This window comes from Henckelia pumila, chromosome 2, assembly GCF_033568475.1.
Source record: "Henckelia pumila isolate YLH828 chromosome 2, ASM3356847v2, whole genome shotgun sequence".
Classification (NCBI taxonomy): domain Eukaryota; kingdom Viridiplantae; phylum Streptophyta; class Magnoliopsida; order Lamiales; family Gesneriaceae; genus Henckelia; species Henckelia pumila.
In genome coordinates, this window is record NC_133121.1 from 172604318 (window position 1) to 172676406 (window position 72089).

The following is a 72089-nucleotide window of genomic DNA, read 5'->3' on the forward strand; positions in this document are numbered from 1 at the left end:
TAATGTAAACTATTTATGCACGCGAATTTTTGCGTGCGTTAATTACTAATATTTATTAATTATTAAAAAGGTTAAAAATAGAATTTACCATTTTATCATATATTTAATCATTCATACTGAACATATTACTATTTTTAAGCGCCAATTCAAACATAATAATAATCATACAATTTTTATAATTTCTAATGATATCTATCAAAACAAACGTACATAGAATCATCTCAGCTGCATGAGTATTATTGATTCATGATCTTTATCGTTATGGATAAAACCTAAATATATAGAATTAGAAAAAAAATTAAATTTTATTTTTACTTTTTCCCAAATATAACAATTGATAAATTTCCGCCACTTTATGGTTTGAGTTGAAGCGATATATCTATATATATATATATATATATATATATATATATATCTATATATATATATATATATATATATTCATTTCACATGCTATGAAGATATATCAAAGGTTGGATTTGTTGGATTGGCTCGCATTGGCCATTGCTCGTCTATATAGATGGGTTAGGTTGAAAAATTTTCAACCCGTCTAAATGGTAGATTGCCCCATCCTGTTCCGTCAAGTCATGAGTGTGATGAATTGCGGGTCAATCTGCCCCAGCCCGCCAAATATAATTAAAAAATGGTGGGCTGACCTACCCAACACGGTCAAATAAACAGGTTGGACAGCTAATTTCTCAACTCGTCCAAATGGTAGGCCGGATCATCCCATTCACCAACTGGTGGGTTTTAAAGGGTTGGGGTTAGCTCGTCCTGCCGACCTATTTTGACAGCTCTATGATATGAATCTAGTTGATTAATGAAAAGAAAACACGAAAATAAGCCAATTCGTACCCTCAGATCAATTAAACAAAAGACTCAAGAAAGTTTTCGATCTTTTTGAAACAAGTAAAATTACATAGAAAGAACAAAAGATAGATTTTGAATTTCCACCTTTAATCGATAAACGATTAACAACGAAAATTACGAAAAAACTATTGATTTCAAGGAAACCTTCAATAACTTGTATCTGACAATCTTCAATGAAGAACAATTGACAAACGCCACAAAGTTGAAAATTTTGATAAGTTTGATTTGAACAAAGCCAAAGCTTCAATAAAATTCTTGAGAGAATTTTATACTAATAAAAATCAATAATGAATTCTTAATTCTGTACAATAATGAATGTATCTGTTGTATTTATAATATAATTACAAAATAATTAAAGATAACACAAAATAATGCAAAAGATATAAAAAGATATCACTAGAAAGTTTCATAGCAGAATTAAAACACTCAAAATAGGTAAAATGTATCTCAAAAATAAAAGAAATCTCGAAACACACACGAACATGCCGCACTGTGTGTTTTCGGAATGCAGGACGCACTGGAGAGCAAATTTTGTCGCTGGAGCGCCAAACGTTCTGTCCAGAAGGTGTCAAAATTCAACTCTTGTGCTCGAGCGCGAGATTTCCTCGCTGGGGTGCGATAAATGGGAGGTCGCGCTGGAGCGCGACAACTTGCGCTGGGGCGCGAAGCCCTATGTCAAAATTCTTGCTCGATAATTCCTCTGATTTTTCGAGGCTTCCGTGCACTTCAAGGGCATTAAACTCCTTTCGGAAATGAACTTCAAATGTACCATCTTGATTGCCATGCTTTCTAACTTGATTGTCATGGATCCCAAATCCGTCTAATCTCGCTGGAAAATTACGGAGTAATTCTTGTAACAATATGAATCTTCGAGCACCGCTGAGATTCATATCAAACCCCCCTTTTTCAAAAATATTTGTCCTCAAATCTTGCTCGTTACCTACATCAAGCAACAAGAAATTAGCAACACTAAAAACTTTACCAAAACCATACTTACCTTGCAATTTTTCTTGGCAAGCTTTGTGATTCAACAAATCCTCATCAATGTTGATACCTTGCAGACTTATAACAAGATCAAAACCCACAAAATTCTTCATGCCCAAATTAAACACCTTTACGCCTTTGACATGCAAGAATATGATTAAAATTCCATTAAGCATTACAAAAATCAAGTTCCTCCCATTCTTAGATAGTTGACCCAAACACAAAATTCATAGATATATATAACCATTTTTTTTTCTAGGAATAAGAATTAAGTCATTTAAATCATAGAATTGCACTCTTAACACCTTTTGTACACATGCAACATGCTTCTTGCAACTCCACTCAATAAATCTTTTCTTATGTAACCATAGCAAATAATCATCCAACATATTCTTTAATTTGGATTTCTCAAAGTTACACTTCAAACTCAATACACATGTCCTTTCATCAAGCAAATCATGCAATGATGAACATATAAAAAAAAACTTATTTTCTTTAAACAAATACTTGCTCACATAAAATTTATCATGAACACTGCACAAGTATTTTTAAACACATCCTCAAAATCATTAACCCATTCACACAATTTATTAGCATTTTCAAACCAGAAGAACCTTGTAGCCAAAAAAGATAAGAACTCATTCCTTTCTGATAGTGTAGTAACTACCATATTTTCCTTACCTCGTTGGTACTTGATCAACTCTTCACTAACAATTCTAAATCCTTGAGAACTTACTCCAAATTCAACAAGTTCTCTTGCACGAAATACACTCAATTTTAAAATTTCAAACAAGTTTTCATTCCTATGCATCAATAACACCAACAGAAGATATTTGACATGCTCATACAAAAATTCGTTACATACTAGGACATAATCATAGCATACCACCATTAATTTTCCTCTATGCACATACAAAAAAATCTCATCATCCTCATGAAAATATTAGACACATTAGGAAATCCAACAACCATATCTAACCACACTAGCATATAAGACTTTTCACCAACGTAACTTATGCAGCATAAACACACATCAAAGTAACTCCAATCATACACAACAATATACACCAACTTACTTAATCTTGTATCATACCAAGATTCAATCACATTAAGATCAACAAATGATTTTAACACTACCATATGATCCAAATTATTCATTTCCTCAACATACCTAGATCCCAATTGAGACGACCTTATTTATATATATATATATATATATATATATATTACATATATGCCCATACATATATGCATCCATCCTTAAAATAGATTTTCATAAAATTTAATTCATAATAAAAATCGATTGCATGTTTAAAATTCAAAAAAACTCTAACAGATTAAAATTCATTCAAACGACTAGAATCTCAAAAGTATGCACACTAGTGAGAAATAGTAAACATGTGCGAAAAATAGCTCAATACATAAAATATCTCATCATAAACTAAATCAACTGAAACATGAGCTGGCGAAGGTCACGGGTGTGCTAGCTCGCCATGGATGCACAGAGGTCTTCGCCGCCAGTCCAGACCACAACCTCCTGACTAACATCAAACTCACCTGCATACCATTTAGATCTAATGAGCCTAGAGGCTTAGCATGCTCTACCCTTTAATAACAAATACTATATATAAGGACGCATACAAGCACATATCGTATAAAAATATCATGAAGTGTCTTATGCATGCATGATCATAAAATCTTTTGTATAATACTGAGTCTTAAACGTAAACATCATCATAATCTTGATCATATAGATCATACTTAACATAAATACATATCATAATCTTGGCATGGCATAATCAAAAAATCATTTTTCCTGTGGCTCATATCAGTGAAGTGCAACCATATTCGATTGATCAATCTATAACCAACGTACGTGGCGGCGGGGTCCACCGAACCTATGGGGTTTCCCTATGCCTCCTATGCCTCTTCACCAAACCTCTGGGGATCCGAAGGCTCATAAACATAAGTGGATAGGTCATCGGGCCTGGTATCTTGACCTTCAGTCTCGTATTTGTCACAAATCATATCAAATTCCCAAAAATTTTTTTTACATGCCCATAATGTAGTGACCCGTGCCGTGATCACCAACTAATCAGAACTTAAACATGCAATTAATAAATATATTAATATTAATCAGAGTAACTACGGATACTTAAAATAAAATAATATCAGGTAGGCAAAACCTAGTGGTCAACCCTGCTATCCAGCCTTGGTCACCACCTAACCTCCTTGTCTCCGGGAGAACTACCTGCAACTGCCCCATGGAATAAGACATCCAACCAACAGAAAATAACCGGAAGTGAGCCTAACATGTTCAGTACGAGAGTATGAGTATACATGAATGCAAGTATACTGCCTACTAACAAGAGGTCAAGAATCAGATACAAAGACAGACCGGGCCCTGGTATGTAGCATGTTGTGCCGTCGCTTCAGGAGGTGGCTTCCATACCAAAATAACAGTGGATTTCCGGACCCAAATCGATGGAAGTCGTTCCACTAACAGGATAGGGTAAAACCCTACTAATAGACATCTCAAAAGAGATAGCTCAATATGCTCATGTATGCAACATACAGTCGTGACATGCTGTATATAAAGACATATAAAACATGCAATCACATAATCCATGCAAACACATAATACATGCATACTCAATCTGGATATCTCGAATAATACTTCCGTACCTTACTAAAGCAGATCCTATAAGCTTCCCCTCTAGGTCCAAGCCTACCATGCATAACTACAACATAAATAACCCATGCATTACCTTGCATGCCAACATCACCTACTAGGCTCTAAAAGCCTTAATTAAACTATAGTCTACTCCCTATTTACTATAGGGAACCAAAGTCATACCTTCGTCCGTCGTCAGCCCGCTGATGTCGCATGCCCCAGAGCCTGGGCATAGCCTAGCTACGACCTCTAGATGCCTCGCCAGAGCTCCGTCGCCTGGCTGCTACCGCGGAAATACAATTGATAGAAAACAAAAAATATATTCAATGCATAAGCCTCAACCTGTCACCTTCTCGCCTATCCACTATACAACTGTTGTATTTGACTCGTATCTCCTTCATACAGCGTCAAAACCTCGAACGGTTTGAGTTTTTTTCTTCCTTACGCATGTAGCTTCGATTTGAGCCATAAATCGCTATTTTTGATTATTTTTTCTTCCAAGAGCAAGCCCTGTTATTGACCTATTTCTGCACACTGTTTTTGTTGCGCTTCTTCGAGAAGCCCTACTTTGATCTTGGAGTTTCCGAGGGTGAGTGAGTTGTATTCGAGGTTTTAAATCAAGCAAAGCCAGTCCCTGTTTTCTACTCATTCTTGTCCCTTTTCGACGAGTTTTTGGCGATTTCAACTTCTACTCTAGTCCAGCTAGCTATTTTAGCTTCGACGGACTTGATCTTGTTGGGGTCCCTCTGTAACGTCCCAAATTTATCTTAATTGAATTTATTTGAGATAATCGGAGATTATAGAATTCGAGGGCCGATTTGATTTTGATGAGGGACTATTTTGTAATTTTTGGAAATTTCAGGGACTAAAATGCAAATATTGGATTTGTTAGATATCTATAAGCTCCTTGACTCCTTTCTTCATCCCTCCCAACGCCTCCTCCTCCATTGAAGCTGCCCCTTTGAGATTTCAAGTTTTGTGATTTCAGTTTCCGATCTATCCGTCCGTTAGAAAATATTTTTGAAGGCAGATTAGTGATCTCGGCTGCGAGAGCTTTGTTCTATCGTAAGTTTTTCTTTGATCGAACACATTATTTTTTTCGGATGTTGTTAGAATCGATTGAGTTTCGGTTATGTTGTTCTTAACCGAGTTCTTATCGTTTATTCTCAATCGGTTTTGAGATAGAGCGTCATTCGGAATTGTTATGATTTTTGCAGTGATTTTCGAAAATATGGATTTTGAGATTTGATGGGTTTGAGTTCTATTTGTTGATTTGGTATTGATTTGAGTTGATATCGATATTATAATGTTGTCTGTGTTTCCGATTTGATCAGAATATAGCCGTTATGCCGCCGGTTTGAGATTTTTCGGATTTTGGGAGTTTGATTGAGTTTTTGGGAATTTTTTGATTTGGATTGATTTATGTTCTTAATTATCTCCTTTCAGACTTGTTTGAGCATCGTTGGACTCGGAGTTCTTGGATTTCGAATCATCGAAGAGTCGATCGAGCAATCAAGTTGGAGCAGCATTTGAATCGAAAAAGGTATAAGACGACTTAGACATGAATGGAACGAGTAACTCGAATCGTTCCGAAAAAATCACATACTTGCATGTTAATTGATTTACTTGAATTTATTGAACGAGTTATGATTTGCATTGCATTCATATTGAGCCAAATGATTTATTTCATTTTGATTTAGATGTTCTAAGAATTATAGTAGAGGGCATTGGTAGGCAAATTACTACAATGACTGACTTAACTCTCTATAGTTGCTTCAGAGTCTAGAGGATTGAAATATGCACTATCCACCTTGTGGGGAGAGTCGGTGTGATTTATGTGATATTTCGTCCTCGGGATCCCAATAGAGGAAGAGAATAACTGGAGTACCTTTTGATTATCCAGACTTGATAATCCAGGATTTTAAAGACATGCATTTCATTTTAGATTCCTCTTGAATTGTTTCAATGATAATTGAATATCATGAGTTGATGTATTAAATGATATTACATGTTTGTTGCTTATACTGGGAATATTATTCTCACCGGATTATCCGACTGTTGTCTTGTCTTTGTATGTGTGCTTGGCGGCAGGTAGGACAGGACCGAGTCAGAGATCGCACGGCTAGATGGTGGAGTGATAGAAGTGAGGACTCGGTGTTTTATAATTCGATTATGTAATCGAACTTAGATTGTAATCGAACTCGTTTGTATTGTATTGCATTGAATAAGCTAGACTGAAGCATGTTCTATTAGTGTTGAGATTGCATAACCCTAGAACTATCTTGTTTGGACTAGGTATGTTGTTTGGATGAGTTATGCATTGTTGGAATGTTTTGATTTTAAAATTTGAACTAGAACCTTTTTCTGGTTTTTTGTGCAGAAGTGGCCGCTCGATCGGTAGAATTTGACCGATCGAGCTGTGGAGCTACAATCCTGTTTTTGTTTTTTGAAAATGAGTGCCCGCTCGATCGGTTGAATATTACCGATCGAGCGGTGCTGGTTATTTTCCCGGGTAGTGAGTTTGGAATTTCTGCTCGATCGATCGGTTGATTTCTACCGATCGAGCCAGGCTCTTATTTAAAAAAAAATTACTTACTCTTTTAATTCTTCTATGCTTGTATTGTTTTTCCTGAGATTAAATGTTTAGAATCGAGGTCTCATACCCTCAATCACCCCAAATCAAATGTTTCAGGCTTCTTAGCATTCAAACCTCCAATTACAGTGCAAAAATTGATACAAGCACTTTTGATTGTGCTAGAAAATATAGAAGACGTATCTCCCTACATAATGTAAGTTTACTACATTAATGTATAATTATGCACATATGTAATTGTCAATATCTGCTGTCTAAAAAATATTATACAAAAATATTTTCATAGTGAACATAAAACCATTCTGAACTCAAACAAATAGAAAGATGAAAGATGGATACAAGATGCCCATAATAAGAGGTTCATTGGCTGGTTTCGTGCAATGGTTAGGTGGATATAAAAAATTTTATGTAAGTATTTTACAGTGACCAAGCTGTATCTACTATTTTAATAACCATTTTCAAATTGAATACATGTCAGGTGGCGGCTGAAATCGACAGTTGTACAATGAGAGGCGAAAAGGTGACGGGTTGAGGCTTATGCAATGGGTATATATATATTTTTTCTATCAGGTTTATATGTATGTATGTGTAAAAAAAATAATGTAAAAATATATTAGTTAGGAAACAAGGTTTTCATAGGTACTTGGTATTATAGAAATGTCATATTTATCTTAGATTTGTTTTTTGAATTTTTTGGATTGGTATCTTTATAGAACTAAGTCTTGAAAATATTTTATATATGGAAGTGTTCATGTAAGTTATGAATTAATCAAAGATTTCGACTTAAGATGAAAATTAGTTTGATGAGTGACAAATTATTTATAGTTTTGGACAAGAAAATTATATGAAACGCTTGAGATAAATTTATGAAATCGGTTTTTGATAAACTGAATATAGAATGTAGCCTAATAAATATTATGCGATTAATGATTGATTACATTGAAAGGTTGATAAAAGTTTTTACCTCACCACCAAAATTGATATTTTAATTTTATAATTAATATTTTATTATTGGGAATTATCTTGTGTTTTAAGATTTCATGTAGTGTTCTGTTCCACTTTGAGATTTTCAATTAGTGATAGAATTTTGATTTCATTCTAGAAAATTATATTATGAAGAAACAATGATATCTTAGCATAAGAGCAAACTCTACCATATTCAATTGAATGAGCAAGTCTGAATAAATTAGCTTTTGATGCCTACGTACCGTCATTTCGAGATTTTGAATTTCAAACTACGATAGAAGATAATTATAATAGAACGTATTAAGAATGTCATATTTTAGGAGTTGGACTAGGACCCATTGGTTTATTGGAATATAGAATATTTTAAAATAGTGTTGGACCGGGTTTGTAAGACTAAGAAAAAAAAAAGAAATAGAAAACTTAGCATAAAAAAAAAAGAAGCGTTAAAAAAAAGAACGCAAAAACAGAAAATAAAATGAAAAAAAATCAACAACGCCCTTATCATTTCATAAAATTTCATGACTTTCATATAAAATAGCTTTTGTGAACAAATAATAACATATATATGTAATAGATAGCTAAACCGATCCACGTGAGTTGTTACTTCCGTTTTTGATGTCAAATTGAAAATAATTTCATAAAATATTTTAAAAATATCAAAAATACCTTAAAAGATCATAAAAATACCCTTCGAACGTCAAAAAATAATTTTTAAAAAGGAAAAAAAATCTAGGCGCCTAGGAAACAAAGGCCGATATATGAAAATTTTGAGATAAATTTATTAAATCGTTTTTTAATTTACTATTATAGAAACTGAATATAGAATGTAGCCTAATAAATATTATGCGATTAATGATTGATTATGTTGAAAGGTGGATAAAAGTTTTTACCTCACCACTAAATTGATATTTTAATTTTATAAGTAATATTTTATTATTGGGCATTATCTTGTGTTTTAAGATTTCATGTAGTGTTCATTTCCACTTTGAGATTTTCAATTAGTGATATAATTTTGATTTCCTTCTAGAAAATTATATTTCGAGGAAACAATAATATCTTAGCATAAGAATAAACTCTACCATTTTCAATTGAATGAGCAAGTCTGAATAAATTAGGTTTCAATGCCTAAGTACCTGTTGTAGAACGCGGCGTTCAGATCAATTATGATTGATACCCGGTGCAGCGGAAGTTTAAAATTTTTGTATGGAACGATTCCATAATGGGTATCAACCTTACGATTAAATTGTGTGTGTAAAAATTAAATAACAATTATAAAATTTTTACCTTTAATCTCGAATCGAGATTTTGGACACCAACAGATTTCTCTGCTCTTGTTGTATATCCCTGGAACTGATGGACGAACTGTTCTTCAATCAGGTCCACGAATAGATATTTAATCCCTCTGATAGATTGCACTAGAAAATCTATCAGAAGTTTCTACGAAGAGATTAACGAATTTGATCCGTTAAACCAGACTGTAATTCAAAATCACAGGCTGGATTTTTCTCGAGTAGACAGGGAGGGGGGCGGCCACACTTGTTAGAAAAATACTTAGGTTTTCGAAAATTGTGACCTTGTTGTGTGTAATTTCTATACTGCAATAACTTATTTATAATGTAGGCCACTAACAGCTTAGGGCCCATTAGTCATAAGTTCAAGCCCGACAAGCAAAGCCCGCATGTTCAGAAATTAATATGAAATTCATCGTGACTCCGATTGATAAACCGATTTCACCAATGTGCACAGAAACCATTTCTGCACCTTTTAAAGTCAAGATAAATTTTTCTGAATCCGAATTCAGTGATTTCCAAAAATGGCCATCCCTATGTCATTTTAGGAAATCTTACTCCTCTACTCTTAAATAAGAAGTCCAACTTCTTCGTTCATTAAATTTAACTCTTTAAATTTAACTATCTCAACGGGGATTAAAAATCCATTACACTGTGTGACCCTCAATGGTTCAGGGATACAGCTAGCCGTGGGCTCACAACTCCTTGTGACTCGGAACAACAATTTCCGACTTGCCCATCGAATCATGGTATGAGCGCCTAGCAACATCGCCCCATGATTCCCTAGGTATCACTGATAGTGCCTACAAGAACCAGTAGATTTTGGTTAGCGTACAGTACGGTCCCTTCATCCAAATATCCCGATCGAATCAACAACCATTGGTATATCGAGAGTCGCTCGAGATTCGATAATTATGCAATACATCTTGAAGATCAAATAGTGACATCGCATGTGCTACTAAGAAACCATTTCTTAAATCACATCATGTACTCTGGCCAGAGATTCGTCACACTAATATCTCCTCAGATCGCATAGGATATCCACACTCGCAAGTATGTGGTGAATCCTTGACAACAAAGCATCGACTCCTATATGTGTTGTAACTGTACCCAATCCCGACACCTGATGACCCCAATAGAGTCGGTAAACGAGTCAAAGCACAGTACTAGCATATAGAGTCTCAATGATGTCTCAAGTAGTAAGGACTAATGGTGTACAACCAAAACCGCGGACTTTATCCACTCGATAAGTGATAACCACTTGGAAAGTCCGGATAGGGTAGTTCGATCATTCATCATATGAATATCCATTTGCATGCTTCGAACATCTCTATGTTCCTTACCAATGAAACGTGGTACTCTGCATCGCAAATGCTAGTCTCAAACTCGAGCGATCCTTATCCTTATTATCGGACGGCTCAATCGACTAGGAACAGTTTAGAATATACAGTGACTATAAGATGTGTTTCATGATAGACATCTCCATGTTCTACCACATCTTACATACACTATAGCATATTCAAGGTCTTTATCAAAACAACAATAGTATATCACAATATCACAATATGAAGAAAGACAAAGTCATTGCCATTAATAAAAGTGTAAATAATATTAAACAAAAGATTGTTTATACAAAGAGTCATCAAAGCCCTTAGCCACAAGTTGGCTCACCGGGCACCCACTCTTTCAGTACCGTCATTTCCAGATTTTGGATTTCCAACTACGATAGAAGATAATTATAATAGAACGTATTAAGAATGTCATATTTTAGGAGTTGGACTAGGACCCTTTGGGTTATTGGAATATAGAATATTTTAAAATATTATTGGACCGGGCTTGTAAGACTAAAAAAAATATAATAGAAAACTTAGCATAAAAAAGAAGCGTTAAAAAAAAAGAACGCAAAAATAGAAAATGAAATAAAATAAAATCAACAACGCCCTTATCATTTCATAAAATTTCATTACTTTCATAAAAAATAGCGTTTGTGAAGAAATAATAACATATATATGTATTAGATAGCTAAACCGATCCACGTGAGTCGTTACTTCCGTTCTTGATGTCAAAATTTAAAATATTTTCATAAAATATTTTAAAAATATCAAAAATACCTTAAAAGATCATAAAAAATACCCTTTTAACGTCAAAAAATGATTTTTAAAAAGGAAAAAAAAGTCTAGGCAGCTAGGCGCCAAAGGCCAATATATGAAAAACTTGGGATAAATTTATAAAATCGGTTTTTAATTTATTATTATAGAAACTGAATATAAAATGTTGCCTAATAAATATTTTGCGATTAATGATTGATTACGTTGAAAGGTGGATAAAATTTTTTAACTTACCACTAAATTGATATTTTAATTTATAAGTAATATTTTATATTTGGGCATTATCTTGTGTTTTAAGATTTCATGTAGTGTTCAGTTCCACTTTGAGATTTTTAATTAGAGGATAGAATTTTGATTTCTTTCTAGAAAATTATATTATGAGGAAACAATGATATTTTAGCATAAGAGTAAACTCTATCATTTTCAGCTGAATGAGCATGTCTGAATAAATTAGCTTTCGATGCCTAAGTACCGTGGTTTTGAAATATTGGATTTTCAACTACGATAGAAGATCATTATAATAGAATGTATTAAGAATGTCATATTTGAGGAGGTGGACTAGGACCCATTCGGTTAGGGGAAATTGCATATATCACCCTTGTGAAATTTCGTGTTAGCTAATAACCCCCTGTGAAAAATTTTTAAGCTAATAACCCCCTGTGATTCTAGATTTGTAGCATACACACCCTTTTCAGCTAAAAAATGAAGAAAATACCCCTACATAAAATAAATGATAAATTAAATAGTTCATAAAAGTCAAGGGCATTTTCGTCATTTTTTAGTCAGAAGGGGTGTGTATGCTACAAATCTAGAATCACAGGGGGTTATTAGCTTAAAAATTTTTCACAGGAGGTTATTAACTAACACGGGATTTCACAAGGATGATATATGCAATTTACCCATTCGGTTATTTGAATATTGAATATTTTAAAATATTGTTGGATCGGGCTTGTAAGACTAAAAAAAATGAAAAGAAAACTTAGCGTAAAAAAACGTTAAAAATAAGAATGCAAAATCAGAAAATAAAATAAAATAAAATCAACAACGCCCTTATTATTTCATAAAATTTCATGACTTTCATAAAAAAATAGCTTTTGTGAAAAAATAATAACATATATATGTAATAGATAGCTAAACCGATTCACGTGGGTCGTTACTTCCATTCTTGATGTCAAAATTGAAAATATTTTCATAAAATATTTTAAAAATATCAAAAATACCTTAAAAGATAATAAAAATACCCTTCGAACGTCAAAAAATGATTTTTAAAAAGAAAAAAAAAACTAAAGGCGCCTAGGCGCTGGTGAGTCCAGGCGCCTAGGTGCCAGATTATGCGCCTAGGCGCTCAACAGGCTAGGGCCCTAGGCGCTGGTAATAAACGGCGCCTATGCGCAAGAAGATAACAGGCGCCTAGGCTCCATCTTCTTTTTCTTAACAAAACAAAAACCACTTTTTTGAAGTTCAAATTTTACTTTTATGACGTATTAAGGTGTTTTTAATATTTTAATGATATTTTATCAAAATATTTTCAAGTTTGTTGTCAAAAACCATTGTTTTTTTGTCTTTTGACAAGAATTTTCTCTAAAACCGTTGTCGTTTGTTATATTTCAATGGAAAAATACGAAGATTTTTAAAAAATGTTGTCTTTATATGTTTCAAGTACAATGGTTTTCAAACTAAGACATCAGTTTTAATTAAACATTGGCTATTTGCGTGTTTTTGGGGTGTTTAAAACCATTTTCGTATGTGCGTGTATTTTAGTTCTATGACAACGTTTTTTCTAACTGATATTTTTTCACCTTATTTTTTTCCCCACGCATAAATACACTTGATAGAAAACAAAAAATATACTCAATGTCTAACCCCTCAACCTGTCACCTTCTTGCCTATCCACTATACAACTGTTGTATTTGACTCATATCTCCTTCATCCAGCGTCAAAACCTCGAACGGTTTGAGTTGTTTTCTTCCTTACGCCTGTAGCAAGCCCTGTTATTGACTTATTTCTGCACTGTTTTTGTTGCGCTTCTTTGATAAGCCCTACTTTGATCTTGGAGTTTCCGAGGGTGAGTGAGTTGTGGACAAGACCAATATATAAAAATCTTGAGATAAATTTATGAAATCGGTTTTTGATTTAATATTATAGAAACTGAATATAGAATATAACTAATAAATATTATGCGATTAATGATTGATTACGTTGAAAGATGGATAAAAGTTTTTACCTCACCAATAAATTGATATTTTAATTTTATAAGTAATATTTTATTTTTGGGCATTATCTTGTGTTTTAAGTGTAGTACCTAAAATCCAATTTACTAAATTACATGCATTAAATTTAATAAAAATTAGGATTATTATTTTTAAGTTTAATTGATTAAATTATTTATTTGAGTTACGTGTTAATAAAATATTTCATTATTTATTCAAATGATTTTGTTTTACTAACTATTTAATTAATATTTTTAATTGTATAAGTTTAATTGTCAAAATGATTTTTATTGCGCGATTTAATTGTTTTAATATTTTAAAGGTTTAAGCTTTACATATTTAAATGATTTTTTTAAATTGTTTAGTTTATTTTTTTAAAATTATTTTAATTTTTAGTTTAGTTATTTAAATATTTTTGAGTGTCCAAATTATTTATTAAATAGCTTAATTTTAGCGGTTAATTATTTTAAATTATTTTAAATGTCTAGCTTATTTATTTAAATCATTTTTAATTGTCCAAATCATTTTAAAGGTTTTATTTTTTCTTGTGTATTTATTTAAATTGTTTTTAAACGTTTCTTTAGTATGTTTAAATTATTTTAATCGCTCTGCTTGTTATTTAAATATTTTACTCGTCGCCGTAACATCAGAATATTTAAAGTGTTTAAAGTCTTGGATTTTCAAGCTTGTATTTTTATTTAGTGCAATTTAATCTGTAGTCCTAAGTTTCTAAGTTTTAGTAGCACTTTTTAAAAGTTTGTAGCACTTTTCTATCTCCTACACACTCAATTTTAATACATAACCCTAATCCCTAAAATAACACACACACTCACGCCTAATTCACACACACTAAAACTCACGCACACAACACAGCTTCGACTTCCCTGTTCTTCAAGAGACTGAGCTCGGTTCTTCGATTCTTTTCCTGGAGCTTTCAAGTTTCGATTCTTCTCCAGAAAACTGTTCCAGGTCCAGCTAGAAGTGTAGCCCGTGTTCGTTTACCTCGATTTTCCAGATTGTCTTCTCGGCCTAGCTCTCGGCCGCCATTTCGAGATTTCTGGGTTCATCAGTTCTTTCTTGTTCTAACTAGGCAAGATTATGAATTCATTCGTGCACTATATAGATTATATTTGTTGTGTTGATTGACATTTTAGGGTTGCAAAGTAAATTTTCTCCCTCACAAGCGTGCCCTGTTCTTCATTTATTTTGTACGGCTGGACATATATATTTTTGAGATTTTGATTGTTAGTCGATCTATTATTGTTCATATATGAAGATTGAATGATCCTAAAAGCTTTGAAATGCATTGGTAATCATGTTAGCACCATTTCGATTTTTCTGAATTTTGGCTATCATATTTCGAAAGTTTTTGTGTGTTTGTTGATGGTGGATTGGATTGGTGATGTAGGGGCTACCACGGGTGATATGAAGTTCACGTGGTAGCAATAGAATGAGTCGGATTTGTAGTAGGGGACTGTTCGAACTTGGCAGTACTAAGGGCTATTTTGGGGCTGTCCAGGTGTGAGCTTTAGCAAGGGAGATTGGCGTCTGTTAAGGGGATTGCTAGATGAGTTTAGCTGATGGTTCATGGTAGTGAATAAAGGATTTTGTGGTAGTGCTTAGGATGTGTTGCGATTAGCTAACGAAATGGGTGAAGGGGCAGCGAATTTTGTTGGTGAACTCGGTCTAGGGGTGCTGCTAGGGACTGCCATTTTTGAGTTAAGATAGGCTGGAGAGGGGTGCGTTCTTATGGGTTGAGAAGAGTCTAAGTATTGGTCATGATCCTAAGTATATTGGCTTGGACCTTGGGAGGCCTACGACTAAGTTTTGGAAGGTTATATAAGGAGACTTGAGCAGAATATTATCGGTGTGAGATCTGTCCAGAAACTGATCTTTGGAACAGTGCTAAACTCCAATATTGGTTAAGGGCTCGGGTTGGGAAATATCTTAGAATTATAGGAAAGGGCTGGTTCGAGTGAAATCAAATTCGGTTAAGTCTAGATGGAGTTTTAGGCCATTGATTGGAAAGGTGTAGGATATTTGGTGTTAAACAAGGTTGCTGTCCGGAAACAAAATCTTGGTAAAATGATGGTATAGGAATAATACTCGGAGAATGGTTTTCTTACTTAGTCCTAAGTGCAAATCATGGTTTAGATTCCTATCTTTGGTTTTCTCCCTAAATCACCAATTCCAGTCATTCACCATCGAGTCTCTTGCATGTACATTGATTAAACAGATTCCTTATTTGAGTTCATTACTTTCACATGTGCTTGCTAAGTCCTATATCCAATAAAGAAAGAAAATTACTTTTCGAACGAGGTGAACTGATTGTGACTATAGAAATGACGTGTATGTGTGGGGTTGGGAGACGTTCTGACCTACCTTACCAATGGACGTGTATGTGTGGGGTTAAGAGACGTCTTGGCCTTCCTTACCAAATATAGACGTGTAAGCGTGGGGTTGAGAGAAATCTTGGCCTCCCTTACTAATCACAGGGCAAGACGAGTTTAGGAGACATCCTGACTTCCGAAAATGAAGTATAATAACGTCTAATTGTGATATGAGAATTAAACATCCATTCTATCAGAATTAAACATCTAACATCATCGACATAGTTATAAATGAAAATTAAACATCCATTTTACCAAAATAAAATACCACCTTCAGCAACATAGTTATAAATAGAAATTAAACATCAATTCTACCAAAATACAGTATCAACTTCATCAACATAGTTATCCATCCGATCAAAGTATAGTACAGAATACACCAACAAAATTGTTCACTCGATTCTCAATTTCCTTAGTCCTTTCCCATCAAACCATATTTGTCGTTTAGCATGGCTGCAACAACGTGTGCCCTTGTACCGTCTATGTTGCAATCAGTCTGATTAGTCCATGTAAAAGGGTCATCACGAGCATAGCACTCCGCCCATAGGCAAGTAAACACACCACAATCTGAATTAGGCCGTTGGACTCTACACTTTGGGAATCCCACATTGCAATTGGCAAGCTCAAGATCCTTGAAAATCCTCAAGTATCCTAATATAAATTCAACCTGGACACAAATCGAATTATTGTAATAGTAAAACTAATTGCAACACATAATGAGGAAGGTAAAATAATACATTACTTACAAACTGCCTCGCACTTGTCCTGTCATATGGGCTGTCTATTGTGTTCCTCATAACAAATTCTCTTTTTACATTATTCCATGTACACAAGCAAAAACCAGTGAGAATTGGGGATTTATTGCCAATTTTCTCTATTTTTAATTTAAATTGTATGTGTTGCGCACAACAATATCATAATCTGGGATTCTATTTTGCGTGGTTTGTAAACAATTTTTCTAAATAAATCTTCAATGGAGAAATTGAAGTTCATGAATTAGATATATACTTGGTTGTTTTTTTAAAAAATTGATTGCTATAAACATTCATGAATTTGGAAATTCACTCACATCTTAAACGGAACAAGAATAATTTCATAAAACCAAGTAAACAAACTAAAATTTGTTTTCAAATGAATTTTTAAATAAAAAAAGATGAATGTTATGAATAAATAATTTAGATAAAAGAAAAAACTAAACTAAAATCAGAAAGTGAAAACTACATGCATGAACATTAATAAATTTTACTATAACGGAAATGGTACACGATGAATTTCTAGAAAGGTCAATATTTCCTATAGTTATAAGCATTGTCAGATACAAAATGAGCATATCCGGTGGTGATAAATTCATAAAGATAGGTAATTATCAAAGGAATTAACTGTCTTTAATAACCCACTTGGATCTTCGAGTCATTTTGAACGTGTACATCATAACAGAAATTATATCGATAACAAAATCTGAATAAACATCGTTTTAATATCAAATGCACTATTTTGAAACTTATTAAAAATCCACGCCACAAAACCTGAAAAACACACATTTCTCATTCCAAAACATGCACATTATACAAACATAATATCTATGATATTTTAGCGATTTGAAGGTCACCAAATATCTTTATCTTTTTATGAACTAAAATCAAGGTTAACTTGACACTATGCTTAAGAATAAAATCATTTACCTTGAAAATGTAAACATTTTTTTACAAAAATAGTTTCATATACAAATATCATAGAAGTCCAGGCTTACACAAAAAAATTCAAGAGAATCAAGCATACAATTTTGATGCAGATAAAAAGTATTAATCTTGCAAACCACAGTACTTTCAATTTCATTCATCCTCATTTAGAAACTAATTTTTTATTATTATTTTCCTCAAATGAGATTTGACAAACTAAAAAAATAGCGAACAAATAATCAAAATTCAAGAAATTTAATCCGAACAAACAATTGAACAATCAATATCAATTAAGAAACAAAACAAACCCCAATCATCGAGAGAGTTCGTTCGACAATGAAATCAAGAAAAAATTAGGATCAACAAAAACAAAGAGACACAAAACAATATCAAATCAACTATGGCAAACTTAACAAAGCACAGAGGGGAAAAACAGTAGCAAAACAGAAAAAAAAACATGCGAAAATCAATTACAATGCAGCGACAATTGGAACAAAAAATTGCATCCAAAAAATTTAATCAAAACCGAACAAGCCTCTAGATACCTCAAATACCAATATCGTAACCCTAGATACCATTTTCTAGAACAAATTTCAATCCAAAATCCTACTTCACAGATTAATAAGCACACAAACATATAATAACGTAAGAGTTAATAAAGAGCACAAACCGGGTAGAAGAAAAATAGCTCGCGGAAGGCCCCTGCGAGAACAATAATTTCGAACAGAAGAAAAATTTGAAAAAATCGAATGAGAATAGATAATAATACGTGAAGAAGGGTGCGTATGCCTGTATTAATGGCGAGTACTACGGCAGATGCGACCTATGGTGGCATCAGGGGTCGAAGAGAAGCGGAGGGCGGAGGAGTGACAGGGCGAGGCGATTCCGAGTTTGAATCGGAGAAAGGCAATCAAGTAGACTCATGTTCTCTGGTCGTTGGCCAATTCGGCTGGTGGTGATCAAAGTCGGCCGATGGATTAGGGGTAGAGATTTCTGTCGTGATAATCAAAGGGGAGATTCGGGAGAAGCATTAAGAGGGAGGTAAGAGGGAGGAAAGAGAGAGATGATAAATATAAATAGTATAATAATTAATAAATAAAGGAAAAATGAGATTATTGGTGAAAAAATAAAATAAAAAGGAAAATTGAGTCAAAACATGGATCTCTTATTTATATTTTCTGCCTTAGGTACTGAATCCCAACTTTGATTTTGAAAAGAGGATTTTTTTTTTCCTAAAATCCCCTTTTTTTTGATGTGTCGGCCTATTATTAAAAAACCGAAATCTGATTTTATATTTTATTACATTTATGGGCAATAATTTGCTGCGACGAGTTCATGTACAAGCCATTTGTTTGTACGCTAGTGTACCATTGCCCGTTAACTCTCTCTCTGGGGTAGATGTGATCACGGTGCGGTTCGACGGTTTTTCATATGAAATTCAAACCGAATTGTCAATTGCAGTTTGGTTATATTTTATTTTTTTATTGCGGTTTTATATGTAAAATCATTTTCGCGGTTTTCGAAGGTTTTAAGCGGTTGCTGTCGGTTCGCGATTTTTTTAATGATAGGTAAATTAAAAAAATAAAAACTATTCAAATTATTAGAATAATGAATGAAAACTATAATAAACACAATAAAACTAAATAAAATAACAATCAAGCAACAAAATAAAGTTAATCAACTATAATATGCTTAGGCAATGTTGAACATTAATATTTGTATAGAGAAGTAGTAAATAGATATGAAAAGAGAAAGACGGGAAAATTTTTTGAAGAAGTGTTGGGAGAGAAGAGAGTGGAGGCGGCATAAGATCAAATCTATTGTGTATAATGTATATACAATGTGCTATAAATATAACTCTAGCTAAATACCACTATACACGGTGGTGCGGTGCTGGGCGGTTTGGGCCAAAAATTATAACCGAACCATGGCGGCGGGGCGGTTTCCATTTTTTTTTAAAAAAAATCATGGTTATTTCAAAAAAGGAGATACCACCGTGCGGGGATGGTCGCGGTGTTTGAGAAAATATGTGATCACCCCTGCTCTCGGGATAAGAAAGGTAAGCAGCCCACAAACCCAACATTCTCAAAATTTTCGCAGCAATGGCGGTTGCGAGCTTAAGTTTCAATCTGGTGGGGGCGTTCAATGGCCTATCCATTGGTTCAAGCTCTTCCTCTGCTTTTTTGAGAGGAGAATTTGGTTCGATTCAAAGCGTAGGGCGAAATTTCTCTGTTTCTTTTCCGATTAGAGCTCCTTTGACGATTGAGTCCGCACATAAGAAGGGGGCTGGAAGCACAAAGAACGGACGGGACTCTCCCGGCCAGAGGCTTGGAGTCAAAATTTACGGCGACCAAGCGGCTAAGCCAGGTGCCATCATCGTTCGCCAGCGCGGCACCAAGGTTTGAACTTCATTCTCTGTTTCCGGTTTTAGTGTTCATGGAAAATCTTTTATGGAAAGGGCCTAGTTTTGCTTGCTTGAAGCCACAACCAGCTACGTGAATTCTATCTAATGAATGAAGCATGCGATGTCTCATGTTTGAACAACAGATATACTTGTATTCAAATGCATAAATCCATATTTAGATCTCATACTGTGAATGGATTGCGTTTTTTATTTCGTTCAGCAGTAACTGGTGCCAAAAATGGTGGCATTTTGTATGCAAGTTTCCAAATGATGCAAGTTTAACAAAGAAATGGTTTTCTCGGATTGTCCTATGCTGTTCTACATTCATCCTTTTCAAGTGTGTGATATGCCAACGTTTTTTTTTTTTTTTTGGTTTTGGGGGATAAGAAACGAGGATATGCCAACTCTTACACCACTTCCACGAGCAGTTTACCTCAAATTGAGTCTTGGCAATTCTGCAACATATTTGGTTTAGCTGATAACATAACTGTGACGTTTACATTTCCCTGCTAATATTCTAAACTTCATCTGTATTATCTCAATTTAGCTTCCTTTGCTACATCATTTTTCAATGCTTTCTGCAGTATTTTCTGGCATTCTGAAGGGGTTGTAGTTGTTGAGTTCAATTTTCTTGACTTTGGCAGTTTCATCCAGGAAAAAATGTTGGAATTGGCAAGGATCACACTATCTTCTCATTGATTGATGGGCTGGTCAAATTTGAGAAGTTTGGACCTGATAAGAAGAAGGTTCATTCATCTATATCAACTTTTGCATGTGAATATGTTATTTTCTTCTGATTGAATAGATTGTGATGGCCATCTTTTCATGAAATCCACAGATCAGTGTTTATCCACGCATTGTTCAACCTGAAAACCCATTGTGCTACAGAGCAAGGAAGAGGGAGTCCTTTAGGTTGCAACGCGAACGCAGAAAAGCGAGAAAGGAAGGTGTAGTGGTTGAGCCACAGCTGGTGCTTGCTTCTGCTCCGGAATCCCTGGAAGATAGTCCTGCCTGTTAATCTGCTGGCAATTGCCGTTTCTTTGTATTTGACAATTGAGATTATGAGCATAACTTGTAATTATAAATTAATGCTCGGATTCCAACTCCTGCTGATGCTGTTTGATTATTTATTTTACTTTTTTGTCAAGAAATGATTGTTTAACACGTTAGAACAAGTTGATTTTAAAATAATTACAATAAAGAATATATGTGAAGGCTGTTTGCCTATACGGGTCCATATATTTTGATGAGACTACAAAAACTTTGAACTTAGTGATTTTTCAAAGATAGAAGTTTTTAATCATAAAATAAATGTCGTAGGTTCAATCTTTAGCTAAATGTACAGCGTTTTGGGACAAGTAAAAGGCTTGTAAGACGTTTTGAAACATAAATAACCTGAACGTGTGATCCCAGCCTGCACCAAATAGGTTGACTTTTGACTGTCGAGATTGAATAAAACCAAGGATATTCTGATATGGCATTTTATACATTGCACAAAGATCTTTTAACTTTCGTTTGTTGAATTTCATTACAAAACACAGCCGCATCAAGAATTTCACGAACCAAGATAATAATCCTTTCGAAACAAAAAAGTCCTAGTCTTACTTTGTCTGAGCAGGTGAACGGCTAGGTTGTCTTCTCTCTTTTGCAACAGCTCGAGGAACAAAAGCAAAACCTCGAGTGTGGCGGCGGCCAAAATTTATTGATGAAGGAGAATCAGAGGTGCTTAGTCTTGAGACTGCTGAAACGAGAGTGTCCATGCTATCTTCGTCCACTTGCATATTTGCAGCCGAGGAAGCCTCTACTGATCCTTTCTTGTGAACGAATTTCTGCCTGTGTTTCTTTGATGGATTGGCTTTCTTAAACTCAAATGAAGCAGGGAATTGATGCTTGTCTATCAGATGCTGCTGCCGGCTCTTATAGTTCATCAGCTTGGCACCACAGCCTTCAACAAGGCATTCATACTATGCACATAAATTATATAAGGATTTCACAAGAGACATTTTAATTTTATTTTTTAAAAAAAATAAAAAATAGAAGAATCAAAAAGGCGTTTGGGAAGAACTGTATTTAAGTCGAGCAAATTACCATCGCAAATCCACGGGCAACTTTGGCCTGAAAGAAAGAATTGTGAGATTCAGAAACATGTATGCTAAGTAGGCGTGATGTTGGGAACACTTTTGAACAGACTGAACAAGATGCCTGGTGTCGAGCATTATAGTGATCTTCAAATTCCTCCAACGATTTAAGATGTGCACCACAACCAACAATTGGGCAGAACACTTCACTGACTTAAAAAAGTTTCAATGAGGTCCGACGAACTAGATAGACACCTTTGAAAACATTAAAAAAGTGAGCCAAAAACTTTTCTTAAGTCCCATTTTGACTAGACTGGAGATCATATTTTAAAGAAAAGATAAAGAGTATATTATGAATTCACAAAAATTCAAGGTAGTAAACAAATTCATTTACTGCCAGCCATGAACGAGTAGATAAAAAACTTAATGCTGCAAGAATAATGACATTAAGAAACTACTGAGACACTATGCTACAATCCTACATCAACTCGATCACAAAGATTATGCACAATCTTTTTTCCCCCAAATTCAGATATTAGAATAGACAGCAAGCCACTGGTTCTTTGCATCATTAGTTTTACAGTACTTCGCACAGGTATGAAATGATTTGCAAAAAGCAGAAAATGCAATGCATATAATTATATTTTGGATGAGAAAAACATTTATATTTACATCTTGTAGCATAATATACGCTAAGACAAAAACCAAGTTTGTTTTTACCATCTGGTATGTGCTTTAAACAATTCATGTATGCTAAACCAGCTATTGCAACCATACCTGCTCCCCCCGTCTTCCAAATTTCGAATCTGCTGCTTTTCCGCATCTGTCAACTCCAATGCAACCTATAGAAGAAATAATTTCAACTTGATAGACTTTTGCTCACTTTATGAGAAAACAGACAAAAAGAACATTCTCTCCATAAGATGTCTAGAGAAGAAAATTTCAAGAAATTTTTCATGCTTTTAAAATATTTGGTTCACAAATAAATGACAATTTCAAATGATATGTGTAGGGGAAACAGGTGCAGGTAAACAATATCAAACAATTTCAAAGAAGTTCACTACTGTGGTATATGACAGGCATAACCTAGTCCAGCTTAGCAATCTATCCACCAAATTCAGGAAGATCACACTGGGAGGAACCCAAGTAAAAAAAAAATCAACTGATTCTACATGCGGAAACTTCGAGGAGTTTCATACAAATGCAAAAGAAATTTTTATGTGTAAGTTACAACATGGGTAGCACAAAAGAAGGAAAAATAACTTATGACCTTATTAAGCAATATAGCTTAAATTTGAACATTGTAATATGATACAAAGACGATCAAGATGAGGGTACAGTACAAGATGATTGATACTGCCGTTGAAAAAGCATTGCAGACCTCAAATAACATATTTCCCTTATTTACATTTCAGAAGCTCAGAAATATGCTGCTTTCATATATTTTGTTTCAAGATTTGATTTGTACGAAACTAAATCCATCATGCTGAATTTACAGATATACTCTTTGTATTTCCAATTACCAAGAAACGTCAGAAGCAAAAAAAAAAAAAAAAAAAACTCTGCCTCCAACCTCGATACTTTACACAATTAACTAAAGGTAGTCGATCATAAACATCCGCATCACCGATAAATCAACCAGTGAGTTATTACGCTCAGGTACATTTTAACAGCAACAAATTCCATACATCTAACTGAGAAGAAAAATAAGAACCAAAATCACATCCGGCAAAATCAACAATACCTGATTATCAAATCAAATTGTGTATAGAGTGTGTGTACCTGTTTGGCGAGAAGTTCTCTTTCCAAGTTTCCGGCCTCGAAGAGAGGAAAATCGGGCACATAACTTCGTCTCAGTGGATTCCAAAATGGGAATTGGAATCCAGCTCTGCTCCCTTCAACCTCCGTTTCCATTTCCCCTTTCGTCGTGGATTTTGAATTTCACTGGATTCTTCTCGGATCAAATTCTTACTTTTATTTTATTTATGTTTTAAATTGGGCCGGGCAATAACCCACTTTCGATTTCAGTTCAGGTTGATTGGGCTTCCGATACGAGGTCAAGTTTGAGGTCAAGCGCTTAAGCCCCATAATTATCTTATACTTATATATCAATTTTGGGCCTAACTGAGACAAAGCAATGTCACGGTCAACTTTTTCATTTGTTTTTCAAACCAAACAATTTTTTTTTAAGTGGTGAAATTTTAAATTTTCACAAATTTAATTTAATATATATTTTAATGTTAGGAATCAATCCAAATTTTGGTATTCCGAGAATTCACCACGCAAGCAAACAAGAACAATAATCTCAGTTTCACAAATAAAACCAACGCACACAGATCAAACTCAAACACTCACGCAAAAGCAATAAACAACGCAAGTATTTACGTGGTTCGGCAAGAATTTGCCTACGTCCACGGGAGAGCAACACAACCACTTTATTAATCACCAACAGAACAACTCAAGCTCAAGAACATACCTTATTACAGAGATGGACTCAGACAAACTATCAAGCTAGATACAGACACAATTCAAGCTTAAGGCCTTGAATTTTTTCGTCACAATCTATGCTTAGTTTTTTCCTCCGAAATCTCTCCTTCTCTCTCACAATATATTCTGAAGAATTTGATTTTCTGTTATATTCGTTGCGGTCATCTTTCATCTGCTTATATAGAGAATTAAACTGGCTTTCATCTTGGGCTTTAGGTCAACAGTAACTTACGGCCCAATTATAAAGTCAACATGGTTCAATCCGATAAGCTTTCATTCATCAGTCTGATCTGCTCTCGCACTTCGATCTGCATCGATCTGCCTGCAAGCTACCAGCTTTACGAAAACTCCATCTGACTTCTAACCAAGTCACAATACTCGAGCAATCTATCTGCATGAACTCATCTGAAGACTCATCTGACCATCACATCGATCTGATCTCAATATTCGATCTGGCCATGAACTCATCTGATCACCGAGCTCATCTGATCTGTACTATTCGATCCGATCTCTTTTCTATTCTCATTCAATCTGATAGAAGCATACTTCAACAATCTCCACCTTGATTCTTTCAGGTTGAATGTTGATCTCCATCCTATCCGCCTTGGCTAATTTCCAATCACCACATTAACTAAGTTCAAACATTTCTTGAACTTAGCATATGGCAATGACTTCGTCATAGCATCTGCAGGATTTTCTTCTGATGTTATCTTCACAAGGATCACATCTCCTCTTTCAATTACATCTCTGACAAAATGCATCTTCACATCTATGTGTTTCGATCGTTCATGATAGACTTGGTGTTTCGTCAAGTGTATTGCACTTTGGTTGTCACAGTGTACTACAACTTGATCTTGTTTTACACCCAACTCCGCTATCATCACTTTTAACCACAATCCTTCCTTTATGGCTTCAGTAACAGCTATGAACTCTGCCTCAGTGGTAGAAAGGGCAACCACTGACTGTAGATTTGACTTTCAGATGATCGTTGTGCCATAAAAGGTGAACACATAACCAGTCAATGACTTTCTCGTGTCTACGTTCCCAGCAAAATCTGAATCCACATATCCAACTACCGGATCAATTTCATCTTGCTGTTTTTTGAACTTCAACCCCAGCCCCAGCCCAGTTGTGTTTATGAGATATCGGAGAATCCACTTTAGAGCTTCCCAATGATATGTCCCAGGATTAGCCATAAATCTTGACACAACACTGATTGTGTATGTCAGATCAGGCCTACTACACACCATTCCATATATGAGACTCCCCACTCCACTAGCATATGGAATACCAGTCATCTTCCTCTTGTCTTCCTCACTTTCAGGTGACTGATTCGCAGATAGCTTCAAATGTTGTCCCAGAGGGGTCAAAACAGATTTTGCTTGATTCATGTTATACCGCAGAACAACCTTCTTCAAATAGTTCTTCTGACTCAGATGAATCTCCTGTATTTTCTTGTTTCTCACTATGTCCATGCCCAAAATTCTCTTCGCTTCACCCAGATCTTTCATCTCAAACTCTGTGTTGAGCTGTTGTTTCAAGGATGATATCTATGTCCTACTTTTACTTGCGATCAAGATATCATTAACGTAAATCAGTAGGTACAAGATAACCTGCCCATCATCATTTTTTAGATAGACGCATCAGTCATATTGATTTCTCACAAAGCCAATACCAATCATGAACTCATCAAACCTCTTGTTCCACTGCCTCGGACTCTGCTTCAGCCCATACAATGATTTTCTCAGTAAGCAGACTTTGTTCTGGGTTTTCTGATGTATGAAGCCCTTTGGTTGTTCCATATAAATGGTTTCATCCAGGTCACCGTGTAGAAACGCAGTTTTCACATCCATCTGCTCAAGCTCCAAGTTGAGCTGGTTCACCAGTGCTAACATAATCCGGATGGAACAATGTTTGACCACTGGAGAATAGACCTCATTAAAATATATCCCTTCTACTTGACCAAAACCCTTTGCAACCAATCTTGCTTTATACTTGATCTGATCTGTACCAGGAGTCCTTCCTTCCGTTTATAGATCCACTTGCATCTCAATGTCTTTTGATGTTTCGGTCTGTCTACTAACTTCCAGGTTCGATTCTTCTCAAGTGAGTTCATCTCTTCATTCATAGCTTCAATCCACTTGTTTTTCTGTTTACTCGCCATAGCTTCATCATATGTATTCGGCTCTGAATACTCCACCTCCTCAGCTACTGTCAGTGCATACCAAGCCAGATCAGCTTCACCAAACCTCTTAAGAGCTCGGATCTCCCTTCTGGTTCAGTCCCTTGCAAGATTATAGGTACTCAAGTCCTCTTTTGGATCACTCGCTGTCATATCATCATCTTGCATCTCATCTGACCCTTCATCTGGCACAGAAGACTCCACCTCAATCGATATTTTATCATTCACACTGATCTGACTGTCCTTTCCATCTGTATTCATTTTATATCCCAGTTTGGATTCATCAAACTTCACATCCCTGGTGTTGAAGCACTTTGGACCTCTTGAATCCAGGTTCCAAACTTTATAACTCTTCACACCATCCGGATACCCAATGAATATACATCTGACTGTCCTTGCTTCCAACTTGTCCTGTTTCAGATGAGCATATGCAAGACATCCGAATACCCTCAAGTTTGAGTAGTTTGCAGGTGTTCCACTCCACTTTTCCATTGGTGTCTTGAAACCAATCGCACTGGATGGACACCTATTAACCAAATAACACGCAGTAGATAATGTTTCTCCCCAAAAGGACTTAGGAAGAGAAGCATTGATTAACATACATCTGACCCTTTCCAGAAGAGTTCTGTTCATTCTCTCTGCCAGGCCATTTTGTTTTGGCGTTCCTGCCACTGTTCTGTGTCTGGTAATGTCTTTCTCCTTACATAACTTTACAAACTTATCTCATAAGTATTCCAACCCATTATCTGTTCTCAGGTGTTTAACTCTTAGATCACTTGTTCTCAACTGCCAGCAGCCATTCTTTGAACTTGTCATATGCTTCATTCTTAGTCTTTAAGATGAATATCCATACTCTTCTTGAGTAATCATCTATCAAATACATAAATTATCTGTCTCCACCATGATTTCTGTCCGAGAAGGACCCCATAGATCTGAATGAATGTAGGCCAATGGTTGCTCAGTTGTGTGACTTTCTTGACCAAACGATACTCTTTTTGATTTTTCAAGAGCACAACTATCACACAGCTCAAGTGATTCAATCTTATCTCCACCTAACAGACCCTGTTTAGACAGCTCATGTAATCCCTTCTCACGTACATATCCAAGCCTCAGATGCCATAGCTTGGTTCTGTCCTGTTATTCCTGAATACTTGTTGTACTTCCAATAATCGTGTTACCTTGTAGTACATACAGGAGGTTCCTCTTGACAGCCTTCATAAAAACCAAAGATCCTTTTGACACTGAGATACTGTCTGCTCCTGATTTGAATGAATATCCCTGAGCATCAAACGTTCCCAATGATATCAAGTTTCTCTTCAACTCGGGCACATACCTCACCTTGGTGAGTACTCTGTCAATCTCATCATGCATCCTTATTCTGATATTTCTAGAGCCCTTTATTCTGCATGACTGATTATTCCCCAACAGTACCATGCCCTGATCCGATTCCTCCAATTTTTCAAACCAAGATCTTATAGGACACATGTGAAAAGAGCATCCTGAATCCAATATCCATTCGTGGTTCTGATCACCTTTAGAAACCACCAATACTTCTGCTGAGTCATATCCATCGGTAGCTACGGCAAGAGTACCATCTTCATTGGGTTTTTCATGTTTCTTCCCTTTCCTTTCCGGACAATCTCTTCGCAGATGTCCAACCTTCTGACAAGCATAGCACTTCATATTACCCAAGTTTTTGTTCTGGTATCTTCCTTGACTTTTCGATCTGGACTTTGGCCTGTATTTCCCACTGGATGTCCTCTTATCACTTCTGTCTCTCGCCGTAAGACCTTCTCCATGTGATTCAGTATTTGTGTTTGAATTTCTCTGAAGTTCCTTGGATTGAATAGCAGACATAACTTCTTCCAAGGTTATCGTCTGTTCTCTTCCATACAGCAAATCATCTCTGAAATTTTAATGTGCTTTTGGAAGAGCATTCAGAAGTATCAAAGCCCGATCTTCATCCTCAAGCTTTACTTCAATATTCTCCAAGTCATCCAATATCTTGGTGAATTCTTCGATCTGGTCTTCAAGGTTCTTCTCATCCTTATTCACAAAGAAATACAACCTCTATTTCATGTACAGACGGTTAGCCAGGGATTTCTTCATGTATAGATTCTCAAGTTTAAGCCACACAGCCGCTGCAGATTCTTCTCTAGCTACCTCCCGAAGAGGTCTATCTCCCAGACAGAGAATAATTGCACTGTGTGTTTTCTCAAGCAATTCATCCTTGTTCTTTATCTCATCGGACATCTCCTCCTTCTTCTTAAGAGCCTCCACCAATCCTTGTTGTATCAGGATTGCACGCATCTTAATCCTCCAGAGCGTTCTTGCCCGTGAACTTCTCGATATCAAACTTCATTGATTCCACCATTTTTGCTTAGTTTTCCACAGACGACGCCACTTGTTAGGAATCAATCCAAAATTTGGTATTCCGAGAATTCACCACGCAAGCAAACAAGAACAATAATCCCAGTTTCACAGATAAAACCAACGCACACAGATCAAACTCAAACACTCACGCAAAAGCAATAAACAACGCAAGTATTTACGTGGTTCGCCAAGAATTTGCCTACGTTCACGGGAGAGCAACACAACCACTTTATTAATCACCAACAGAACAACCCAAGCTCAAGAACAGAGCTTATTACAGAGATGGACTCAGACAAACTATCAAGCTAGATACACACACAATTCAAGCTTAAAGCCTTGAATTTTCCCGTCACAATCTATGCTTAGTTTTTCCCTCCGAAATCTCTCCTTCTTCTCTCACAATATATTCTGAAGAATTTGATTTTCTATTATCTTCGTTGCGGCCATCTTTCATCTGCTTATATAGAGAATTAAACCGACTTTCATCTTGGGCTTTAGGTCAACAGTAATTTACGGCCCAATTATAAAGTCAACATGGTTCAACCCGATAAGTCTTCATTCGTCAGTCTGATCTCCTCTCGCACTTCAATCTGCATCGATCTGCCTGCAAGCTTCCAGCTTTACTGAAACTCCATCTGACTTCTAACCAAGTCACAATACTCGAGCAATCTATCTGCATGAACTCATCCGAAGACTCATCTGACCATCACATCGATCTGATCCCAATATTCGATCTGGCCATGAACTCATCTGATCACCGAGCTCATCTGATCTGTACTATTCGATCCGATCTCTTTTCTATTCTCATTCAATCTAATAGAAGCATACTTCAACATTTAACAAGAGTAGATTTTAAAAAAAACACGTAAAACGTATAGGGAGACGTGTTCAGGTCCTTAGGAACTGATATAACTCAAGGATTTCGTATAATTCCAAAATAAGAAGAAATTTAATTCAAGAAGAGTTCCCACATACATTGGATTCTTGCTTGCTCCGTGCTTTGAACTTGAGCAGGGGTTGTGCAAACCAAACTTTTATTTTTCATCCAAAGTCAGCTGTTGAGATCTTCCATATAGATTGGTGTACACCATCTTCGTTCTATACACAAGAATCATGCTTAATACAACTGCACAGATGCAAAATCCGGGTATGATCAAGGAACTTAAGAAGAAGCAAATGGCGCCCTTGCACTTGAGCGGTTCATCAGCAGATGAATACATCAAGTGGTGCTGATGAGCTTGTCTTTCTGCCTCTCTGTCGTACAAGCTACTGTAGATTACGCCTGAGAACACTAATGAACCCATCGGGTTTTCTAGAGTGAGAAAATTGTACAAAGCACCAAAACTTCTCAGCCCAAACAACTCTGAGGTACCTGCGGGTACCACAGCCCAGTGTGCCCCGTAGCCAACACCAACAAGAAGAGTTCCCATGTACATTGCCCCCGACCAACCCATAGCGAAGAAGAAATGTCCGACTGCCATTATCACCTGAGCACCGGCCATGGCTGCAGGCCTGGGATATGCATAGTCGTTGTTTTGATCAAGTATACGGTCGTTGTAGTGAGAGAGAATATAAAACAGTTGAAAGCATAGATTTTTTTTTTTGAAAAGCTAGCTGGCATTTTTACCTGACAATTTTCTCGGAGATATAACCACCTCCTACACGGCCAAGAAATTTCCAAATGCTGATCATGGAAACGAATACATGGGTGTCATCATAACCCAAGGACTGGCTCATCTGACCCAAATTATCAATTACTGTTAAACCTGAGCCAGAGCTTAGTAGAAGAGAGGAAAACATAAGCAAAAAATCCGTCTTTGTCAATGCTTCCAATAATGTGCAATCCTCCCCCGTTTGTAGTCTTCGTTTGTTGATTCTTCCAACTCCTTCTACAACTGCTTCGGACAGATCTGCTTGTCGTTCAGCAATCAACCTGTCTCTCTAAAGCAGAAGGCGACTCTACATTTTCCTCGGCTTCAATTTCACCAGCTATAATATCTTGGACATCGTCTTCAGCTCCACAATGTGGTTCAGATAGAAGAGACTCTTCCACTGGTAATCTTGGATCTAGATAAAAACTCAAAGTCGCTGGGATAACAATGGGAATAAATAATATAACTAACAGAATCACCGTGAAAATTGTAACAACGATTTCGCTTAAATCAACTAGATCCTGCACGAGCATTACCCCCCATCAAATAAGCAGCCAAAAGAAGGCATATGCTATAGATAATCGAGAAATTAAACCCATCAGATGACTGTGTTTGCCTGTGACCTCTAACAGGCCTGATAAAGAACATCAGAGCAATTATCACTATTGTTGGCCCAACCACAACCATAAATATAAGTGACGCATGGTCAGTAGAATGGACCAGTGTATAGAACTGTGTCAAGATTGCACCACTCAACCCATCAAAACCCTTGAGTATTCCCACAACAGGACCACGACTTTAGGGAAAGTTTTGCACACAAGAGACCAATGCTGCCGTGTTGAAGTAGGTTTCGCCATTAGCTCCCACAAAAATAAGGATACACATCTAACAATTTGTCAAGAAATAATGTTTCACTTCTCAGAAGACGTCAGATGCAAACCAAAGGTCATGGTAGTCATTCGATTCTAAATGAGATTCGGTAAATAAAAAAACAACTGCAGTTGTGCAGCAGATGCCGTGGGTAAAAACAAAATAGAGTGTATATCAGCTTGAAACAAAATCAAGACTTTTTCCTGCATTTGTATAAGGCTTTTTTACAGCAAATTTCTACACGCCAGCCTCCAGTTACGCATGATAAATTTATTCCCCAAAAATCTAGTGACGTGAAAATACAAAGAGAAAAGGTTGAATTTTGACACGAACTTTGATCAAACTGAGGATTGATCGTATAATACTAAATGAATTGAAAAAAGATGATGAAAGACACTAAGCCAACAGTTGAAAAGGACTTGGCCCCTTGTTAAAACATCATACAGAACATTGAGATCAACTCAACATCGCATAAACCACACTAAAATCAAAATAAACCAAAGATCAACATTTACTGATGATTTCAGATCAACAATAAAAAACAACAATCAAATCGAATGATCAAATGACATTTCATGAGAACAAGCGTAAAAATGATACTCACATCTCATAACGGCAGAACTGGAGCTCTGCCGGTCACAATAAGCCAAATCCAACCGTACCCAACAAAATTCTGTATCACACCAACAAGTAGAGCACCCCACAAGGGCAAAATTTCAGATAAACTTCCAGCGAAAAGTCCGACGCTGCCCCCCAAGTCTTTAGCAACCCCTAAACTCGCAACTTACTTTTGATCGTAGTTTAAAGCACTCTTGATGACAGGTGAAATGCTACCAAACAAATACACAGTTCCAGCCCAAGATTGCATCCACACTGCAGCCACAAAAACCAGCCATCTGCTATGGAAAAATAAATGGATCCTCTCCGTGAAATAACCCATAATCAGCTCTTTAACATCAATCTAAAATTTTGTACTATCATGTGGACTTCTGAAAAAATAGGGGTTATTTGCATATTTTGGTCTGAATGAGTGGAATCTTCACTAAGGATTTAGTGATCGTGAGGGGGTCAACTGTTGAATGGCTGAAGTGAATGAGATTGCAGCCATACACTCCAACTAAGATAAATCCCCACGGATTAATATACATTGTTGCAAAGAAGAGCTAATTATTCCGGCAAGATTAATGGGTGAAAAGGCGTTTGTACTAATGAAAACAAATAATTAAAAACATCCAAAAAAATTAAAAAGATCAAACATAAATGAGTCCTATTTTTGTTTCTTGGTTCTTCAAATTGAGACAATCTCTACACTGTTTGTAGTTAATGATTTTTGAAGGGGGAAGAACCAAAATAAAGTTATTTTTATCGAATCGAGTGTAAGTTTATGATTCATAGTTGTTATTATAAAGCAAACATTTGTGAGCACTCTCCTGATTGGCAGATTATTTCAATTGATTCGAGAAAAACTAGAAAAGAGCCAGCAGTTTAAAGAAATTTTACGATAGCAATTTTACAGAGAATCATAATGCATAAAACCCAAGCAATATAAAATCAAAACCATAGCGTGTGAGGATACATCACAGAAGCTCAAAATTTTGCCAAATAATTTCGATATTACAAACAAAATAATAAAAAACATGCAGACACAACACCAAGCATACTACGCATCCCACGCCAACCATAAGTTGGTGGCGATAAAAAATATGAAGCAGATACGTGCATATATATAAAGATAATAGCGATAAAAACAACTATATCCCTTCAAACTAACATGCTCTTTTCTCGTTCCAAACATTCTACCAGAGAGGAGTGTTTTATTGCTCAACCTTGGCCATCTCCAGATCCAGAAAGCCGACCTTTTTTCCCAGTTTAGAACAGAAATCGCAGCTAGTTTACCGTAGAGATCTTCCATAAAGATTAGCATACACTATCTTTGTTCGATACACGAGCACCATACTTAAAACAGCAGCAATGATGCAAAATCCAGACATGATCAAGAAAGTTACGAAGAAGCAAATGGAACCATGGCACTTTGGTTGTTCCTCGAGATATAGGAATCTTGAAAATGAAGTCATCATACTGTGATATGCATGATAACCATTGTGAGCTTGTTTTTCTGCCTCTCTGTCATATATGCTACTGGCGATAAAACCTGAGAATACTAATGAACCTGCCGGGTTTGCTAGAGTGAGAAAATTGTACAAAGCACCGAACTTTTTCAGCCCAAAAAGCTCTGAGGCAGCTGCAGGCACTATTGCCCAGTGTGCTCCGTATCCGACACCGACAAGGAGAGTTCCGACATACATTGCCCCGGGCCAGCCCATTGCGAAGAAGAAATGTCCGAATGCCATTACCACTTGGGCACCGGCCATGGCAGCATGCCTTGGATATGCATAGTCCCTGTTTTGCAGTATATGGTAATTGTAGTGAGAAAAAATACATAACAATTTGTAAACATACACGTTGAGAGAAAAATATAGAAACAAGGTACCTAACAATTTTCTCAGAGATGTAGCCACCACCTACACGACCAAGAAAGTTCCAAATGCTGATCATCGAAACAAATACATGGGTGTTTTCATAACCCAAGGATTGGCTCATCTGACCCAAATTATCGATAACAGTCAAGCCAGAACCCGAGCCCAGTAGAAGAGAGAAAAATATAAGCCAAAAATCTGCCTTTATCAATGCCTCCAATAATGTGAAATCCTCCCCTCTATGTGGTCTTCGTTTCTTGATTCTCACAGCACCTTCTGCAGCTGCTTGGGCTAGCTTTGCCTGCAGTTGGGCAATCCTCCTTTGTCTCTCTAAAGCAGGAAGTAAGTCAACCTCTTTTGGCTTTTCATCCTCAATTTCACTAAATATGACGTCTTGACCATCATCTTCACATTTGCCAGCCTCTTGTTTTTCAGATTCAGTTAGAAGTGCCTCTTCGACAGGTAATTTTGGCTCCCGATAAAAACTCAGAGTCACCGGAATAGCAATGGGAATAAACAAAATAACTAGTAGAATGATAGTGAAAATTGTAATTATGGTTTGGTTTAAATCAACTATATCTTGCACCAACATTACTCCCATCAAATAAGCAGCCAAAACAACGCATATGCCATATATAACTGAGAAATTAAACCCATCGGATGACCGTATTTGCTTGTGACCTCCAACAGGCCTGACAATGAACATAAGAGCAATGATCACTATTGTTGGCCCAACCGCAACCATAAATATGAGCGATGCGTGGTCTGGGGTATGCATCAGTGCGTATATTTGAGTCAAGATTGCACCACTCAATCCCGCAAAACCCTTAAGAATTCCCACAACAGGACCACGGCTTTTAGGGAAGTTCTGCACGCAGGAAACCAGTGCTGCTGTGTTGAAATAGGTCTCGCCATTGGTTCCCACAAAGATAAGAATGCACATCTACACATGAACAGATGATAACGATTAAACTTGCTCAATCCTAAACAAAAAATTTCTAGCTACTAAAAAGTTGTGCTTTGCCTTCATTTTGTAAAGAAAAAGGACTTGAGTCAATAGCCAATTACAAACGACAGTAAGCAACAGAGCTTATCTCTGCTTTAAGATACCACATGAACAAATTAACTCTGTTCTCTTGCATATGTATGAAGTCTTTTTAAAGCAAGACTCTGCACTTGGAGTAGGCAAATATAAAACCGCCTAAAGATAATTATCAAATTAAAAAAAAATGGAAATCAGTAATCCGTCTGTAAAGATAAATCCAAAGTTCACTATCAAGTTACTTTTTTTAAATATAAAAATGACATCTTTGCGAATTAAAGAAGAAACGTGAGATCCAGAGGTGGACTCATCCAAGTATCATCAGAAAAAAAACATTTGGAAAACAAATGAATTCAAAAGGTTGAATCAATAATAGTATCGAACGACTCCGATCACAATAGAACCACAGAAAACAGCATGATCCACAAAACACTCAGATGAATCGAATAAATCTCGCGAAAAGTCAACAAATCAAAAAGTCAAAGGACTTGAACAGTTTAAGATAAAAACACAACACCTTGCACTCAACATCTAAAACAGATCCATGATCCAACGACTTGAAATAAAATCATGGATCAAACAGCATAAAAAGAGAATATATGTACTCACAGCCCATAATGGCAGAACAGGAGCTCTCCCAGACACAATGAGCCAAACCCAACCATACCCAACAAAATTCATCATCACACCAATAAGTAGAGCAGCCCACAACGGCAAACTCTCACATAAAGCCCCAGTCAAGAATCCGACGCTGTCCCCCAAATCCTTCGCCACCCCTAATCTCGCCACCTGCCTTTGATTGTAGTTCAAAGAACGCTTGATCACCGGCGATATGCTGCCAAACAAATACCCGATCCCCGCACATGATTGTATCCACATTGCAGCCACGAACACCAACCATCTGTTATTGACAAAAGAACGGATCCCTTCACTGAAGTAACCCATCATCGATTCCCAAACTTCTTCTGCGCCAATCAAAAGCCAAGTGCTTCCAGTTGGGAATTCTGAAATGGGTGTATATAGCAAATTTAGAGGCCGTTCTATTGACCCTTATCAAATAAATATGAAAGATGACAAAGAGCCGTCGGGGTGGAACGACAATGATGGGTGTGTTAGTAGGTAACAGTTGGGAGGCCGTATTACAGAGTGCCAACCACATACACAAAAGTACACATGTTTTACAACAAGAAAGAGTTGTAATCACATTTGTATAAGCAATTAAAGCAATTGTCCAAATTCTAAAAATTGGGAAATGATAACTTTATAAGAAAGAGTTCTAATCACATTTGTATAACCAAAAGTCAGTTCAAATCAGGTCATTATAAATTTAATCATCCAATGCAATTTTAGCCGCGATAAATTAAAAAAATACGTTGAACCATGATCACGAGTTAGATTCGACTTACTAATATCGAATATGTCGTACAAAGTTTGTCATGTTCGATTCATCTACATAACAAAATATGTGTGCACCGAATTGTAGCTATTGTATGTTCATTTCATAAAATAATATAAATAACATTTATTCTTATTTGTTGACTATGGCAAATATCCCATGTGTGGATCTAGTGGTGTAATTAAATTGAAATTTTAATAAAGTTACTGATTGCACGTTTTAATTCAGGTACTTTTAACCTATCTGGGTCAATTCATCCACCCGTGCCCATTTTTCGAGAGCTCATTAATGAGATCAAACAGCAACCACACGAAGATCTTTAAAAATCACATGTTAATACAAGTGTACCATTTGTGTTTATTATTGTTGTTATTATTATGTTATTATTTATTCAATCAATTATTTAAATAAGACGATGATGTCCTCTTTATTAATCAGCATAAAATTATTGACCATTAGATAAGAGGTAATTAATTGCGTATAAAAATAATCTGAGGACGATGGGATATTCCCTTTCTTGAACTTTTCAAATGATCATAATCATACCAAGACTCGAGTAGAGGGAATTGCATAATACACATGGAATATTTTAAATTATAATGAATAATAATAATGAGAAATAGGAAGTGTACAAAGAGTATAGGACCCCCGGTTGCACAAGTTGGTGTGTAAATTGTTTTAAATTATTAAATATAAATGAGACAGAAAATAAAAAAGGTGGACAAAAAGTCTGAAGAGGTAGGGAAGAAAAGGACCTTTGTGATATGGAAAAAGGTCACACTATTTGAATTCTTATCAAATACTCCTTGAAGTGTGCACCCAAGGGTCACTCTAGGCGTCAATTATATTACAAGATCTATAATTAGCCAAATGATAATTAAAATATAGAGATTTGGCACCTATAATTTCGTATATAAACTTGAAAATAAACGTTTTCTTGGTGGACATGATTGCTCTAAATTAAGTTACATTAAATGTACGCAAGATGACAAGTGATATTATATAATTATAATCTAATACCATAACTTGATATGCATCTCGAGATATATGGAACTAAAGTCCAAACAAGAGATGGCTATAAATACATTCATGTCCTATGTCAATTAATGTCGTCCATCTCTTTATTCAGTTTCTTCACGGAAAATAGCTTAAGTGGATCTTATCTATTATCTATGTTCTTTTATTATTAAATTATTTATGAGGTTTTAGAGGTTCCACACATGTTTTCTTTTTTTAGTTATTTTTAATGTTGGTAAACTTCTGTTTATCAAGTCAGAAAAAAATACACGGCCCATAAATAACTAAGATATATTATTATATATGAATTTTGTAGAATACAGAAAGCTGTAGTCTAAACAAGATGCATGCTAGAAATGTTATTATTGTGAAAATATGAAATTTATTTCGGGTAAACTAAGAGAAGAAAAATATTAATTAATAAAATAAATTTGATAAAAATGTTGATTCTGTTTAGACAGATATCTGATAAAAATTTTAAGTATTTCTATAACTAAAAAACATTAAAGCATATGTTTGGATAATTTTTTTGTAAAAAAAATCTATGAAATGTTTTTAAAAATTGTTCTCCCAATATAAATTTTAAAGAATAATTGAACTATAAATTTCTCACTCGAGATGTTTCATCTTGTACTTTTTCTTTTGCCAGAAGATCAGTGATAAGTGCATTTTATTTGCATTATTTTGTGTTATTTTTATGTCTATTTTGTGTCATTCATATTATTTTTTGTGTGTTTTTACATGATTTATTGCATATATGTGCATTTAACTCTCCGGATTGATTTTTGTAGAAATATTGAAGAAATCATGATTTTTGGAGGAAGTAGCAGCTATGGTCAAAAATTAATTTTTAATGTAGAGAGACCTAAATCCAATCTCCACCGTTAAAAATCAAGTTCAAGATGTTTTGAAGTTGCTGTCCAAATTTTGGTTTGATCCGACGGCTAGAACTCGAGATATGATTTTTTTCAAGAAAATTGCGCGCTGGCACATATGTATGCACGAACCCATGCACGGAGGTGGCACGGGGTCCGAACATGTCGCAAGGAAAAAAATAATTTGAGGCCGAGGGCACCCGAAGGTGGGCACGGACCCTTATCCAGGGTCCGTTCATGTCGCAGAATCAAAAATATAAAATTTCGGAAATTAAATTCTTAATTTTCCGGGCTTTATTTTATGGGCTTTCAAATACATATAAATAAGAGAGTTCAGAACGTGATTAGGGGTTGAAACGTATCAGACAGAAGGAGGCGGCTAGGAGGAGGATTGAAGACTTGGAAGACGCTTCATCAGAGTTTTTTCTTACTTTCTTCTTTATTTCTGTTTTCAATTATTGAGTAGTTTATTTTCAACCAAGACAGCGTGATTGGGCCGAACAAATTGATGTAGAAAACTTGGATGTTTATTTGAGATTTTTCAGACTTGATTTTATTTTATTGATTGTTAGATTCATATTTGTTTTGTGGATAGTCTGATTAACTGTTTGCTCGCATGTTAATCAATTCCAAGTCGACAGAGGAGGTATTGCTTTTGATCACTTTGATAATCAACACATGGTAAAATTGACTAAAAATAGAATTCGATTTCAGTGCGCGGGTTGGGTGTAAACTGAATTTTCATAAATATTTAATGCATTCAAATTTGATTAGAATTACGAAAGATTAATCCATCAATATTTGAATAGATTTGATTGTTCTAGAATAGACCTTTGAACAAGATATGAGAATTCCTGTAATTTAAGATTAAATCTAAGTCCTGAATCGGCTACATGTTACATGATTTGTTCGGTACCTACGTGTGTCTTGGTTGTCTCGTTTGAATTAAATTTTTCTTAAACTATTTTAATTCTTATTTCTTAAGCAGTTTTTATTTTATATATATTTTTATTTTATTTAAATCTAATTTCTCTTTATGATTTTGTCTAGATTAAGTAAAATAATTAATTCTTGAGAATTGACTGCAGTCCCTGTGGGATCGATACTTGGACTCTCTATGCGATGCACTTGTTACATGATATGGCCGATTTCGACTACCATTGGCATTGTGATCCTTCATTGCAGGGTTGGAGACACCAATATCCTCCAAATATCAGCTCTACAAAATTTTCAAACCAACCACCTGTGCATCAAGAAGCGTGTATAGGGCGTTCTGAAGATTATGTGACTCATTTGGAAAACATTGTTCTTAGAAAGCCGCATCAACACTTTGAGTCTTTTGAATGAACATATTGCGCTTTTTATAGAACCACTTTCTGAGATCTGTGCAGAGAATGAAAGTAATTGCGCAAAATCATGAAAAAAATAATTTTTGAAGAATTTTTAATTCAAGAGGAGTCAAACATGACAGTGGAGGAGAAAGAAACATACAAGGAGACAGATATGACCTCGTCAATGGTCTTTACATGCACACCATTAGAAGATCCGTTCTTGCCATTGACGCCAACTCCACAACATTACATTCTCTATGAGCTTCAGCCAGAATTCCAGATCCCTTCCCAAACTAATCAGTTCATGAAAAGTATTGCTGGACTGACGAGCTTACCATGTCAATATCACGCCAAGCTTGAGGGCGTAGGAAATCAAGACTCATACGTAGAGTCGTATGATTCTTACTATAGGCGGCAGCCGCTCTTTAATGGTTGCTTCTGCATAATCGGGTTGTAGACTATAAATTTAGCGTTGACTGGGAGACAACCCAGTGTTATTTTCCTTGCTCTTTTATTTTAATTTTTCTTTATTTTTGCTTCTTTCTCAATCCAGTTTGCCGTGCCTTACTAATGTATCCAGACTGCTATTGTCATCCCAAAAGATGCTGCCGAAGAGAAAGATGAAGATGATTTTTATGACCAGAGGAGTGTTATTTTTGTTTTTTTTTCATTTGTTCGTTGTGCATTCTGTTCATTGTTTCTGAAGTATTGAGAGCAATTCTTTGAATAAGTATGGGGGTAGATTAGTTTTGTTTGTTTTGTTGTTTTGCATTCATTTGGTCTAGTTTATTGCATATAGTTCGTAATCATGCATATCATTATGTTTTGTGTTGTGTGAATAAGTAGAATGATGACTGCTGGCCTATGATGATGGAATTGTTAAAAAAAAAATTTAGAAAAATGTTGCTTTTGATTGAACATGAGAAACTGTTGGTTGAATCGTGAATCTTTTTTAACACGCATGTTAGACTGGTGTAGTGTAACGATGTAATTGATGAAGTTCGTGTTTGCTTGACAATTGCACAGCAATTGGTGTTTGTTGATCATGATAGTGTCTTTAGATTCCCGATGATTTTAGACATTGCATGTATGATCTTGGGCGTACCTCTAAAATTTTTTGAAAAATTTTGGTTGAAACTAAAGTTAACTCCATCCGGGTTACGAGCAAGGGATTAAAATCCTAATCCTCTGTTTTTGACTAAGTATGCGAATTTCATGGGGTTAAAAATTATGAAATTTTAAAATAGCAATTTCATCCGGGCATGGAAAATGATTGAAATCCTACTCATTTTTCCATGGCTAAGTTTTTGGGTTGAATGAGATTGTCGCTCAGTCCGGGCTATAGACGAGAGGATTGAAATTCGAATCCTATCTTAGTTATAGCTAAATTTGCGGGTAATTATTGGGGCTTGAAAAAACCTCGTGCAAAATCCGGCATTGCGTAATTAATCTCAAAAAAGTGCATGTTTTTGTTTGGGATTGTTGGGATGAAGAGTGCTGGATTGTGACACTTGCACTGAATTATCATAGGTCACTAAGTATTCTTAGGACAGATTCTTTTGAAATTGCATGAAACTGGAATAACGTGGCACACACACGTTTACGTTAAACTAACAGTGTATTGTGGACAATTAGAAGTATTTGTGGTTTTTAGTTGTGGAAGTTGAAACTTATCTGAGGCTATGATTGTTCATGATTCATTCTTGCTTATGTCGCTGTTTGCAAATTGTTTTTCCATGTCTTGCTCGAGGGCGAGCAAGAGTTAAGTATGGGGGTGTTGATAAGTGCATTTTGTGTGCATTATTTTGTGTTGTTTTTATGTCTATTTTGTGTTCATTCATATTGTTTTTTGTGTGTTTTTACATGATTTATTGCATGTGTGTGCATTTCACTGTTGATTTTTGTAGAAATATTAAAGAAATCATGATTTATGGAGCAAGAGAAGAGCCACAAGCATAAATTACGGAGCAGCTATGGTCAAAAATTCATTTTTAATGATAAAGAGACCTAAATCCAATCTCCACCGTTAAAAATCAAGTTCAAGATGTTTTGAAGTTGCTGTCCAAATTTCGGCTTGATCCGACGGCTAGAACTCGAGATATGATTTTTTTAAGAAAACTGCGCGCTGGCACATATGTATGCACGGACCCATGCACGAAGGTGGCACGGGATCCAGACATGTCGCAAGGAAAAAAATAATTTGAGGCCGAGGGCACCCGGAGGTGGGCACGGACCCTTATCCAGGGTCCGTTCATGTCGCAGAATCAGAAATATAAAATTTCGGAAATTAAAATTCTTAATTTTTCGGACTTTATTTTATGGGCTTTCAACGACATATAAATAAAAGAGTTCAGAACGTGATTAGGGGTTGGAACGTATCAGACAGAAGGAGGCGGCTAGGAGGACGATTGAAGACTTGGAAGACGCTCCATCAGAGTTTTTTCTTCTTTTCTTCTTTATTTCTGTTTTCAATTATTGAGTAGTTTATTTTCAACCAAGACGGCGTGATTGGGCCGAACAAATTGATGTAGAAAACTTGATGTTAATTTGGGATTTTTCAGACTTGATTTTATTTTATTGATTGTTAGATTCATATTTGTCTTGTGGATAGTCTGATCAATTGTTTGCTCACATGTTAATCGATTCCAAGTCGACAGACGAGGTATTGATTTTGATCACTTTGATAATCAACACATGGTAAAATCGACTAGAAATAGAATTCGATTTCAGTGTGCGGTTTGGGTGTAAACTGAATTTTCATAAATATATAATGCATTCAAATTTGATTAGAATTACGAAAGATTAATCCGTCAATATTTGAATAGGTTTGATTGTTCTAGAAATAGACCTTTGAACAAGATAGGAGAATTCCCGTAATTTAAGATTAAAAATCTGAGTCCTGAATCGGCTACATGTTACATGATTTGTTCGGTACCTACGTGTGTCTTGGTTGTCTCGTTTTAATTAAATTTTCCTTTAAACTATTTTAATTCTTATTTCTTAAGCAGTTTTTATTTTATATTCTTATTTTATTTAAATCAAATTTCTCTTTATGATTTTGTCTAGATTAAGTAAAATAATTAATTCTTGAGAATTGACTGCAGTCCTTGTGAGATCGATACTTGAACTCTCTGTCCACTTTACTATTAATTGCGCTGGTACGCTTGCCAGTAGATTTATATAACACTGATTTAAGCGGTCAATCAGCGAATCAGGTTGCCCATGCTTTAGCTAGTGGGACTGCTTCTATGCCTGATTTAGTAGGAAGTTTTGTTCCTTCTCCTACTGTTATTTCGAATGTTATTATTCTGGACTTGACCTCTTAATATATTTATTCTGTTAGTTTCCAAAAAAAAAAAACCACACACACACGGGCTTTGCATGGTTTGGACTTCCCCGAGTGAACAACTAAACATTGGTGGTTCTAGGTAAATGCGTTTTGCATCCCAGAATTTACAGTTTTTAACATTAGGCAGTAAATCTGGGATGCTGACTATATAGCCTAATGGGTCATTCTCGAAATTTTCATTGTTAATTGTATTTAGGAATGCCATTTGTCTTCGTTCCCTTCTTCTAGTATTTTTTGCTACTCTACGATTTTCTAAGCAACCATGTTCCTTTTGTGAGATTTTATTTTTTTATTAACATCTAAAACATGTCCTCCACTTTGTGACATTATTATTAGTTTCATTCGTTAAACTAAACAAGGAAATATATTAATCAAATTATTAAATCCTATATATATGCAAGTTTAATTTTGGTGAAAACAACTGAATAAAGTAATCTTCAATTTAGTAGACTACTTATTTTAGGTGAGAAAAAACATGGTAAAATAGTGTAACCTAAGTATTCGTCAGTTTAATTTTCTTAGAGACTACAGAACAGCACAGTATTCGAAAAACCTAATTGTAATAGTTTAATAATAAAGTTGAGCAGAATACTGAAGAAGAGAACATGCATATAGAGAAAAAGTTGTTTGCAATATAATTGTAGGCCAAAAACAAACCTATAAAACAGCAGAGTCGAATAGCTGAAGATTATTTATTTGTTGACCTTTGGTAAGTGTAGCATGTATAATCTGGTACAACGAAATCCAATCATTTTCAAAATAAAATTAATATAAACAATGAATTAGGTGAATTTCAGTTTTTAATTGTACTAATCATTGCAAAATGGAAGGGTACGTATTTAAAAGAATTTGGTAAATGAAAATTAAAATCAGAAGTGAGATGATCATAACTGCATTTATAGATACTGAGATATATCACAGTTTAAGATGATTTTCGAAGTGTACCTTAGACACCTGGGTTTTCTGGTGTTTCCTCGACAGGAAAATCTTCTCAAAGTTGATCTGGAAATATCTGATTCAATCAGTAGGAAAGCACAAAAAAAAATTATTTAGGTCTGCATCGGATCAGCAGTAAAAATGTGGGGTCTTGGTATTTTTCTTCTGTGCTTTTGTTATGGGTTTCTAGTGTTCTCCAGTAATTAATACTATTACTTATCAGTGGGCCGAAACTTTGAAATACAAAGTCAAACAAGCATATGCAACAACAAGAAGTACAGTTATGAATCTAAAGTAAATTCTTGTCTTTGAATAATTTCTGGAAATAAAATAAGTCATTCATGCAGCATAGGAATTCTTGTAATTCTCTTTAGCAGAAGTAACATAGTAAAAACGGCAATTTGTAAAACCTTTGCATCAAATAAAAAATAAAAAAAGAACCCCGTTGAAAACTTCAATGTTCTTAGTGTAGTAACTCTCCTGAAGTCCAACATAGTCGAAAAGAATGTACACATCACAAAAGCAGACACCAAAGTATGTGAATCAAAGATAGAGATCTTTTGAGTGAGAGTAAAAGATATTCCTAAAATAAAATCGTACCAATTAATGGTAACAACAATTTAAGCAATCAACAACCATCTATATCTGCTATATTAACCTAACAACAAAACAGCAGATATAAGTATAAGCAAAACAACATATAAAAAATCGAAAGCAAAGGGAGGAAAGCAGAGCCAGGAAAAAGAAGCGAACCAGGGGAATTGGAGCAGGGGAACTCAAGAGCAAGTAGATGGGTAGAGTAAGAAATTCTAAGCAGACGACTTTAGTGAAGAGAATGGGAAAAAAGGTGCCCCTGCAGGCCCCGGTTGTGGATTTAGGAGTGAACCAATTACAGTGAGCCATGTTTTCCTTCCAAACAGTGGAGAAACAAACGCAAAGACACGTGTATTCTTTCTTACACGCAACGAGAAAGAAACATGACCATTTTAAATTATTGACGCTTTATTAGAAGTAGATTTCAGAATTTTTTTAGGAGACAATCAAAAGGCTGCAGTTAGTGTGGATAATGCATGAGGTGACATACAAATAATATGGTCTACTACTTCACGTGAAATGGACCCACAAATTCTTTGAATTTTTCCGAAATTACATTTTATAGCACAATTTTATTTTATTTTTATTTTGTTAAAAATCTCACTAGGTAAATAGTAAGGCATATAATTACCAATTAGTGCATTAATTCCCAAATTTTATGAAGATTCAATAAATATCTAAATTTATTCAACTATCACTAATATACAGCTTTATACAACTTTGAAAAACGATTCCTGAGCGTGAATCAATTGATATGGCTTTAAAAAGAAAATTCAGCGTATTTTTTACGTATAATTATTTTTAAAAAGTACTAAATTATAATTAATAATTAATAATAAATAAATGCCAAATGAAAAGAGAGGTGTGGTATCTTTCTCTTATTTAAAAGTAGTTAAAATATAATAAATTTACAGTTAATCTGCAACATTGTACAATCTAAGTGAAAGTTGTTTAATTAATTAATTAATGGGCATCAAACATATGTCAATAACAATTCAGCATCAATCCATACAGCGCTAGCGACACTGGTCAAACATCACTTAACCAAAGTTAATCAAATTCAACGGAAAAAACACATAACAAGAACAAGTGCAAAACCTGGTGGATTTTATTCTTCAAAATGTCCTTTGCTATGTATCGGTAATCAACTTTAAAGTGATATATTTTATTTCACATGCAAGTAATAGGCACTGGGGAGATGAAGATTTTTAAGAATCCCTAAGCTTAGGATGCAGTAACACAAACAAGGAGAAGAGAAGGTCAAATTGAAGAAATAAGACCGTAGATATCTTGGAGGGAAAAAAACATGCACATATCAAGAGTAAGAGGAAAACAACTAATCCAAACAAAGCTTTGAAGTCCCAAGAAGAGAAACACTGTGCAGAAGATTGTCCAGAGAAGGAATCATAAGCAGTTGGGAAAAATTGGAAAAGATAGGAGAGAACGAAGGCAAAACAGGGCAGAAGGAAATTACCTATCTTCTGGAGCAATCCTTGGTTTTTTTTGTATGTTTTTCCCTCCTGGAGCAGTAAAAAAAATAGAAGACAGTAGAGTATGTGAGAAAAAACCAGAGAAGAAAAAACGATGGTTCGTAGGAATAGAAACAAAAGGAGTCATTATCGACGTAGGAAGAAAACAGAACAAAAATTACTTACGAACAAAAAGAAACACAAATCTAAGAACATAAATGCGGCGTGAGAACAAAAAAGAGCAGAGAAGGCTACAAGAACGAACCCGAGAGGAAAAATTTCCAACCCAAATCAGAAAACACAAGGCTGGGAGAAAGCAAAATACAAGAGGGTAGAAAATGCCTTGTTCACGGTAAATACTTGTCGACCAAACGAACAAGAGGTAGGAAAAACACCACATATCTATGTACAACATCTTCTCCATAACCATAAGTATTAGGTTAGTTTCGAAAGCAGGAAAACAGATTTATGTAAAGCACGTGGGGAGAAACCCAGAAACATGAGAAAATAACAGAGGGAAAAACAAAAATACAAATCTGCTTGTTTTTAAAAATGCATATCTATATACAAAATATTCTCTGCCATAAAACTATATAAAAAATCGGAGCAGAGAATGGTAAGAAGTTGTTCCATTGTAAAGACCTATGGACCAAAAACAACACAGATCTAAAAACCACAACACAGATCTATGTACAGCGTCTTCTCTGTACGCTTCTCAGGCAAACAAAATCGCAGATGTAAAACCAAATCAAAAGATCTATATACGTGTGAAGATATAGCACCTTCAAGTTGTCAAACCTCGAAATAAAAAGCCGATAAACTTCCTGATTTAAATTAAGCACATGTAGAGACAAAATAAAAATCAAATTTGAGAAGAAAAAAGGAAGCAGATATGAAAATACATACACAGAAGAACGTACAATTTGAGAAGAGGAAATGAAGCATATCTGAAAATACATATACAGAACGTCATATGGGTAACAACATAAAAAAAGATAAGAACGGACCTGACCAAGCTTTGAAATCCCAATCAGATTCCTTACCACGCGAGAGACCAAAAGACGAGCACTTGGTAAACGAAAGAGAAGAAGGCAGAAGAAGGTGAAATTTAGGAAGAAGGGATTGAAACTTAACTTTAATTTACATATATAACCTTGGTTAAGTTATTAAAAAAAATTATAAAATTTTAAAGTTAAAAATCTTATTACTTTTTTAATCCAACTTTTGTTCTCGGTCGACCCAAATATGAGAAAGCTTGGGTGGAGAAGATCTCGGTCGACCCAAATATAAAAAATCTTGGGTAGACCTAAACTTGGGTCAACCCAAGCTTTCTCATGTTTGGGTCAGCTCTTGGTCGCCCAAGCATGGGTTGACCAAGTGCTGTGAAAAGAATTTTCCGCATTGCGCTGCGGAAAGTTGTTTTCTTCCGCAGCGCGCAAAGCATCGTGCGCTGCGAAAAAAAGCATTGTGCATCCAAAAAAACATTTATAATTACACAATTTTGTCCAATTTTCATTGATAATTTTGCATGTATTAAAAATTTATCTACTAATTTCACGAGTATGTTTATATTCGTACATGTTAACGTATGAATTCGCGAATTTCACATGTATGTTTTAAAATCGCACTTGTTTTAACATATGAATTCGCTAATATCACAAGCATGTTGACATATAATCGTATGTATTTTACGATATGAATCCATTAATTTCACAAATATGTTCTATAATCGTACATGTTTTTAAAATATGAATCCATAATTTGACAAGTATATTCTATAATCGTATATATTTTAACATATGAATCCACAAATTTCACAAGTTTGTCGATAATTACATAACTTTGACCCATAATTACACAAATTTGACCAATGTTGACCTATAATCGTATATATTTGAACATATGAATATACTAATTTGACAACTATGTTTGACAATCATACATGTTTTAACATATGGATTTGCTAATGTATGATGATTTCAGAGCCCATATTAAACAATATGTTATCATATTTTTAATGTGTAATATGTTTAGCATTGATAGATGACTAATAATGTCATTACTCTTTTTAATTGTACAGTGAAGATTCGTGAGCATTTGTCCTAATATAGCTTATCCAGGCACAGTCATCACCTGTTATTAAAGTTAGATGATAGACTTGTAACTGAGTTTAGATTTTTTTAGCCTGTGATATGTTTGATAATTACTGGCAATTGTTTTGATATTTAGTTTCTTTCAAATTGAAGAATTTGAGGTTTGATATATAATCGTTCAAATTATAACATTAGTATCCACAATTTATAACATATATATCTACTAATTTCACAAGTATATTATAATATATATGAATCCTCTAATTTCACGACTATGTTCTACAATGATACATGTTTTAACATATGAATTCAATAATTTAACAAGTATGTTCTATAATCGTAAATGTTTAAACATATAATCCACTAATATCATAGGCATGTTATATGATCGTACAGTATTAACATATGAATCCGCTAATTTCACAAGTATATTATATTTGGGCTGATTATCAATTCCATAATACAGGTATGTTTGTAATGCATTTATTTGTATATTTATCAGATCTATTTGTCAAGAAAAATTAGACAGGAAAATTATTTTTCGCTGCTAATTTCACAAGTTTGGCCAATATTTACATTATTTTGACATGAAATTACATAATTTTGATAAATGCTGAAATATAATCGTACATGTTGCAACATATGGATCCACTAATTTCAAGTTTGTTATATAATCGTACATATTTTAACATATGAATAAACTAATTTTACAAGTTTGACCGATAATTACACAATTTTGACCCGTAATTACACAATTTTGTCCAATGTTCATTGATAATTTCACGTGCTTTAATAATTTATTCATTAATTTCATGAGTATGTTTTATAATCGTACATGTTATATAACGTACATGTTTTTAACATATGAATCCATAATTTTACAAATATGTTCTATAATCATACATATTTTAACATATGAATCCACAAATTTCACAAGTATGTTCTATAATCGTACATGTTTTAATATATAAATAAACTAATTTCACAAGTTCGATCGATAATTACACATATCATTTGATTATACATATTTTAATATAATATTCAAATGATTTAACGATTACGTTATAATATGATTATACATATTATAACACATGAATCGACTTATTTAACGATTTTATTATATGATTATATATATTGTATCATATTAATCGACAGGGGCGGATCCAGGACTCTATGTTAGGAGAGGCCGCGTCTGAATACAAAATGACGAAAATAATTATTAAATGATATTATCGATTATCTATCAAAATCTATCGTTTTACATACCAAAGTTCTATATATTAACAAAATAATAACAATAAAAAAGTAATATGTAATCATTCATTCAATGAATTAAACTTTAATTTTTGTTTTGCGGGCACAAGTAAACATGAGTTTGTGTTTTTGTCCAAGTTGATAGGTAAGTTTTTCAATTAAAAAAACTATCGCAACTTGCAAGTATTTTAATAAGATTCAAAATTAATACAATATAAAAAAATAAAACACATCATAAAACAAAACAAAAACATAAAAAATATATATTAAAGAAGTTACGAAATCAAATAAAAAAACATAACCAAAATTTAATGTTAAGAAAAACCGAGGATTTACCAAACTTGGCTTATAAACAATGAGATTATCAGCTACCAAAAATTCCAAAATCTCAAACCTTAAAATCCATTCAAATATGTTAAAAATTGAGCAAGATGTATATTGAAAATGAGCAAAATATGAAATTTAAGAAATTACAAAATCAATCATATTTTATTGTCTTAGATAAATATGATTGTAACTTTATAAATAACAAAAAATAAAAAAGTTTTAAGATAGTTTAAAATAAAAATGTGCTAATTTTTCAAATTAAAAAAAATAGTAAGAGGAAAAAAATAGAAATAATGGTGCTAATTAAACTATTAAAGTGAGAATATATAATAAAAATAAAAAAATAAAAATGACGAAGGGCCCGAGGATGTGAGAATATATAATAATAATAAAAAATAAAAGTGACGAAGGGCCCGAGGATCGAACCTAGGATGCCAACATTAAGTTTGAAGGTCAACCACTAGGCCAAATGCTGACATCTGACACTATAGTGCGCTAATAAATATATATAAAAACAAAAAAAATATACTTATATATACTAATAAAATTTTCAAAAATTTTGGGGTGGTTGTGGCCCTCTTTTGCCCTACATTGAATTCTCCCCTGTTAATCGATTGATTTAACGATTATGTTATATGATTATACATATTGTAACATATTAATAGACTGATTTCACAATTATGTTATATGATTATACATATTTTAATACAAAAATAAAAAAATCTCTATCGTCTACCAAGAGATTTATGGGTAGACCATAATCTCTTGATCCAGACCATGGTCAACCATGGGTAGACTGGTCTACCCAGAAATCTCTTGGTCGACCATGGTCTACCCAGAAGTACCAAGAGTTCTGGGTAGACCATGGTCGACCATGGGTAAACCGGTCTACCCAAAAATCTCTTGGTTATGGGTAGACCACGGTCATGGTCGACCAAGAGAGTTCTACATATTTTAATATAAGATTCAAATGATTTAACGATTACGTTATAATATGATTGTATAACACATGATCGACTTATTTAACGATTATATTATATGATTATATATATTAGATCATATTAATCGACTAATTTAACGATTATGTTACATGATTATACATATTTTAATACAAAAACTAAAAAAATCTCTACAGTCTACCAAGAGATTTATGGATGGTCTACCCTGAAATCTCTTGGTCGACAACTTTTGGGTAGACCATGGTCGACCATGGGTAAACCGTGTTGGAGATTTAATAATAATTGTGATTGAACCAAATATCACAATAGCCAGGAATTCATGTCAAATTATCAAAAATATAAATAACAGTAAATACGTACCAGAATCCATTGATCGATCTAGCGTTGGAGTTATGGATCTTCCAAGACAACAGAGAATCGACCACCTTATTCTTGCCTGAGATGGGAACCAAGATAGAGATCTAGAATATGTGTGCCGTATGTATTCTGTAATTATTCTCTGCGTCTTGGGGACCATAACCTATATATATAACTTAAGCAGTCTTCTACCCATCACAGAAGACTTAATTGGGCTAGGTTTCTACACATAAGGCGGACCATACGAACTTATTTAATATTTTGGAAACCCATAATTAATTAGATCACCTTATTGGATTATTTATTAGATAGCAGTCCATGTACAATTAATTAATTTATGTAAGCCCACAAAAATTGTTCCAACAATCTCCCACTTGGGCGTTATCCGGATATTGTACATGCAAAATACTAGATTGAGCTCTTGCTATCTAAACCAAAATATTTTTTAACAATCTGGTCTATTGATTATGCTAATATAGAACCAAAGAGGCTTTCGCTACTTTTATAAATCACTATACCCAGCAGTGATCACAATAAAAGCATAAATAATAACATAGATCAAGTATGGATGTGTAGCATAGAAACACATAAATGTGATCGAAGAATAAAAACCCGCATTTCCAACTGGTCCTCTTAATGACTCAAAGAGTCAAATACCAAAATTTCAACCAGATACTAAACCGCAATGAAAGTCATCACTTTATTTCAGGGTAATTCAAATAAACTTTAGTCTGTACAAAAACATAAATCATGTCAAATGAGTCAATGCTCAAACCGAATACAAAATCCCACTGGACATGCATATCATATATATGGACAAAACCAATGTATGTCACATGCCCCATAAAACATCATGGGTGGCCAACCCAATAACAAATGCATCCGCAATTATGAAGTTTGAAAATTTTTCTCAGTTGGCACACAATCACTCTGAATTATTTCCTTCACAACCAAAAACTTCATGTCAATATGCTTTGACTTCAACAAGCTGTAGTTGCACTTTAAATATAATATAGTAATTATATTATCACAATTGATCTTCAATGGTTTCTTAGACCAGTGATCATTTGCAGTGATAAAATTCCGCAACTTTATTCGAAGTCCGTATATCTGACCATCTCCAAATGTCAGATCTCCAATTTGTGAGTATAAAATATTTAGAATACCACATAACCCAATTAATAATCCAACATCGGGTTTCTTAAATATCTACCCAACATTCCAATAATATATACAATATTCAAACATGTATAAATTTATGCATGCATAAACACTCCCACTAAACATGAGATATATGTAATGATCAAGTGCAACAATATAAACATCAATATATTTTTCCGTAATGTTGACTTTCCCAATGCACTCTCCCACAAAGTCAACAACCTCAATAAAATTGGCAAGCTCATTTTTTTTAAAGTCGAGGAACCAATATATTTAAATTTTAGACAAAAATTAAAAATATTCATTACCAAAAAAAATTGGATTTGTCCAAACATAAAACCAGAAAACCTCTAAAGGATGATACCAAAATGATAAATAAAGTTCCTAGATAGAGCGTAAAAGAAAATAGTAGTAGCATGCGCAATAGGCTAGAATGTCATTTTCTCATATAGATGTATCTTTCACCATCAATTGACAACTGTCTCTTTAGGCAAGTCTTTCTTCAGGCGCCAATTGAAATATTTGGGACAATCTTTCTTCACATGTTCATCGCTCTTTTTGCAAAAGAAGCAAGTGATAACTTTATCTTGTTTCTGTTGCTCCATATGCTCTGAAGTCCCATGACTTGAATTCTTCATATATTTATTGATCTATTTCCTTTTCTTATTGGTGCCATTAATTTGATAGTTAGATGCCAAGTGGGCACTTTCAATCACATCTTGTTTCAATCTCCCCTCTTCCTAAACGCACTGCGCAATAAGCTCATTCAAAGTCCATTTTCCTTTTGGGTATTATAACTTATTTTGAATTGATTAAATTGCGCAGGCAGAGAGATCAAGACTAAATGCACAAGTATGGCTTCCGAAAACTCCAACTTGAATGCCTTTAGTCGCGTAACAAGATTAGACATTTCCATGATGTACTCTCTAATATTTCTTTTCTCTTTATACCGCATTGAGATAAGCTTAGTCAAAATAGTGCTTGTCTCGACCTTTTCGTTTGCAGCGAATCGATCTACTATTTGATCAAGGAACTTTTTGGCATCAGTTTCCTCAGGAATCGCACCCCTTATAGTATCCGAAATGGAGTGTTTCATGATCATTAGACTCATGCGATTTGATCGCTCCCACTTTTCAAAAGAACCCCTTTGATCAGCAGGACTTTCCTTAGTCAAAGGTGCAGGGCGATCTTCCCTTAGCGCATAGTCCAAAACCATGCATCCAAGCACTATCATTACGTGTTCTTTCCATTTCTTGAAATTTGAACCATTAAGTACTGAAATGTTGTTCAGATTGGCAGATATAGAAGATGCTAAAACAAAAAAGAACATAAAACTCACAATTAATTAATAGTCCATGCATATATTTAAATTAAATAAATCATAAAATAAATGCATGCGAGTGGTGAGCCCATAAAAATGTACCTAACACAACATTGATATTTAATCTTTGAACACAAAATAACAATTTTTAAGCGGCACACTTAAATATCATGATTATTAAATATTGATAATAAATCCTGCCAGCAATATGCCTTTCTTTGGACCGACAATTGCATGCATGGATAAACCCAAAATTATCACATATTTAATACCACATATTGTGTTATAATTTGGTAAGAAAATAATCTTCCTTTGGGCCGATTATTTTTCACATAAATTTAACACAATTTAATACCGTATGATGGATCTACGTAATATCTGGCCAGAAAATAATCTTTTTTTGGGCCGATTATTTTCTGCATAGATATAACAAACTTTAATAAAGTAAACATATATTGTGTTTATAATCTGGCCATAAAATAGTCTTCCTTTGGGCCGAGTATTTTCTGCGTAGATTTAAACACACTCTAATATCAAATATCGAATCCGCAATCTGGCCAAAAAATCGTCTTCCTTTGGGCCGACTATTTTTCGCATAGATATAAATGCACTTGATGGAGATATATATTGTACATAAAATCTGTCCAGAAAAATAATCTTCCTTGGGCCCATTATTTTCTGCATAGATCTAGATGCACTTAAAACCATCTATCGTGTTTGCAATTTGGCCAAAAAATAATTTTCTTTTTGGGCCGACTATTTTTCGCATAAATTGAAACACAATTTATTTTGAACTTTAATAATATCCACATATCTCAAAAATTACTTTAATAACATGTAATTTAAATTTAACCAAATTTGAGATATATAATATTAATTTGACCAAAAATTTTCACAAGAAAATTTAATTTACCTTAATTGAGTCAAATAATGCAAGAAATAAAATATTTATACCTCATAATTATTCCTCCATATATATTTTATCGGATAAACAAAAGCGATAAAATATTGAATAATTCCAAATTAATTTTATTTCATGCAATTAAATAATAAAATGGTCAAATTTAATTTTATAAATCAGAATTGCGGTAGTCAAAATTTAATAAGAGGCCAAATTTTCGAATTTCAGAATCTGATTTAGAATTTGTCAACCAAACAGGGACTTAAATCAACCAAAATCCCCAAATTGAACAAAACCCTAACCCCTAAACTCAAAATTCCGCCGCCGCCACCTTCTCCAGCGATACCAGACTCCGTCGAACACTACCCATTGTCGCCTTGCCTCAGCCAACCATCTCCCCACCATCTCCGACCATCATTATGCAAAGGATCGATCGAAATCGACTGAAAACCCGGAAGAAATCGCGCGGCTAAGAGTCACAATTTTAGGCCATTTTTCTGGCTGTTTCCGGAAAGCAGCGGCGTGGAGTCGCCTAGATGTCACGTTCTATACCAAACCAACAATTTTCGGATTTGGTTCCATATGCAACCAATTTTATTATCAATCTAGGGTTGGATTCCAAATTGTTCTTCAATTTGGGAATTTTTGTTTTTTTTAATCCAAAATTTTTTCAGATTTTGATTTCATAATTTAGATTTGAATTATTCATGAAAATTTCCAGATCAATAAAAAAAATCTCATAATTTAACATGAACGTGGCTCTGATACCACTTGTTGGAGATTTAATAATAATTGTGATTGAACCAAATTTCACAATAGCCAGTACTTTATGTCAAATTATCATAAATGTAAATAACAGTAAATACGTACCAGAATCCATTGATCGATCTAGCGTTGGAGTTATGGATCTTCCAAGACAACAGAGATCAATCGACCACCTTATTCTTGCATGAGATGGGAACCGGGATAGAGATCTAGAATATGTGTGCCGTATGTATTCTGTAATTATTCTCTGCGTCTTGGTGACCATAACCTATATATATAACTTAAGCAGTCTTCTACCCATCACAGAAGACTTAATTGGGCTGAGTTTCTACACATAAGGTGGACCATACCAACTTATTTAATATTTTGGAAACCCATAATTAATTAGATCACCTTATTGGGTTTTTTTATTAGATAGAAGTCCATGTACAATTAATTAATTTATGTAAGCCTACAAAAATTGTTCCAAAAAACCGGTCTATGGGTAGACCACGGTCATGGTCGACCAAGGGAGTTCTCCTTGGTGGACCCAAATTTGGGTCAACAAAGGAGAACTGTCTTTGTCGACCTTAAAAAGAAATTTTCTGGGTCGACCCAGAATATTTCTTCTGGGTCGACAATTGATTTTTTTTCATGGATTACGAGTGGATTTTGAGTCGACTAAATTTGGGAAAGAGTGTGTCGACCGAGAAGAGAGAAAGTGAGAATTAATTAAGGTTTTAATTTAGTTAATGAGAGTCAACTCCTTTTTTCCTAAAAATAAAAGTCAGATTCCTTATTTTTTAAATATATTCTCTCTCACTCCTAATTTTTTAACTAGCCCGCGGAAGAAGCAGAAAGTTCCTTACCACGCAAGAAATCAAAAGATGAGCACTTAGTAAGCTTTGTTTACTGATGTTCCAAGGTTTGGAGTCATTACCATCAAGAGAAATTTTAAATCTTGAATGTGGCGTACGTCCTCCTGGAAGTAATGATGATGCTACTCCTGAAGTAGTTGTAGCAAGCGCTATATGACCAGCTGAATTAATTTTAGCAAGAAGTGCTTTGTATAAAAAAGTTTTTCCAATACCACCAGGACCGTCGACGAAAAATACATTTGATAAATTGTTGTTAACATGATATAAAATTTTTCGTAAGCAAATTTTTGTTGTTCGTTAAGTTGTTTTATAGCTAACAAGTCTTCAGTAGGTATTATTATGTCTCGTTCATTTTGTATTTCTTTAGTTAGACTGTCGTTAGAGCTTATCATGACGTTATCATTAACAAATAAGAAGTCCTTTAATTTTTTTCCCCATGGAGTCAAGATAATAAGCTATAATGTCTAAAACTTTGTGTTTAATTACATATGGAGTGAGAGTTTTGTTCTGTTTGTTCAAAATCTTGTGATAAAAAATGCTCAAATTTTAACCATAGCTGTTTGGGATTTTTAAGATTACAATAAACAAGAATGGTAGCAAATAATTGTCGTAAATCAGCAGACATTAAGTAAGCAACAACCTTTTCAATACACATTTCAGAAGTGTTGTCGTCATTCATTAATCCTAATGTTTGTGCAACTTCTCTAAATATAGTGAAATATTTTCCTTTAGTTCGTAGATTCCTAAACAAAGTTGGTTTTCTAATATGCATTAGTAATAACTTTAGATAAAAAAATTTCACCATCTGATGGGTAAGAACTATACATTCGACCTATAACCTCATGTTTTTTTACGCGATTCTCATTATTTTGAATCATTGTGCCAAACGAAATATTCAGGGAATTCAACATACAAGCAATTCATTTTATTAGCATGGTCATTGTGTTTGTTCGTGTTAACATTGTTTTCTTATTTGCAGGGTTATTAGCAATGCTGGTTATTGATTGATTGGCAAGAAAAGTTACTACTTGTTCGTTCTCTAAATGAATTGGCAAGCATATTACATACAAATATATTTGGTTAAGATCAAATTTGTAAATTCGCCAAATTGCCTCAGGAGGTGAAATCCATCTTGCACATTGGAAATTTTTAATTTCGTCAATTGTGAAGTCTTTTTCATTTGAAATCAATGTATACAAAATTTTGTCGTGTCCTTTATAAATATATCTATATATATATTTTATAGCTTGAATAGTGGAACATATTTCAACATTAATGTGACAATTAAATTTAGCAAGAAGATATTTATTGTAAGGCACAACCCAATGATTGTCAAGCTTTGAACCTCTGATAGTAATAACATTGTTGTTGTTCCTACGTCGATATATTGGGTATGAATTGGTTCCGTATTTAGTTTGTTCTGAGAAATCTTTGGGATAATTAAATTTTCATACTCCTTTTCTTATACAAGAGCAAGTTGGATTAAGTAAACCGCAAGGGCCATGTGTGAGGACCTCTAGTGCTAATCTCATAATCACAATAATTCAGTCTAACAATAAGGAATATTAAATCTGAATATTCATCTGATTTATCAAAACAAAAATAATCCAAGACATTTGGCGACGCAAAAACAAGTCGCTAAAAGAATAATTTTTTTTAATAGGGGTGCATGCACGGGCGCGCCTCTTGGGCGGCGCGGGCGCGCATGCCCCGCGGCCCTTGAGCGCCAGGGCTATGCGGCCGCACATGCCCAGCGGGTCTGCTGTCCAAAAACTCATTTCTTGTTGTTCTAAACATTTCTGGCCAGTTTACAACATTCTAAACATCTTAAATCAAGTCTATAAAGATCTAAGTACAAGATTTAAGGTAAAACATGAAGTTTAGAACATAAGAATCTCATACATTTTTCTAAGGTGCAATACAATAAACTCAATTCTAAGTTTTCAAAGCTCAAACTAAACCAACACCTTCTAACATGCATTTGACAGCAATCTATTCATAGCCCGAAGTCACCACATGCTAATCTGTCTCAATCTCGAGCTATCCAAGCCACATCTGACTCGCTCATGCCCAAACCTGATGCAATGCACACATACAAACAAAGCAACAACCGGATAACTTCGGTGAGAAATACATCTCAGTATGAACGACATGAATATACATCATTTAAGCATAATAATTCTATTTGCTATAATAATCTTAAATCTCAAACATGTAAGAACATGTAAATCATAGAAGCATAATCGATTCCTAAATTCTTATAGCATATCAGTTCATCAAGCATACAAACACAATCACATCTTGAATGTCATCTAATAACATGCTAGAATTTTAAAACGCATATTCTAAACCATAGAAATATCTAGGTTAATGCATAAATGCAATGCATGTGTCAAAGAATAGGCTATCAAATCTCGGTTCTCGGGATCCCGGGGAATAAAATCTGAAACGACTCGATCTAATAAATTTTTTTATATATAATAATATTTAATAATAATAATACATATATGCCCATACATATATGTATAAACACTTAAAATAAACATTTAATTAAAAGTTTGATAAATAACATAAATAAATATTGTAACAGTTAACAATAAAATAAAAATCTTAAGACATGCAACACTTCAAATAAAATCCAAAACATCAATCAAGTCACTATGCATGCATAATAAAACTATTATTTTAAAACCACCATAAAACTGTATATGCGGAAAACTTGTTTAAAGAACTGATAAAAATCTCATGACATAAAAACACTAATAGCATCGGTCACGGGTGCCGTCTGCGTGTGAACTCATAGACCCTCACCGCCGGTCGGAGCAACCGTGTCATCAACTAGATCATCATACTCACCTGCACTATATAAGCATAGTGAGCCTAGAGGCCCAACATGTTTTATCTCATAGTAACAAGGTTTAAATTCATGCAAACACATAATCATACTAATACATATAATTTACATGAACATGCATGCATGATCTTGAAAATAATGCATCATAAACATCTGTCACTAATCATACATAGCATAATTGAGCATGTCATAATCATAAAAATTGGGTATGGTCATATCCATGAATGTGACTAATAACTGTTCTGACTGAACAATCTAAAAGAATCAACGTATGTGGAGATGAATAATCACCTCTATGCCGGTAGTAAACTACCTCTGTGCCGGTAGTAAAACTACCTCTGTGCCGGTGGTAAACCACCTCTGTGCCGCCACATTACTTCAATTTCCATAAAAATATTTTTCATGCTCAATCTCATTCATAAACACATCATAAAATTATTTTATGTATGCATGCACTTAAAATATGTCCGTAATATATATTTAATTAATTTTCATAATAAATATACTGATACTTAAAATAAACTTCATGCATAAAATAAATTAAATATATATTCCGGACTTAGTTATTTTTCATTGGATGTCCAGACTACTGCTCACTTTTATTTAAGCCCATAAATTTCTAGACTGACCCATTAACTTAATTTAAACTCAAACATCATAATTAAGTCCAAATAAAAATACTTAAACATAATTGGTCCTAAATAAAATATTTAAGCCCAATAACTTGATTAAGCCCAAAATAATCACTAACAGACCTAAAATTTCACAGAATGGCCCAATGATTTCCATGGGCTCACAGGCCCATGAAAATTATTGGGCTTACTTAAATGAATATTTTTAAGGCCTAATTAAAGTATTTATAAGCCCAAATACTAATTAAACAATTAAATAGCCCAAATACATCACTTAATCTAATAATCACTTAAAAATAAAAATATCCGAGCCCAACTAATATAACCCGGACCCGAACCCAACTAACTTGATCCGACATATTTTAGACCCAACCCGGACCACCCAAGCCCGAGCCTAGCCTGAAACCAACATGCACAGCCCGTTTCCTTAGCTCCCCCAAAACCTGCGCAGACCACTCTTCTTTCAGCGGCGACGGCCGCCTTGCTCCAGCCACCACCGGCCGGAGTACCACCACTTACATCTAGCAAACATCAAGACCTTTCCATCAAGCCAAAAAAACAACCAAAACCGTGACCTATACTGCACAAATGACCCAATCTTCCAAAAACCCTAGTCTAGTGGCTCCCTGTGCGCGACCCTCACATTCCGGCCGTTTGGCCACAAATATCCGGCCATCACTGGCCGGGGAACCACCGGTAAAACCTTCTCCTATGTATTAGGGTTCTAACACAACTAGAATCAGCCTAAATAACTCCCTGTGGACTGAGAATGAGCCAATCTCCAATCTCCCAATGCTGCGCAATCTGCGCGATCTGTTACACCCAGATTATTTGGCTTAAGTTCCGGCCCTTCTTGGCTCGAACCCCCTTCCTCACTTGATCCTACAGACCATAGAACACGCCCCTAACCACAGCCAACAGCCTGGACCCGAGCCACATGAGAAAAACGTGATCAAACCTTGAAGAAAACAAGAAAACTCATGCACGTGAAGGAGTCTATGAGATTTTTCAGAAGAAGTTCGATAAAGATCATGCCAAAATATTCTGATGAAAAAAAACGTGAGTAGTAGCTTATATGGTATTAAAGAAGAGAGTTCAACATGCCTTTGTTGAAGATATACAAGAAACGAAGCTTATATCGAGTGTACGGTGCTTCGGGACGAAAGGATTAACAAGCTTGGTTAAAAATAACCAAATTCGGCTATGGAGGCTGGGTTTGCTGATGAAATCGATGGAGAAGGTGATGATGGAGGTGGGGTGTCGGCTAAGGAGAAAGTATGCGTGAGGTAGGGTGGGATTTAGGGTGGATTTTAGGAAATACTTAAGTTTAATTACATAAATTAAGCTATCTAAATCATTATACTATAAAAATACATTTAAAACTCATAATTAAAATATAAATATGATAGAATAATGAAAATCCCAAAATATTTAGTTAATGGATTTTTAAAAGTCCTTAAAAGTCAATAAAAATGGATTATTATGGATAAAATGGAAATACATATACTTATAAATACTAAAATTTTTATGAAATAATACCTTAAAATAATATTTTAAGTCCCATAAAAATCTCATAAAATATTTTGGGTGGTAATCCAACATCTCGTCCATCCACGATGCCGTCTAAGCGATAAAATAGATTATTTACTCAAAAATCTAAAAATTAATTAATTGCGGGTTAAATGCTAAAATAAACTTTAAATCATGCACATAAATCACATAATATCACATAAATATCATTTAACCCAACTATTAAATTTTAAATAATTATTTTCCTAATTATGCATGCGAATTTACGTAGGAATAATACTGGGTGCTACAAAATCTTTAACTAACCACCAACTCTCCCAATCGAGGTGGCGTCAAATATCTTAATTCCCATGAATTTGGTGCAACTATAGTGAGTCATATAGCTCTGGAAGCGAATCTACAATCCATGCCACTCAATTATAGTTCTCCAAACGTCATTTCGCAATCTAGGCCAATCAGCCCTCTATGAGTTTCAAGGTAGGGTTCAAGATGAATGCAACATAATCTTGATGCATTAAATCATACAAATACTGATAAACATCTTGAACACACAATTAAATAATCATTTCTAGTAACAATAGCAAGTAAATCACATAAGAGCACGTAACCAGATAAGTATGTGATTTTAGGAAACTCGATAATCAAAACGATCTCGAGTTGTTCTTCCCATAATATCTAATGTCTAATCATACCTTTCGCTCGTAGCTTTGACATATTCAAACTTTATATCTTCAAATATGATGACGTATCTAACTTCTATTCATTTCACGCTTGCTCATCGACGTTGATAGTTGATCGAATTCTTGATTCAACTTTGATTGTTCAAACGGCTCGAACTCGTCGATTCGACTTCGATAACTTCCATGTACAACTGAAATCAAGTGTACAATATGCTTAATATCATTCTCAAATCTTCTATTCATTGCTACGCTCAATCTATAGCTGAAATCGGCTTAAATTGCAAACCAGCAGCGTAACAGTTCGAAAACGGCAATTCCGAAAGCATAAACATCACCAATACTATGATCTAAACATAATAAATTATTCAATTCTTCATCTGAATTTCGAAATATGCAGCCACTAAATTTCAAAACTGCAAATAATCTTCCAAAATTCATAAACAGGATCAAACGACGACCTTTTCTCAATCCGTCTTAGATATGTTATCGTCGTATATACTACAACATGTTTATACAATCAAATCTTAATTCTAACAACATCTTAAAATTAAAACATTATAAAACTTCATAAAACTTACGTCAAAACGTAGCACTCGAAGCCGTGGTCGCAAATATACGATCGATCGAAAATTCTACCGGGCGGATTGAATTTAATCGGGACTTGAAATGTGAAATTTGTTTCAGACCATTTCTTCCAACCTTGCTCTCGGATTCTTGACCAACATTCTGAATGAAATATTCACAATGAATATATACATCCCACGTGTGATTCCTACTTGCATGGGAATTGCACTTTGGTTTGCCAACTTTGGCATAATTGCAAATTAGACCCCAAACAAGCGATTTAATTCAATTTAAATCCTAAATAATTTAAGAATAGTAGAATTTAATTCTAAACTCTGAATATTTTCTAATTAAATATTCTCAAATTAAAATTAAATCATTTCGGATCTTATCGCATTTTAGTCCTTGAACATCTCAATATTTGCAAATTGGTCCCTGCTCGAATTTCATCCTCAACATAAAGTTTTTGCACATCCAAAATCATAATTAAAATCTTAAATACCATAAATATTTAATTCAAAGATTTTTATCTTTTAATTTAAAAATTTCGGATATTAAAATCCGAAAATCCTCAAATTAATATTTTCGACCCAAAATTTAAATCTCTAATTCTGACATTTCTCAAATTCATATTTTCTCATATTTGGAATTTAAATCTTAAATTCCGTAATTAATAACTTAATATTTTTGGGCCTTACAATTCCTCCACTCTAAGGAATGATTCCGTCCTCGAAATCGCATTCGATCTTATTACTGCATCTCGTAAGTTGTATAGCTAACTGAAGTAATACTTACTTGAATTCTACGAGTTTTGGATATCTATTCTAATATCTTCTTTTCTATCGTATCTTATTCGTCTTTTTGATTGCTTCTGTAATCATATCTATCCATTGTGATGTAATCACTTCGTCAACTAATAGATGAGCTACTCTTCCTCTAGATCAACATCTAAATCGGCTATTCTGCTTAGCTTATCTTACCAGCTTCTGCTTCATCTGCTTTAATTCACATAACAAATTCTAGCTAACGTTCTTCAGCTTATGCGTTTGGATCACATTTCGTATATCTGATGAGTATTAATCAATAAGCTAGATTAAATACTCACAAGAATCAATTATTGATTCACGTCTGAAATCTCTCTCTGAATTGGATAGTGCTCTAAAATGAATTTTCTTGTTGATCATTCTGTTCAAGCTTCAAAATCTGTATCTGTTATTCGGCTGCTAACTCTGTCTATGCTGCTCTGTTCTTATTCTGTTCAATCACTCTTCACATTCTCTATTTTTTCTTGACTCATATCTGGTCTGATAGCTGTTACTTCTAAAATATCGTTTCAATATAAAGACAATTCTGCTTTTCTTATCATCTAAAAATCAAAATACTGTATCTATATCTATCAGATAGCTGTCACATGAATTATAGTAATCAAGTGGCAAATAATCAATCAACTAGTACCGAATCTAGTACTATAGTTCTGAGTATATCCTCGAAAATTTGGATAATCACATCTGATATTCCACCAATCGGAGGATGGTATAATGAAATCTCATACAACCAAACACTCAGAACATCTGACAATCAGTGCCACAATCTAGAAAATAAATCTAAAGTCTCTATCTCGACAATAGATGTAAAAAATTCCTGTAAATTGATCACTTTGCTAACTTCGTAACAATTATATATTTATGTCTGTATCATGTCTAATACAACATATTCTTGAATCTATCAAAATCTACTACAATCTAAATCTCAAAATCCTGACGATTTGAGTAGTTCGAACTAAAATTATTTCGGACAGTTGATCTTCTTGCAACTCTTAAGTAACTAATCTGTTACACAAACCATCTATTTTCTTCTTTTCCATTTCTTCTACGGAAAATTTAGTATTGGCAATTTCACTTATGTCGTATCTGCTTTTATTTTCTTTCACCAATACTTATTTCCATGTAATTCATACATGCAATTCATACATTTTCATACAACGTGATGAATATAATTCTGCTGTAATCTGCCTCTTTCAAAAGCTGATATTTTCTATCTAGAATATCTGACATAATCAAATGATTATTGACTTCAAAATTCATGGTTCTGATCTGCTGTCTTGTCTCATATCTTCATCTAGCGTTCTCAATCTACTTCTAATTGCTTGATCTCATATGGATGTTGTTTTCATCTTTCTAAACCAATCTGGCTTAGCTGGGTTTGAAACAATTCTAATTGTGTGAGTATCTATCTAGAAACTCATGTACAAACAATACAGACCTGTACTCAATTGATCAAGCAGTCATCTAATTCTTCTTTCTATGTCCCAATTACTAGCAAATCATGCAATCAATCCATAAATCTTGCTGATACTCTATATCTTAATTTCTATCAGTTACAAGCCAGAACTTCAAAATACACTGAATATGTACATTAAATGATAAAAAATTCTCAAATTTCGACTCAAAGGAACTTGCTCAAATCAAGATCAACCAAAATTACATATTTTGAATGACAAAATCTGCTAAGTGATACCAACTCACTTGCATCATAAAACTCAAGAAGAAAGAATCAAATCAAACTCTAGCAAAGAAATAAAAGTCAATCAAGATCGATCGACGTTGAATAACAAAAACATCAGAATTGATATCAAGAGATTCAAGAATCATGATTTTTATAATGTAATAGCTTCAGTAAAATTAAAGAGAAAGATCAACTGTAACTGATTTTTCTTATTCCATATTGATATGAGTTTACCTATTAATTCCCTTTTGACGATAGTCAAATATTATCTTTTCGACTTAACTTGTTGTCATAGAATTAATAATCACTTTGGTCCTAGAATAATTCTTTGCTAATCACTATTCTGCTGTTTCTGGAGTTCTTCAGTTCAAGTAGTGCTCTTCTATACGAGTTGTCATAAAACTTTCGTACTAGACACCACTCTCTATATAGAACTTCTTTCATCGAAAGGTCGGCATATGTCATTTGAATATTTCTGTATATTCTAACCACTGACATATCTGTCAATTCTAGGCTAGTTTTCTACTGATTTAGTACATCTACTAGAATTTTTCCGACACTCTTCTACATTTATCTGGATATAACCAGTACCGAATAAAAGGAATCGTACTTTTTGAAACTCATATCATAAATCTCTAGTCATTTCTATTGCTGATCTAACTGAAACACTACACAAAAAACAATCAACTGTTAACTGGTACTCAGTTATTGCATTACTATTTATAATGCATCTTAACTTAATACCCAAAACTGTTATTATCACATTCAATCTTATTTCCTCAAATCTGTATTGTATCTTTTCTGTTTAATCTTTCAAATGCATTCCATCTACTCAAAGGCACAATCTCAGCAAATACACTTAATAAAGGCTCAATAGATAAGGATTGTAGCATAACAAATCACTGTTCTATGAATGTATGCAATACAATCAATATATAAGCAGATTCAGCCAATTAATCAATTACCTGCAATCTCATTATCTGGTGCAACTTGAGCCTCAGTTTCTGTACTTGCTTATTTCCTATGACACAATATGTCGGACAAACAAATAATTTAAACGACAATTAAATTAGAAATGGCTAATCCTCCCCCGTTTGTAGTCTTCGTTTGTTGATTCTTCCAACTCCTTCTGCAGCTGCTTCGGACAGATCTGCTTGTCATTCAGCAATCAACCTTTGTCTCTTTAAAGTAGAAGGCGACTCTACATTTTCCTCGGCTTCAATTTCACCAGCTATAATATCTTGGACATCGTCTTCAGCTCCACAATGTGGTTCAGATAGAAGAGACTCTTCCACTGGTAATCTTGGCTCCAGATAAAAACTCAAAGTTGCTGGGATAACAATGGGAATAAATAATATAACCAACAGAATCACCGTGAAAATTGTAACAACGGTTTTGCTTAAATCAACTAGATCCTGCACGAGCATTACCCCCATCAAATAAGCAGCCAAAAGTAGGAATATGCTATAGATAATCGAGAAATTAAACCCATCGGATGACTGTGTTTGCCTGTGACCTCTAACAGGCCTGATAAAGAACATCAGAGCAATTATCACTATTGTTGGCCCAACCAAAACCATAAATATAAGTGACGCATGGTCAGGAGAATGGACCAGTGTATAGAACTGTGTCAAGATTGCACCACTCAACCCAGCAAAACCCTTGAGTATTCCCACAACAGGACCACGGCTTTTGGGAAAGTTTTGCACACAAGAGATCAAGGCTGCCGTGTTGAAGTAGGTTTCGCCATTAGCTCCCACAAAAATAAGGATACACATCTAACAATTTGTCGAGAAATAATGCTTCACTTCTCATAAGACTTCATATGCAAACCAAAGGTCATGGTATTCATTCGATTCTAAATGAGATTCGGTAAATAAAAAAACAACCGAAGCTGTGTAGCAGATGCCGTGGTAAAAACAAAATAGAGTGTATATCAGCTTGAAACAAAATGAAGACTTTTTCCTGCATTTGTATAAGGCTTTTTTACAGCAAATTTCTACACGCCAGCTTCCAATTACGCATGATAAATTTATTCCCTAAAAATTTAGTGCCGTGAAAATACAAAGAGAAAGGTTGAATTTTGACACGAACTTTGATCAAACTGAGGATTGATCATATAAAACTAAATGAATTGAAAAAGATGATGAAAGATAGTAAGCCAACAGTTGAAAAGGACTTGGCCCCCTGTTAAAACATCATACAGAACATTGAGATCAACTCAACATCGCATAAACCACACTAAAATCAAAATAAACCAAAGATCAACATTTATTGATGATTTCAGATCAACAATAAAAAAACAAAAATCAAATCGAATGATCAAATGACATTTCATAAGAACAAGCGTAAAAATGATACTCACAGCCCATAACGGCAGAACTGGAGCTCTGCCCGTCACAATAAGCCAAATCCAACCGTACCCAACAAAATTCTGTATCACACCAACAAGTAGAACACCCCACAAGGGCAAAATTTCAGATAAACTTCCAGCGGAAAGTCCGACGCTGCCCCCCAAGTCTTTAGCAACCCCTAAACTCGCAACTTGCCTTTGATCGTAGTTTAAAGCACTCTTGATGACAGGTGAAATGCTACCAAAAAAATACCCAGTTCCAGCCCAAGATTGCATCCACTGCAGCCACAAAAACCAGCCATCTGCTATGGAAAAATAAATGGATTCTCTCCATGAAATAACCCATAATCAGCTCTTTAACATCAATCTAAAATTTTGTACTATCATGTGGACTTCTGAAAAAATAGGGGTTATTTGCATATTTTGGTCTGAATGAGTGGAATCTTCACTAAGGATCTAGTGATCGTGAGGGGGTCAACTGTTGAATGGTTGAAGTGAATGAGATTGCAGCCATACACTCCAACTAAGATAAATCCCCACGGATTAATATACATTGTTGCAAAGAGGAGCTAATTATTCCGGCAAGATTAATGGGTGAAAAAGCATTTGTACTAGTGAAATCAAATAATTAAAACCATCCAAAAAAATTAAAAGGATCAAATATAGATGGGTCCTATTTTTGTTTCTTGGTTCTTCAAATTGAGACAATCTCTACAGTATTTGTAGTTAATGATTCTTGAAGGGGGAAGAACCAAAATAAAGTTATTTTTATCGAATCGAGTGTAAGTTTATGATTCATAGTTGTTAATATAAAGCAAACATTTGTGAGCGCTCTCTTGATTGGCAGATTATTTCAATTGATTCGAGAAAAACTAGAAAAGAGCCAGCAGTCTAAAGAAATTTTACGGTAGCAATTTTACAGAGAATCATAATGCATCAAACCCAAGCAATATAAAATCAAAATCATAGCGTGTGAGGATACATCACAGAAGCTCAAAATTTTGCCAAATAATTTTGATATTACAAATAAAATAATAGAAAACATGCAGACACAACACCAAGCATACTACACATCCCACGCCAACCATAAGTTGGTGGCGATAAAGAATATGAAGCAGATACATGCATATATATAAAGATAATAGCGATAAAAACAACTATATCCCTTAAAACTAATATGCTATTTTCTCGTTCCAAGAATTCTACCATAGAGAAGTTTTTTATTACTCAACCTTGGCCATCTCCAGATCCAGAAAGCCGACCTTTTATCCCAGTTTAAAATAGAAATCGCAGCTAGTTTACCGTAGAGATCATCCATAAATATTAGCATACACTATCTTAGTTCGATACACGAGCACCATACTTAAAACAGCAGCAATGATGCAAAATCCAGACATGATCAAGATAGTTACGAAGAAGCAAATGGAACCATGACAATTTGGTTGTTCCTCGAGATATAGGAATCTTGAAAATGAAGTCATCATACTGTGATATGCATGAGGACCATTGTGAGCTTGTTTTTCTGCCTCTCTGTCATATATGCTACTGGCGATAACACCTGAGAATACTAATGAACCTGCCGGGTTTGCTAGAGTGAGAAAATTGTACAAAGCACCGAACTTTTTCAGCCCAAAAAGCTCTGAGGCAGTTGCAGGCACTATTGTCCAGTGTGCTCCGTATCCGACACCGACAAGGAAAGTTCCGACATACATTGCCCCGGGCCAGCCATTGCGAAGAAGAAATGTCCGAATTCCATTACCACTTGGGCACCGGCCATGGCAGCATGCCTTGGATATGCATAGTCCCTGTTTTGCAGTATACAGTAATTGTAGTGAGAAAAAATACATAGCAATTTGTAAACATACACGTTGAGAGAAAAATATAGAAACAAGGTATCTAAAAATTTTCTCAGAGATGCAGCCACCACCTACACGACCAAGAAAGTTCCAAATGCTGATCATCGAAACAAATACATGGGTGTTTTCATAACCCAAGGATTGGCTCATCTGACCCAAATTGTCGATAACAGTCAAGCCAGAACCTGAGCCCAGTAGAAGAGAGAAAAATATAAGCCAAAAATCTGCCTTTATCAATGCATCCAATAATGTGAAATCCTCCCCTCTATGTGGTCTTCGTTTCTTGATTCTCACAGCACCTTCTACAGCTGCTTGGGCTAGCTTTTTCTGCAGTTGGGCAATCCTCCTTTTCCTCTCTAAAGCAGGAAGTAAGTCAACCTCTTTTGGTTTTTCATCCTCAATTTCACTAAATATGACGTCTTGACCATCATCTTCAGATTTGCCAGCCTCTTGTTTTTGAGATTCAGTTAGAAGTGCCTCTTCAACAGGAACTCAGAGTCACCGGAATAGCAATGGGAATAAACAAAATAACTAGTAGAATGATAGTGAAAATTGTAATTATGGTTTGGTTTAAATCAACTATATCTTGCCAGCATTACCCCCATCAAATAAGCAGCCAAAACAACGCACATGCCATATATAACTGAGAAATTAAACCCATCGGATGACCGTATTTTCTTGTGACCTCCAACAGACTTGACAATGAACATAAGAGCAATGATCACTATTGTTGGCCCAACCGCAACCATAAATATGAGCGATGCGTGGTCTGGGGTATGCATCAGTGCGTATATTTGAGTCAAGATTGCACCACTCAATCTCGCAAAACCCTTAAGAATTCCCACAACAGGACCACGACTTTTAGGGAAGTTTTGCACGCAAGAAACCAATGCTGCTATGTTGAAATAGGTCTCGCCATTGGTTCCCACAAAGATAAGAATGCACATCTACACATGAACAGATGATAACTATTAAACTTGCTCAATCCTAAACAAAAAATTTCTAGCTACTAAAAAGTTGTGCTTTGCCTTCATTTTGTAAAGAAAAAGGACTTGAGTCAACAGCCAATTACAAACGACAGTAAGCAACAGAGCTTATCTCTACTTTAAGATACCACATGAACAAATTAACTCTGTTCTCTTGAATATGTATGAAGTCTTTTTAAAGCAAGACTCTGCACTTGGAGTAGACAAATATAAAACCGCCTGAAGATAATTATCAAATTAAAAGAAAATGGAAATCAGTAATCCGTCTGTAAAGATAAATCCACAGTTCACTATCAAGTTACTTTTTTTAAATATAAAAATGACATCTTTGCGAATTAAAGAAGAAGCGTGAGATCCAGAGGTGGACTCATCCGAGTATCATCAGAAAAAAACATTTGGAAAACAAATGGATTCAAAAGGTTGAATCAATAATAGTATCGAACGACACCGGTCACAATAGAACCACATGAAACAGCATGATCCACAAAACACTCAGATGAATCGAATAAATCTCGCAAAAAGACAACAAATCAAAAAGTCAAAGGACTTGAACAATTTAAGATAAAAACACAACACCTTGCACTCAACATCTAAAACAGATCCATGTTCCAACGACTTGAAATAAAATCATGGATCAAACAGCATAAGAAGAGAAAATCTGTACTCACAGCCCATAATGGCAGAACAGGAGCTCTCCCAGACACAATGAGCCAAACCCAACCATACCCAACAAAATTCATCATCACACCAATAAGTAGAGCAGCCCAAAAGTCCCAGTCAAGAATCCGACGTTGTCCCCCAAATCCTTCGCCACCCCTAATCTCGCCACCTGCCTTTGATTGTAGTTCAAAAAACGCTTGATCACCGGCGATATGCTGCCAAAAAAATACCCGATCCCCGCACATGATTGTATCCACATTGCATCCACGAACACCAACCATCTGTTATTGACAAAAGAACGGATCCCTTCATTGAAGTAACCCATCATCGATTCCCAAACTTCTTCGGCGCCAATCAAAAGCCAAATGCTTCCAGTTGGGAATTCTGAAATGGGTGTATATAGCAAATTTAGAGGCCGTTCTGTTGACCCTTATAAAATAAATATGAAAGATGAAAGAGAGCCGTCAGGGTGGAACGACAATGATGGGTGTGTTCGTAGCTATGTTCATTTCATAAAATAATATAAATAACATTTATTCTTATGTGTTGAGTATGGCAAATATCCCATGTGTGGATCTTGTGGTATAATTAAATTGAAATTTTAATAAATTTACTGATTGCTCGTTTTAATTCAGGTACTTTTAACCTATCTGGGTCAATTCATCCACCTGTGCCCATTTTTTGAGAGCGCATTAATGAGATCAAACAACAACCACACGAAGATCTTTAAAAATCACATGTTAATACAAGTGTAACATTTGTGTTTATTATTGTTGTTATTATTATGTTATTATTTATTCAATCAATTATTTAAATAAGATGATGATGTCCTCTTTATTAATCAGCATAAAATTATTGACCATTAGGTAAGAGGTAATTAATTGCATATAAAAATAAAATGAGGACGATGGTATATTCCCTTTCTTGAACTTTTCAAAGGATCATAATCATACCAAGACTCGAATAGAGGGAATTGCATAATACACATGAAATATTTTATATTATAATGAATAATAATAATGAGAAATGGGAAGTGTACAAAGAGTATAGGACCCCCGGTTGCACAAGTTGGTGTGTAAATTGTTTTAAAATATTAAATATAAATGAGACAGAAAATAAAAAAAGTGGACAAAAAGTCTGAAGAGGTAGGGAAGAAAATGACCTTTGCGATATGGAAAA

The 72089-nt window shown here is 34.7% G+C and overlaps 3 protein-coding genes and 3 pseudogenes across 7 annotated transcripts; 1 reads left to right on the top strand and 5 right to left on the bottom strand.

The window, feature by feature from the left end:
* The first annotated feature begins 14541 nt into the window (after positions 1-14541).
* Positions 14542-21334, top strand: LOC140882578 (large ribosomal subunit protein bL27c-like). Its single transcript, XM_073288661.1, has 3 exons — positions 14542-20162; positions 20812-20913; positions 21006-21334. The coding sequence occupies exons 1-3, from the start codon at positions 19866-19868 to the stop codon at positions 21183-21185; spliced, it is 579 nt and encodes a 192-aa protein (XP_073144762.1). The 5' UTR covers positions 14542-19865; the 3' UTR covers positions 21186-21334.
* A 261-nt stretch (positions 21335-21595) lies between these two features.
* Positions 21596-24789, bottom strand: LOC140882793 (uncharacterized). Of its 2 annotated transcripts, XM_073288996.1 has the most exons (5): positions 24028-24789; positions 23023-23087; positions 22370-22454; positions 22256-22282; positions 21596-22131 (listed from the first exon to the last, which is right to left on the bottom strand). In XM_073288996.1, exons 1-5 carry the CDS (start codon positions 24157-24159, stop codon positions 21769-21771), a joined length of 672 nt encoding a protein of 223 aa, XP_073145097.1. In that variant the 5' UTR covers positions 24160-24789; the 3' UTR covers positions 21596-21768. The 2 variants fall into 2 exon arrangements, with proteins under 2 accessions (XP_073145097.1, XP_073145096.1); XM_073288995.1 differs by having other exon boundaries at positions 22256-22454; positions 24028-24784.
* A 4978-nt stretch (positions 24790-29767) lies between these two features.
* On the bottom strand, positions 29768-31903 carry LOC140884597 (protein NUCLEAR FUSION DEFECTIVE 4-like; annotated as a pseudogene).
* A 1450-nt stretch (positions 31904-33353) lies between these two features.
* LOC140884596 (protein NUCLEAR FUSION DEFECTIVE 4-like) lies at positions 33354-47414 on the bottom strand. 4 transcript variants are annotated; one of them, XM_073291393.1, is made up of 7 exons: positions 47303-47414; positions 46301-46346; positions 44242-44308; positions 43954-44025; positions 35938-36332; positions 34301-35229; positions 33354-34209 (listed from the first exon to the last, which is right to left on the bottom strand). In XM_073291393.1, exons 5-7 carry the CDS (start codon positions 36274-36276, stop codon positions 33702-33704), a joined length of 1776 nt encoding a protein of 591 aa, XP_073147494.1. In that variant the 5' UTR covers positions 36277-36332; positions 43954-44025; positions 44242-44308; positions 46301-46346; positions 47303-47414; the 3' UTR covers positions 33354-33701. The 4 variants fall into 4 exon arrangements, with proteins under 4 accessions (XP_073147494.1, XP_073147497.1, XP_073147496.1 ...); XM_073291396.1 differs by having other exon boundaries at positions 44242-44298; positions 47303-47396; XM_073291395.1 differs by lacking the exon at positions 46301-46346 and having other exon boundaries at positions 47303-47368.
* Positions 47415-66134: 18720 nt separating this feature from the next.
* LOC140878953 (protein NUCLEAR FUSION DEFECTIVE 4-like) lies at positions 66135-68649 on the bottom strand (annotated as a pseudogene).
* Positions 68456-71307, bottom strand: LOC140884595 (protein NUCLEAR FUSION DEFECTIVE 4-like; annotated as a pseudogene).
* Positions 71308-72089: the final 782 nt, after the last annotated feature.

Bases quoted from the DNA above. Each gene is read 5' to 3' on its own strand.
- LOC140882578 (XM_073288661.1), top strand. From the start codon at position 19,866: ATGGCGGTTGCGAGCTTAAGTTTCAATCTGGTGGGGGCGTTCAATGGC. The intron at 20,163-20,811 runs GTTTGAACTTCA...TGACTTTGGCAG, and splicing joins TTCGCCAGCGCGGCACCAAG to TTTCATCCAGGAAAAAATGT. The intron at 20,914-21,005 runs GTTCATTCATCT...TGAAATCCACAG, and splicing joins TTGGACCTGATAAGAAGAAG to ATCAGTGTTTATCCACGCAT.
- LOC140882793 (XM_073288995.1), bottom strand. From the start codon at position 24,159: ATGGAAACGGAGGTTGAAGGGAGCAGAGCTGGATTCCAATTCCCATTT. The intron at 23,088-24,027 runs GTACACACACTC...TTTCTTCTATAG, and splicing joins GAGAACTTCTCGCCAAACAG to GTTGCATTGGAGTTGACAGA. The intron at 22,132-22,255 runs GTAATTTGCTCG...TTATGTGCATAG, and splicing joins TTGCCCGTGGATTTGCGATG to TATGAATGCCTTGTTGAAGG.
- LOC140884596 (XM_073291393.1), bottom strand. From the start codon at position 36,276: ATGATGGGTTACTTCAGTGAAGGGATCCGTTCTTTTGTCAATAACAGA. The intron at 35,230-35,937 runs GTGAGTACATAT...GTTCATGTGTAG, and splicing joins CTGTTCTGCCATTATGGGCT to ATGTGCATTCTTATCTTTGT. The intron at 34,210-34,300 runs GTACCTTGTTTC...ACTGCAAAACAG, and splicing joins ATCTCTGAGAAAATTGTTAG to GGACTATGCATATCCAAGGC.